Below are 69,870 nucleotides of genomic sequence, written 5' to 3'. Positions count from 1 at the left end.
GCAGAAATGGTTCCAGAATATTAGTGGAACAACAGAGGTTGAAATAAGGTTTACTAGAGAATTTACTAAGGTTTACTTGGCAAGAGAATCCAAGCTAAGTTTGTGGGGCTATAAACTCAAATAAGAGCTCTAGGATGCTTGAATGTGTGTTGGTTTCGGGAGATCACCTTTCTGCTTCTGCAAGGAGTCACCAGACAAACCAAGACAAGTCCATTTTGTTTTGGCCTTTTTGTATGATCCAATGCATAAAACAGCAAGTAAGTTACAGGCAGAAGGGAGGAAAGGCAGCATGGTATAGCCTGATCGCTTCAGACCTCAGAAGCTAAGCAGGGTCGGTACTTGGAAGGGAGGCTACCAAGGAAGACTCTGCAGAGGAAGGTGACAGAAAACCATCTCTGCTTCTCACTTGCCTTGAAAGCCCCTTGCTGGGGTCACCATATGTCGGCTATGACTTGAGAGCACTTTACTCAAACAAGTTTCAGACAGGTGATGACACTTTTTCCTGTAAGAAAGGTTTTGATGTGCTGAACTATAAATATTTTTGCAGATGTGTCGATATTTTACTATTTTCATCTCCATAGTCGATATAATGGCAGGGAATAGGCTGTGTCGGTCCAAGCCTGGATCATAAACATATTATTGCTATCCAAGAATATATTCTGCAAATCAATTACAAGAAAATATCTTAACCTGGGGGAAATTGTGTAGTTTGTGTGCTTTAACTGAGATCTGATTTCTTGCAGTATTGAAAATGTCTGTGGCAAAGGACTGCATGAGGGAAAGTATGGATGTCTGAAAAGAACATAACTAAAGGTCATGCGTTGCACACAAGCTCCACACCTACTCACCCCCTGGGTTGCTGGCACTTATTGCTTATACTCCTTGAGATCTGTCTCTACAATCTTGAAACATTATTTTAAAAGAAAAGCTGTGATTTTTAAGAAACCAAGGGTGTTATATTCCGTGTGGCATTCTGCAAGCACAACATCTGAGGATGGAGCATAACTCAACAGTACTAGAATCAGTGCTTTACATGAAGAAGGTTCCATGTTGAATCTCTGGCGTTGGCATCAGAAAGGATCTCAGGATGTCATTCTCTACAAGATCTTGGAGGGTGCCTATCAGGCAAAAAAGAGTAGACGAGACAATGCTTGGCTATAGAGGCCTGTGATCTGACTGACCCAGTGTAATGCTGTAGAAAAGAGCAAGAGTTCAGTAGCACCTTAAAGACTAACAAAATGTCTGGCTTTTGTGAGCCACAGCTCTCTTCTTCAGATACAGCTAGAATGTCAGTATAATGCAGTTTCATATATTATGACTCCAAATAATTTCTAGTGTTTACAAAATTCTTTACATGGGATTTCAAATCAGCGGTTCCCTCCTCTGGTTTTTTTTTTTAACTAAGCTGTGTAAATGCATGCACCTGAACTTATATACAGTATATACCAGTGATGGCGAACCTTTTAGAGACCGAGTGCCCAAACTGCAACTGAAAACCCACTTATTTATTGCCGAGTGCCAATGCAACAATTTAACCTGAATACCACCCCCAGAGGGGGCCCAGAGGGAGAGGCTAGGGTTGCCAAGTTCCTCTTTGCCATGAGTGGGAGGTTTTTGGGGTGGCTCCTGAGGAGGGCGGGGTTTGGGGAAGGACTTCAGTGTCATAGAGTCCAATTGCCAAAGTGCAATTGCCAAACTGCACGCCCCTCCGCCCGCACAGACCCGGAAGGCGCCGGAGAAGCCGCTGGAGGGAAAGAAGGAAGGAAGGAAGGAAGGAAAGAAGGGAAGGGAGGGGGAAAGGGAAGGAAGGGAGGGAGAGAAAGAAAGAAAAAGAGAAAGGGAGATAGAAATGGAGAGAGGGAGAGAAAGAAAAGTAGGTAAAGAAAAGGACAGAGGGAGACAGAGAAAGAAAGAGGCCATTTATGCATGGGAGGTTTTGCCTTGGATTTGCCACTCTCCAGATGCACATTTTCCCCATCCGGATTCTCAAAACTCTGCATGGGGACTTACTGATTAGTTTTGACAATTTGGATGGGGAAAATGTGCATCTGGAGAGTGGCAAATCCAAAGCAAAACCTCCCATGCTTGAATGGCCAGAGACAGAAAAGCCTTCCTGCTTTCTCTCTCTCTCTCTCTCTCTCTCACACACACACACACACACAGCCCAGCATAAGATCTCTCCCCCTGCCCCTCCGCTCCATTCCGGCGCGCACGCACACACACCCCTGCTTCCTCTCAGGGAGGCTCCTGTGCTGGTGGGGTGGCCATCTTCTTCCCGCTCCCCAGACATGCGGTGGTGGAGCCGGTGGGGGTGGGCCGGGGCCGCTGGAACCTGCCTGGGCCACTCGCGCGTCCCCCGGAGCCCCTGGGAGGTCCAAAGAAGGCAGGACGGAACCCCAAGCCCCCTTTTCTGTAAACCCCCTGACCCTCCTCCTCCTCTTCTTCCTCCCTCGGCCAGCCCGAAGAAAGTCCTTCTCTCCCTCCCCCAGTCCCTAAGGAGAGCTGGACTTTGCAGAGCCTCCCCGGCCCTGCTTGCCGCGCCAAGGAAGGAGTCCAGGAAGAGCCACCCGCCCAGATCCGGTCCATGCTGGCCGCCGAGGAGGAGGCGAGGCCGATGCCCTTTCCCGCTCCGGGCTCCCTCAGCCCCACGCCATGCCGTCCTGGAGGCGCTGTGCCACGAGGCGGGGGAGGGAGTGGCCGGGCCCCGCGGGGTGCTTGGGTGGGGGGCGGCCCATCAAGGAAGGGGCTTAAGAGGCGGCGAGGGCGGCCACCGGCTTCGGCCGCGGCAGCGGGGCCAAGCGGAGAGGCCTGAGGAAGCAGCGGCCGGCGGCTGAGAGCAACGCCCCCGTCCGCCCCCGTCCATGCTGCCTCCTTGCTAGCTCGGCGCACGCCCCTCCCCTCGCCACCCCTTCCTGGAGTCGGACTTCCAGTTCTGCCAGCTGGGTGGCGGGGAGTGCAGGGAAGGCGGCAGTGGGCTTTGAACCACTCCAGCCCCCGCCGCCCAGCTGAGCCGCGCGTGCCGGCAGAGAGGGCTACGTGTGCCAGAGTTGGCACGCGTGCCATAGGTTCGCCAACACGGGTATATACCATCTTAGTCTTTATCCTGTAACTCTGAATTGTATGGGTCAAAAAAGCATGGTTATAGAATTCTGGTTGTAGAAAATGATGTTTTTACTACAGTTTTGTGGCAATTAAGGATAAATATCTGGTGTGTGTGGTGTCTTTTTGGTTGTTCTCATGCTGAAGGGAGTTTTCTGGACAGTTGGGGCTGCCAGGGACACCAGGACATGTGCACACAAGCATCAGTATGAATGAGATTTGGGTATTTGTGAAACCTCTGTCGACTGTTTGAGTAGTTGTTTAGATACATGCCTTCTCTTTCTGAAAGGGAACTGATCAAGGCAGAGACAAGTCTGAGAATACTCATACTCAAAGGAATGTCTGGGGTTTGCTTCTGACCTTGCATGCTCTGAGCGTGGTCTGCCCTATCTGCCTGGGGGTGTCACAAGATGCTTCCTGTAAAATTGCTATTTTTAGAATGAGAAGGATACCGGAAACAGTAGCTATTTCCTTCTGTCTGTCAAGGCTATCATGTGAAGAGTGCCCCCTACACATCAAGATCTAAAACATAAGCCCTGCACTAAAAAGGGATCATTGTGTACATAGTTACCAGGCTAATGCAATAAATCTCCCAGGGAAGAAAACCGAGAAGGGAGATAGATACATAACTGGCAAGTAACTTTATTACTCTATCAAGATGCAGAATAGAAAGGAAGGGAGCAATAACTCAGTAGTACAAGATAGCAAAACTGACAGATTTACTTTTGTATGGTCTTAGTGTACCGACAGAGAGATTTACTTTTGCATGGTCTTAGTGTACCGACAGAGAGATTTACTTTTGCATGGTCTTAGTGTTCCATTGTACTATTTTAAGCTAAATGGCTTTTAAACCAGATCGTGTTCCTCCCACTTGGCTAGTCTAGAAAAACCAACTCAAAGAGAACAGATAGGTGATGAGTTGCTCAGAGAGGAAATAAAAGGTGTGTGTATGCATTGCTAAGTGCTGTCAAGTCGCTTCCGACTTATGGTGACCCTATGAATTAATGTCCTCCAAAATGTCCTATCGTTAACAGCCTTGCTCAGGTCTTGCAGACTGAGGGCCATGGCTTCCTTTATAGAGTCAATCCATCTCATTCTTGGTTTTCCTCTTTTCCTGCTGCCTTCAACTTTTCCTAGCGTTATTATCTTTACCAGTGGCTCTTGTCTTCTCGTATTGTAACCCAAGTATGGTAGCCTCAGTTTAGTCATTTTAGCTTCTAGGGAGAGTTCAGGCTTTATTTGATCTAGAACCCACTTATTTGTCTTTTTGGTGTCCACAGTATCTGTAAAACTCTCCTCCAGCACCACATTTCAAAGGAATCTACCATCTTATTGTCTGCTTTCTTCATTGTCCATCACACCCATACATAGTAATAGGAAATACTATGGCATGAATTAACTTGATCTTGGTTGCCAGTGACACATCGTTACACTTAAGAATCTTTTCTAGCTCCTTCATGGCTGCCCTTCCCAGTCTCAACCCCCTTCTGTTTTCTTGGTTGCAGTCTCCAATTTAAATTCCTCGTCATCAACCTTAAAGTTGAGTAATTCCCCAGTAGTCATTACTTTTGTCTTCTTGATGTTCAGCTGTAGCCCTGCTTTGGCACTTTCTGCTTTACAGCGCATTCCTGAGAAGCGCTGGCGGCCGCACCCAAAGGCCTTTGGAGGCCGGCACAAGGGCCCACAGCGCCAGCGTGCAGTGCCAGATGCCAGTCTCTGGCTGCTGGTAGACGCCGACGAAGCCTGCCACCCGGGGGGCGGAGCCACCATTAGGCGGCCTCCTAAGCCGTTATGGCTTGGGAACGCCCCCTTTTATTTTCTTCCCGGGTGGAGGAAATGACTACCACCTTCAGTGGTAGTCATTTCAAGTTTTAACTATTTTCTGCCAGTAATGTGGTGTCATCTGCGTATCTCAAATTGTTAATGTTCCTCCCATCAGTTTTCACTCCACCTTCATCTAAATCTAATTCAGCTTTCTTTAAGATATGTTCTGAATATAGATTGAAGAGACAGAGAGATAAAATACATCTTTGTCTGATACCTTTGCCAATTGAAAGCCATTCTGTTTCTGCATATTCTATGCTAACAGTAGCCTCTTGTCCAGAGTATAGGTTGCACATCAAAACAATCAGATGCTGTGGCACACCCATTTCCTTTAAAACCAGCCATAACTTTTCATGTTCCTCACAATCCAAAGCTTTGCTGTAATCTACGAAACACAAGCTGGTTTTCTTCTTAAATTCTCTCATATACTCAAGTAACCAACTTAAATTTGTAATATGATCTCTACTAGTGCCTCTTCCTTTTCTGAATCCAGCTTGAACATCTAGCATTTCTCATTCCATATATGGTAACAGTCTTTGCTGCAAGATTTTGAGCATCACTTTACTCGCATGATAAATTAATGTGATGGTCTGATAGTTGCTGCAGTCTTTGACATCTTTTTTTGGAATTGGAATGTAAATCGACCGTTCCCAGTCTGGGGGCCATTGTTTTGTTTTCCATATTTGTTGGCACATTATTGTCAAGATTTTGATGGACTCAATTTCTGTGGCTTCGAATAGCTCTATTGATATCCCATCTGCTCCTGGTGATTTGTTTCTCCCAATTGCTCTCAGTACAGCTTTCACTTCACTTTCTAAACTGTAGGTTCTTCTTCAAAAGATACTTCTTGGAAGGAGTCTGGTAGTCTCTTGCTTTGAAAACCCTACGAGATTGCCATAAGTCAGCTGCAACTTGATGGCACTTTACACACAACTAAAAGGTGCAGTGAGATAAACAGGGAAGGATCTTCAGATAAGAAGGGAGGAATCATTAGTAGGGGGATGCTACAAAAAAGCTGGTTGACAATAGGACAGACTGACAGAGAATAGGGAATAGAGAAGCTAAGAGGGAGTGGTTAGGAAGATGTGGAGGGTCAAATTTGGGAAGGGAGGCAGAACATAAGCATGAAAAAACATACTCTGTCTTGAAGTTCAGTGATTTCATGCTCATGATGATGAAAGAAGGTTCAGGAGGAGAACCAACCACCAGATTTGGGGGCAGGGGAGTAGAATTCTGTGATTTGAGCAGAGGAAGAAGGAGCAGAGCCAGCTACAAAAATAGAGGGCTTTACTTGCCCTTCTTATGCACCTGGATTTACCTGGGCGTAAATAGGGGAAGCACTGCTACTGGCTGAATTTGGTGCAGAACTAGGATCTGCAATGGCATTGGGCCAAAATTGCAGTGTCCTGCTGCCCACTGAACACATGAAGCTGCCTTATACTGAGGCTGTTACCACACTTGTATTTCCAGCAATGTATTAAGAGTTTGAAAACGTTTTAAAAAATACTGTTCGCGCTTTGTTTGGCCCCTTTAGCTGTGAAGACGTTTTCCAACCATTTATAAGCCGTAGTATCCAAAAACCCTTTTAAAGCGGTGTTTTTTTATAACATTTTCAAACTCTTAATACATCGCTGGGAATACAAAGTGCGGTAATCCCCTGAGTCAGTATTGTCTACTCAGACGGGCAGCGGCTCTCCAGGGTCTCAGGCAGAGGTCTTTCACATCACCTGCTTGCCTGGTTCCTTTAACTGGAGATGCCAGGGATTGAACCTGGGACCCTCTGCATGCCAAGCAGCTCTACAAACTGAGCCACAGCCCCTCCCCCTAATTGCTGAGTTGCACTGTGATGTGGTTCTACTTTAGAATCCAAGACCCCATTGGTGCGAGAATCGGGATCTGAGCTGTCAAAGGCCACTTGTAAGGGGGTTTACCAGAGAGGGGTCCCTAGGTGATGTAATGGAGATGTGTCCAGTTGCAGATGATTGAACTAGCTTGGGTGGCCAGCAAGACTCAGACCTGCTGACAATGGCCAGGAGATGGGCCGATGGCCCTTCCTGGGCTCTTCATTGAGATACCAGGGAAGTCTGTACTGTGAGGAAGATTCTGAGAACATTGGTTATTATCCTGCAAACCTGGGTTATTACTCATAGCCATGGGTGTGAGGAGCTTTGAAGGGTCACACAAAAGAGCCTTGATTAATGTTTCCCTGGAGCTTTCAGGCTGCTAGGCTACTTCCTCCTAAAAGCGCCTGGAAAAGTACATGCCTTAATTGAGAGACTCTGATTCAACCATGCCACTGAATCCTGAAAGCCAGAGGATCTTTGGGGTGCCAAGAGATGTGGCTCTCGTGTGTGTGTGTGATTTGGGTACCATGGGGAGGCAACATTTGGCACAACGACCCAATCTGTGTACACTGCATATAAATGTAGCAAAATATAGAAGCATGAAATCATTGTACATAATATGCAGATATTGTGCTTATTCCTACATGGAAGTGTTTCTGCGTTGGGGAAGCATATTATCTGAAGTGGCCCTTGAAAACAAGTATTAGATGGCCTACTATTAACATCATCTCAGGCTGTGCCTCAGGGGACACGCTAACCTTAGAAACGAGGGTTGCCAGCTCCAGGTTGGGAAATACATAGAGATTTTAGGAATGGAGCATGAGGAGGGCAGGGTTTGGAGAGGGGAGGGACTTCAATGCCATAGAGTCCAATGGCCAAAGTGGCCATTTTCTCCAGGTGAACTGATCTCTATTGGCTGGAGATCAGTTGTTATAGCAGGAGATCTCCATCCACCACCTGGAGGTTGGCAACCCTACCAGAAACCCAGGCTAGTGGGTACATTGGCAAAGATTACTGCTTTAAAGAATTTATACTAATTACTGCTTTAAAGAATTTATACCAATAGGTGGGTGAGAAGGGAGTGGTATGTGAAGTTTGTGCTGGCTGGCTGTTGTATTGACTAGAAACCTAGACACTTTTTTTTTTTTTTTAAGGTTGACTTTCTCAGGAGAGAGCGAGCAAGAGTTTCATGTCCCAAAAATATTTTGCTTATAGCGCATGAAATTATTGGGCTGGTCAGGTATATAGTTTTCAGTCTTTGGTGACAGGAAGCTTATACCCCTGCATAGATATGTGGTATAGCATTTGGAATACTGTGTAAGGTTCTGGTTGCCCATCTCAGAAAGGATATAGAGCTGGAAAAGCTGTAGGAAAGGATAACTGAAATGTTCAACGGGTTGGATCCCTTTCCTAAAGGTTTCAGTTTGGGGGTTTTCAGTTTAGCATCATGATCAATGTTTATAAAATTGTACATAGTGGAGAAAGAGAACTTTGTGTCCCTCTCCCAAAATATTAGTAATTGGGGGTGCCCAGTAAAATTATAGGGCAGTAGTTTCCAGACCAACAAAAGAAAGTACTTCTTCATACAGCATATAATTAATCTGCAGAATGTGCACGGCTCCAGGATATAATGATGGCCATTAGCAAAATGTCTCTAAAAGGGATCAGGCAAATTCATGGTAAAAAGGCTGCAGATGATAAAAGCAGGAAAACTGGGCCACCCACAGACAAGGTAGGACTCAGGAGACTCCCTAGGTATGTAGAAAAATGACCTTGTAAATTAATCACACACACACTCTCACACACACAAAAAACCTGTCCCTGATGAGGATTGAAAATGCTTCAGGAGCCTGGAATCTCAAGAACAGCTGTCGGTTAAAAAAAGGGAGGGGTAGAAAAATTATCCTGTTCAAACCCCTGACAATCCAGGAGGGGGACATCTTGAAGGATGGGATGGGATTTCCAAAGTGATCACTCCCTCCCATAAGCCCTTCCAGGCGCCACCTTCTCAATGGCTATTAAGTGGAACCTCCATGTTCAGAGGTATATTATCTCTGAATATCATTGCTGGGTGGGCCAACAAAATGGAAAAGCTTTGGCCTCTGTTCCCTTGCTTGTTTGCCTACTGGGAGCTGGTTAGTCCTCATAGGAAACAAGATGCTGGACCAGATTGAGCATTGGTCTGACTGCTTAGGGCTCTTCTTATGTCATTGACCGCTGAGCAGGAACATTCCTGCTTAGCCAATGTCAAATGTGCCTCTTGATTCTAGCATCAGTAGTGGCTTGCTTACCCTCTTCCATGTGATTGGTTCTGAAATGCCTGTTTGTCTTATAGTCCAATGATAGACAACCAGGAGAAGGTTAAGCAACAGTTCTTTATTTAGCTAAACACAGACCTGGGGTGAAAAAACCACAGATAAAATGCAGGGTTACTCACCAGAGAACAAAGCATAGGATTGAGTCTTTATACCACAGGATCGGGGGATGGCATTTGCCTTACATGGTAGTATTTCGTATAATAAAGAACCAGTAAACATTAGTAGCATCTTCTAATAAATTAACATACCCCATGAGAATGGCCCGAGGGCGTAGCATAGGATAATGTCTTGTTTTTCTCATTAGGAAACGAAACTTTACTTTCTTGCAGGTGCATTAACTCAGACCTGTCATTTTCAAGGTCTTACCGACCTCTAAGCAGTGCACTCTGCTGGCAATTCATAATAGGGATTGCCAACTTATTCAAACTCTCTATTTGAGTGTACATGTGTGTGTATATATAATATAATTACTACATGCCTTTATATAATCAGCCATTACAGTTCCACTTGGACCTTGCCTCCTGCTCTTTCCTGTAGCTTCTGTTTGTGTGTGCCCCATGTAGTGCTTCTGGGCCCTAAACTGCAAATAGCTTTAGGCGCTACATGGAAGCTCTGAAAAGAGTATGCACAAGTGAGTTACTTATCCTCTTTCCGTGCTTCTTGGACTGGGTAGTATCCAGAGCTGCAAACTATGCATAGGGAGATGTATGAGCAGGGTGCAAAACTAAATTCCAGTGCTTGGACACATGGAAAGAAGATGTGCAAATTGCTTCTACATTGTTTTTTTTAACAGTATGGGTAACAGTCAAGTCTTTGCTTGCTTCCTGGCCTAGTTTTGAACCTGGTTAATTTACCTGCCTTTCATGCACCAGTGTTTCTTTTAGCCCTGTTTACTTGTAAGCGCTATCCAAAATCTATCTTTTCGCTTCATTAGACCACAGATATGTCCAGTTCTTTGGCTTACTACTGTTAATACATATACCATGTCAGTATATGTAGATCTTGAAAGGAGATACCAGTTTCAATGAATTATGTGGCAAAATCAGGTTTTAGTCATGATATGATTGGTGCCTGTGGTTAGGGCAGAAGGTCTTTAATAGCGGGGAACAAGTTCCTAGCCCTGATTCTTGTCGCAGATAATATCTGTATAGGACCAGTCACTTTAGTTTAGACTCCTGTCTCTGTTCATGACAGCCTCTGGGGTTTCAAAGGGAGGTGCAAAACTAATACATGGTGCACAGTCTGAGATAATGTGCCTCAAAAAGGCAGTACCCCCATTTTCCATAATATGATGGAATTCAGCCCTGAGGTATGAAGAAGTAATTATTTTCTTCTAGCAACGTAACACCAATTATTCTTGCTCTACTTACCATTTATAGAGCTAATTCACAGTGGGTAGCCGTGTTAGTCTGTCTGCAGTAGTAGAAAAGGGCAAGAGTCCAGTAGCACCTTAAAGACTCACAAAAATATTTTCTGGTAGGGTATGAGCTTTCGTGAGCCATAGCTCACTTCTTCAGATACAGCTCGAATGTGAATCCATCTGTCTTTAAGTAGAGGAGAGTGAATTCAGACAAGCATTAGTATGTAAATGTGAATAGCAGGCGTGATGGGATTAGGTGTGGTATGCAGAAGAGTCTGTGATGTCCAGGGGAGAGATGGGTGTGGAGAAATCAGCATTGGTAATGAGCCATGAATGCAAGGTCTTTATTCAGCCCAGGTAAATGCATTGACTTTAGTTTGAATATCAACTGTAATTCAGCAGTTTCCAATCTGTAATTCAGATTGGAAAGAGAAACTGCTGAATTACAGTTGCATTGACTTTAGTTTGAATATCAACTGTAATTCAGCAGTTTCTCTTTCCAATCTGAATTACAGATTGGAAACTGCTGAATTACAGTTGATATTCAAACTAAAGTCAATGCATTTACCTGGGCTGAATAAAGACCTTGCATTCATGGCTCATTACCAATGCTGATTTCTCCACACCCATCTCTCCCCTGGACATCACAGACTCTTCTGCATACCACACCTAATCCCATCACGCCTGCTATTCACATTTACATACTGTTAACATTTACATACTAATGCTTGTCTGAATTCACTCTCCTCTACTTAAAGACTGATGGATTCACATTCGAGCTGTATCTGAAGAAGTGAGCTGTGGCTCACGAAAGCTCATACCCTACCAGAAAATATTTTTGTTAAGTCTTTAAGGTGCTACTGGACTCTTGCCCTTTTCTACATTTATAGAGTTGTCCAATTTTAACTTTAAATCTTGGCTAATCCACAAATATAATCTATGTCAGAGATGTTCGTTGATCAGTTACAAAGAATGTGGATGACAGTGTCCTTCAATCATGTTGGAATTAACCAGCTTTCCCTTAAAGGCCATTTGTTTTCATGTTATGAGAAAGGAAAGATCTTAAGCAATTCTTTCTCCCAAGATTGAGTTTATGAAACTATTAATGCTGTGGCAAACTGTTCCAGTCATTCAGTGCATGTTCTACATCACTTTCTTTTTTGTAGTTTCCTTTTTCTGTCATGCACCCTATTCTAATTCTGCCACGATTTTATCAGTGCCAGACTTTTCCACACAGGAGTTGAACTGCTTGTTAAATGGAGTGTCTTCTTCTACCACAAGGTGCTTTCGGTCTGTATGTTTTTATTCTGCCCTTTCCGCAAGGAGCTAAAGGGTACACAAGTCTTCTCCTCTCCCATTTTATCCTCACAACAATCCTGTGTGTTAGGTTAGGCAGAGAGAGAGAAAGAGTTGTCCAATACTGCGAATTTCATAGCAATGTGAAGATATGAACTCAACGCTCTAACCACTGGCTTCTAAGGCTTCCCATGCTGCATCAAAAACTCTTTATCCCATTATGGGTGTTGCGATAAGTCGGGAAAGAGATTTAGAACTAAAGAAGTAGTATATGAAAACAAATGCCTTTGAGTTATAACTTTGTATGGATGAGTAGCATGGCCCATAGGCAAAGTGGAAGAAAAGATACCTGAGGCTTTCTCTTAGGGAAGAATGCATGAAGTGAGTTTGGGAGGAAGGAAAGCCAGTGAAGAAATAGAAGGGAAGAGAACTGCTGAAGAAAGAAGAAGAAGCAATTAAGTATGATAGAGCCCATCCTTTCAGTGGTATAGAAAAAGTGATTATATAAATACCTCAAAGACGTCTGAAGGAATGTGATGTTGTATAAGATTAGGAACATCTTTCACCCTGATTTCGATAGTCCAGGATAGCCCTATCTCATCAGATCTTGGAAGCCAAATAAGGCTCGCCTTAGTTAGTATTTGCATGGGCGACCACTGAGGAATATCAGGTTAGCTGCATAGAGGCAGGCAGGGGCAAATCACCTCTGAATGTCTCCTACCTTGAAAGCCCTATAGGGTTGTCATAAATTTGCTGTGAAATGACAGCAAAAACAAAAAAAATTCTTCAAGGTGTGATTGAATGGAATCTAAAGGGGAAAAGAGGAAATGGACAACCCAGATATATCAGCATAAAGCAAATTAAAGACAAAAAAGGTGGAGACAAGAGTGTGGACCTGAAAAGGTTTGAGAAGATTGGGTCTCCAACAATTCACAATCTGTAGCCTAGAGCAGAGGTTCCCAACCAAGGGTACACATACCCGCAAGGGGTATGAACCAGAACATTTAGGGGTACACAAAAAAATTGAATAATGGCAGGAAAAGGCATTTGAAATAACAGCAACTATATTAATTACAAACATTTTGGTAATATGAAGGGTACAATTTATGGAAATGGGCTGCAACAGAGTACACAAGTGAAAAAAGGTTGGCAACCACTGGACTAGAGAAGGAAATGGAGATCTGGCAGAGGTGGACCTCTGTCCTTGTAGGACTAGAAAGCTGTGAATAAACTTGCATATAGTGTGTCACTACTCAGATGTGTCCTGAACAGGGAACCTCAGTCCAACCACCCCAAATCCCTGTTTTTGGCTGTCTTCAGCTCCACAGTGGACTTCCACTGCTAATTCTGAGTTGTCAGCTGTAAGCAGAGCATGGATTCCCTCTGCTACTTTCATTTCTCTGAAGGCTCTGCACCATTGGCTGTTGAGAAGAGGAACTTGGATCCTGTGAAGGGCAATGACAGTACAGGGCCAGAGTTGTCAAACAGGTCTTACTCAATGTCTGTATATGTGGCAGCAATTAAAAGATAATCATTTTCATCTGTGTTTATTTACATCACAATCACACATATTGTTGGAAGTCAAGGCAACTTCCTGGGGTGTAACTCCCCTCTCCAAGCTAGGGAAGCTTCAAGAGCCAGTGGGGCTTGGCAGTGTGTAGGAATTTGGGTCATCAATTCCCCTAGGAATTGAAATACCTAGTGAAATACACCATCCTAACCTGCCACTGCTGCTACAGGGTCCTCATAATGTTTTGCTGCCCTCCCCTACCATGGATTGAAGATCCAGATATGTGGAGCAAAAGGGAACAGCTCTTACTCTTCTTACTCAGCTTCATCAACATCTGCTAAAACTAGGCTGGCTCTCTGCCACGGGCCTACTTGGTATAGACTATATTATCAACATGTGTGGGAACATTAAGCTGTGTGGAGGACTGCTGCCATGGCAACCTTCCCCTTTGGGACTACCTTGAGCCTGGCTACTTGACATGACTGAAATAGGATTATTGGCTTCTGTAGGAAGGAATGTAGACTTTTGGGTTCTGTTCTCAGTATCACCACTGACTTTTAAAAAGTGTGTACACATATTGCCAAAGCTCTTTATCATTGTCTGGCTTCTTATGGCATTGTCCTGACCAAAAGCTATTGGGTTAGTTAATTAGCTAATAATTAACTGTACAAACTTTAGAGAAATTGGTTTGTATCCTGTGCACTGTTTCTGCAGGCTGCATAAGGCTTTCTGCCCCCAGGGCATAACTATTGCGACTCCCCCTCCTGTCACAGCCCCAAATGCTCCCTGAAATCCTTGGGGTCTCCTCTCCCTCAGGAGCAGGATTTCAAGGAACATTGCAGGTTGCTGTGGGAGGAGGGAACGGGAAAAGGCATGCTTTGTGGGTGAAAGTACTTATGCCTGCGGAAACTCTGTGCGGGATTCAACCCATCGTCTTGCAAGGCCAGAGCATGCAATTTGGCAGCAAGCTCCTTTAGAATAGAGATTCCAAAGATACTTTGCAGTACCAGCAGTTACTATTCTTGTTGCTTGGTGCAATTCAGAAAATGAATCTTCATTTGGTGACAATGGCGATTCCCATTTGGTTGCACTGAGATTAGCTTCTTAGCATCCCCAATGTGCTTCTTGTATCAACTAGCCTGTCTGTTGCAGGACCGTCCTGCCATTTAACCCTGTTCATGCTGCAAGCTCGGTTATTGTCAACTCACATCTGACTTATGGTGACCCCTTGTGGGGTTTTCAAGGCAAGAGACGTTGAGAGGTGGTTTGCCATTGCCTGCCTCCACGTCATGACTTTGAAATTCCTTGAAGGTCTCCCATCCAAATACTTGCAAGAGTCAACCCTGTCTAGTTTCTGAGATCTGACGAGATCAGGCTAGCCTGGGCTACCCAGGTCAGGGCAAAGCTCATTTTTACACATTACTAATTTATGTCCCAAGAAGGAATAAGAGCAGAATGGTGCTAGACCCTGTGCCCTGGGCTCCTAAATTCAGCACTAAATTGATATTGTGTGTTCTCCAAAGTCCTCTGGCAAGGAAGAGGAAGGGGGCCATGTCTGTCCTTCACCTGGAAGCAGCTCCCTCCTAGCAATGCTGAGTATTGCTAACTTTCACACCTGCTCAGGAAATGGTGCAGTTTTGTCGTCTTGGGTTCCAATGATCCTTTCCTGTTGCCTCCAGATCAGCTGTCCGTGTGTCCCCTTCTCCTCTTGTTAGCATCTGTTTCCAGTTTAGCTGCCTGGAACATTACCTACTGAAGGGAAACTCTGCTTCATCAGAATGGACTGGTGCCAGGAAACATATTTCAGTTCTTGCCCAGACTACTTCCTCCCACCAAATAGTTAGGTCTTTACTTAGAAGAATGTAGTGGACAGTTATTCCTTATGGAGGCAGCCCCCAGTGTGGCACCAACGTTGTCCTGCTTCCTGGGCCTTTTCACAATCCTTCCATATACTCTTTCCAATTCCGTTATTTCTCTGTGTTCTCATTTGCTCCATTCACATTCCCTCTTTTTCTCCTCTTCCTTTGTCACCTTTCACATGCCTTTCTTCCCCCTTTTCCTTCCCCAGCCACTTCCCATGGCGTTTGGGCTGTCGTTACATCTTAAAAGGTAATGGGCACTGGAGCTCACAGCTTGCTCCCTTTGCCTTTGTTAAGGGCATGTATTTGCTTGAACAGCTTCATCAGCACCAGATAAGGTGAGTGAGGGACTCCTCTTACAAGAAGTGAAAATACTAGTAAGACTGGGGAGATACATCATGACCTCAAAGGTTTCTTGTCCCTCTATAAAAACTTAAATTTCCCAACAACATTTATTTCAAACTTTAATGTATGAAGCCTCTCCATGGCAGCTATTTTGGGGTGGAACCCACAACCCTTCCTCAAAATTTCAAAAGTGTCCACAAGCTCAACAAAGTTGGGTACCCAGACATATGGCATGGCAAAGGGGAAAGGTAGTAGCCAAACAGCAGTTCATACTACTTGTTCTGTTAGTTTTATTGGCATTTAGATTTAATATTTGTCTGGGTCTCGTCCTGGAAAACATATATGGGAGGCTGGCAATAGTTCTCAGCTGTGGAAATCTCAAGCTTATCCTGTCCCAGTCAAGGCAGTGGATGTTGTTTCAATGAATGCAGAGAAAGTGTTTTCTGTAATCATAAGGTTACGTGGCATCTTCTCATACATATGTGTAATGATTGGGAGAGCTTGTGTCTAAGCTGTGTGATGTAGGCCAGGGTAGCAGCAGAGTTCTTCATATATTCTGGAATAGCTATATCATAGCGAAAACACGTCATTCACCAGATGGACAGCTTTAGGATCTCTCTCTATGGGGAAAAAAGGAAATTCCACAAACAGCACGAGACTTTGAGCTCAGAACAGTGGAGCTGAAATGGAAAAGAGATCATAATCTAGATACTTTTCTCTGCTTTTCATTCTGCTAACTAGCTGAACATCAAGCTGAATACTTAACTGGGTTTTAACTAAGATAAAGCCCTGTCCTTTAGAAGATGGTAGAAAGCCAAGGTTGAATCCTGGACAGGAGCTTCATTACTTACCATGGTACTACTACACATGTCAGTCCCAATTCTTCTGCCTCATTCTGACTGGCCAGTTTAACTACAAAAGACAACAGTGGCAGAGACCTACGTGCGAGTCTGACTGCAAGAAGCCAAGTGAGCTAGGAAACATTGCTGGTGATTGTCATCACCTACCCCTGGAACCCATGTCAAGGAACAAAAGGTTGTCTCCCTATCTAGAGCAGCTCAAGAGCTGTTTTGGGACTCAAGACAAGGAAATGACCTTTGTGGGACCTGAATAGAGACGACCCAGTGGTTGCACAAGTAATGCTGGTCTGAAAGCTGCTAAACTCTTCCTTGGCTTCCTAGTATACATTTATTTTGGTTTCTTGCCCAATTGCCTGAGGCAGGGGGAGGAGATGGATATGGGAATCAGCTGGTCATGGGAAGTGAGCAACTTATTTTGGCTTTTGTGGGGAGCAGGGCTGGGTGTATTGCAGCTCCATGCTGGGAGTTGCTTTTACTGGGTGAGACATCTTTTGCACTTGAATTTTGCTCTGGCTGGGTGGTTAAAACAGCAAATGAGATTCAGAAGTAAGGCCCCAAGTTTTTCATGCATTGCAATAACAGTGCTCTTCTGTTGGTGATCTCAGCTGTCAGAATTTGAGGTTGAGGAGGACTGCTTGTTTTGCTAGGATGATGGACAGCATTGACCGGTGATAGAATTTCACTTCCAGGAATTGGTTAGGTCAGATTTTTTAGCCTGATCTCCTCAGGGACTGGTGGGAAGAAATTATCGATAACTTTTTTTTGTGAGTGTGTATTTGACTTCTTTTGACAGCACTGGAACCCCATTTGTCTCTAAATCTCCATGGCAACAGCACAGGCCTCTCATATGACCTGTGACCCTATCAATTGTCTCCCTGAACCAAACTCTCTGGACTCTGAGCTTGACACCGACTACAACATGGGCAGTGTGGGCAGCCTGGTGGAGAAGCAAGATTTCTCACAAGCTACACTGGGAGGTCTGCGAGGGATGCGCCAGCCGGATGGGTTGCTGCGGAAAGGAATGTCACAGCGTGAAGTTTTTGGCTACTTACATGGAGGAAAGAGAGATGCTCGGGCTGAGAAAAAGCACCAGTCATCTGGCGGAGGCTTTAAACGGGATTATGAGAGTGACCGGGAGAATCAGTCTCCTGAGCGGTATTTCCGGGACAATCAACGCGGGGCGGATTTTTCCAAGAGCTCTCTGCCTGAGCGTGGACGCTTTGATAAGGTGAGGGAGATGGTGGTGTGGAAATAGTAAGGAAAGAAGTGTTTCTTGACAGAGCGATCAGAAGGAATATGGACAAAAGTGTATTTTGGCCATTTTGCCATTGGTCTATTATGTTGGCTATCTAGTAGCTATACAGCATTTCTGGGTTTATGGATTGTTAAAGCATAAAGCCTCTAGCTTCATAGAGAGCCCAGCAGTGTGTGATGTTGGCATGCTGGAGCAGCCCTATGTTCTAAAATTGCATTAGAGCAATGGGAAAAGCTAAAGGACAAATGAATTGGGTACGGCTGCTTTAGAGCAGACTCGGCTGACAGACCCTGCAGCTTATCTGGCCCACAGCCAGTTTCACGTAGCCCCTACTAGCTCAAAGGTGGACCATCACATGAATCGATAGCTGTGTACAAATGGTCACTTTGAAGCTAGTGGTACCATGCGACCTTCCCAGTATAGATGGGAGAGCTATCCCAAAGTTATCTGCATTACTAAAGAGGACCTTAGGGGTGTTTCTCTAGTCCAGTACTGAGGACTGACTGGCTCACTCAGAAGCAATGTGTGACTTTACTATGCTGTGTTTAGTATGTGTATCACACCACTTCCCAAGTAAGTCCTGAGGAAGTAGTACAAGTCAAGCTTAATGCAGTGTGCCTGAGAGTTGGATGCTACTTCTGAGTTGGCCAGCTACCTCTCTGTCACTGAAATAGGGAGAGACAACCCAGGCCTTTGGAGTGGTACAGACGGCTCTGTGGCATCTCTCCACCACTGGGAAGGATGGTGGGGGGGAGTTGCCTGGCTAAAAGTGTGCGGCTGTCCTCGATAAGTGCCAGGGATTTTTCAGCCCCTAGCCCCGGCCTGGGGGAACTCCCTTCCTAGTGACATCAGGGCCCTGTGGGACCTGAAAAGGTTCCATAGGGCCTGTCAGACAGAGTTATTCCACTAGGCCTACAATTGAGGGCAGCTGCAGATTGTCATCTCTGCTGGCCTCCCTACCTCCTGCCTTAGTTTCCCCAATTATGTGGGGGCTGTGACTGCTCTGCCGTGCCTCAGTGATTTTATATTAATTAAGCACCATCTGGTTTATTTATTAATATTGTTATATGGTTTTAATAGTTTTTAATGTAAGATGTTTTATTATCTTATTGTATTTTTGTTCCTGTTACCCGCCCTGAGCCTGGCCTTGGCTGGGAATTGAGGGCGGGATACAAGTCCAAAATAAATAAATAAACACAGCATCTCTCATGGTGCTGCTGGCTAGGCAGCAAGAAGTAATGGTATTAAAGCTGTTACAAATGCATACCGCACAGTTTCTGTCCCTTTCGGCATGAGAGAAACAATTTCCTCTGGGATGTCTTCTCCTTTCACATTGGGGCTGCTCTCCAGCTTCTTCACTCTGGGGGTGGGATTATTCCTGGTAAACTGTTTCAGAGGGTGAGATTGGGCCTTTGGCCTGGTGGCCATCCCAGCTTTAGCAAGTTCTGTGCTACCTTCAGCAGCTGAAAGAGATTAATATAAGTTAGGGGAACAGACGTTGGATGAGTAGGCCAACATTACAACCTCTGGTAGGAATATTGTTGATCTCCTCTTCAGTTACTGAAGGGCAGTTAAATTGAAGAGGGCAAAGATGTATTCTTTGCTGCTCCAGAGGACAAGATTAGATCTAATGGGTTGAAGTTACAGAAGGGTAGATTTCAGTTGAACATTAGGAGAAAATTCCTAATGGTAAAGGTGATTTGATAATGTAACTAGGGGTTAAGTGGGCTCTCCCACAATGGAAGCCCTTTAAACAAAGGATGGATAACCATCTGCCAGGAAAGCTCTATCTTAGAAATTCTTGTACTGAGCAGGAAGCTGGAGTAGATGTCCCATAAGGCCCCTTCCAACTCCAGAACATTATGATTCCTCCCGTTCTTGCAATGCTAAGTGACACTAGGGTGAGGCATTTGCTAATGGCTTTTGTGCTTTCCAGTGTCGGATCAGGCCCTCAGCCTTCAAGGTGATGTCTGGGAAGAGCTTCTTGTCCATGCAGGGACTGTCGTCGTCCAAAGGGCAGAAGCTGTCGAAGAGCAATGGGAGTCTGCATACACTCTTGACACAGAGCAGCACTGGCAGCGCCTCGCAACGCGGCCCACTGCGCAGCCATTTGCTGCACACCATCAGCCTGGATGAAGGCTCCAACTCCATCCAAAGCTTTCCCACGTACAACCCTCGCTTCAAACCAGCCCCAAGCCAGTTCAGTGCTTCTGTAGGCCACATCAATCACATTGGTGGTTCCTTAGACAGGGCCTCAAGAGGGCCGCGGGATCCTTTGGCTGTAGAGAAAGCACCATTGTCCTGCAAGAGTTTGAGCCGGCTGCAGAGTTCTGGAGAACCACCTCCTCCTTATGAGCCCACATACTCACTGGAAGATGTAGTAAAGCAGCTTGAGGACCGGCTGAGTGAGAAGGGCATGGAACTCCGCCAGCTTACAAGGAACTTAAATATGAACAATGACCCCTTTGCACAGGTAAGTGACATTCCCGCACAGTGGTCACTGGGGTCCCCATTCCTTATTTTGCCTCTGCTTTATCTTCCATTTTTAAAGCTCTCCATCCCTAACTTTCATCACGGTCATTCATGCTGCCCTTTTCCAAACTTATAAATAGCCTTTTGCCTGGCTGCCTGTGATGAATAAGAATTGCCCTAAGGCAACCAAGCTGGGAAGCTTTGTGTATTTGGGAGAATTGTGGTTTTTTCTTTTTTAGCTTTCAGTACCACAGATTACTAACATGGACATGTGTGGGCAGGTGGGCTAATAAAAATGTCTGTGGGCTCCTCCTCCATGCCTGCTTTCCACTCCAGGAAACATTTCCAGTAAAAAATATTTGTGGGCTTAGTCTGCTTTTCATTCCACTCCCATCCTGAGCCACTTTCAGTTTCTTGTATATAATCCACATTGGGAGTCCCTTGAATGCTGTACAATAAGATGTGTGTGACTCTCCTAAGTAGTTTATGGTCGCCTGTGAATCAGTGGGTGGGAAGAGCAGCATGTGCTGCCAATGGCGTTTTTCGGGGCCACATTCCCCTCTGTGCAGCCAAGTGCATACCTGTTAATGCATGCCGTACCTTTACTGGCAAATCTTCACGAGGGAAGGTCAGGTTGTAAAATAACCTTCCAAATACGTTCACATACTTGGTACTAGCTCGCAGATGCTTACTGTTCAGCCTACCCACGCAAACACCTCTATGATTCATTTGTATGGCCACAAAGGAAGACATTTTGGAAAGTATTTCAGCCTAGTTGCCTAGTGGCAATTTGTATTCCCTAAGTTCTTTCAACCTACCCATATGTCTGTCAGCTTTTATCTACCTCTCCTTCCAAGGTACTCAGGTATGCATATATGGTTCTCCCTCCCATGTGAGGCTGAGAAAGGTGAATGGCCCAAGGTTACCAAAGTCAGTTTCAGGTCTGGAGGTTTGAACCGGGGTCTCCCAGGTCCTAGTTCGAACCTCTAACCACTACACAACACTAGTTAATGATGTTTCATCCCCCTTTTTGTTTTGTTTTAAAAGCCCTCTTTTTTTGCTGATGTGTGTACAATGAGGCAAAGGAAAGAACTGTGGAGGTTATAGTCTGGAACTATATATCAAGCTACTACTGCTGCCAGGGTGTGCCTTCTCTCTGTCAAGGGACAATTAGCAGAACATGAAACCCCTGTAGACGTGAGCTGTGGTCCCAGATTTAACTTGACAGTTCTGATTATTCTTCCCCTTGCAGTGATCCTGGCCTGTGGTTTACTCCTCCACCCTTGAACAGATGGGAAGTAGCATCACATTAATATGGGAAAGCTGCTCCTTTTCCATTTTAAATAGGCATTCAGAAATCTATCATACATATATAAGGCTAATTATAAACAACTCGCTTGTTCTGAAACAGGCCATAGTACTTCTAGCCTGGTCCTGTCTGAAGTACTGCTGTTTAAGGTTGCTAGGGATTAAGCCTGGGACTTTCAGCACACAGAATAGGCTGCCTACCCTACAGCGTGGTATAGTGGTTAAGAGCGGTGGTTTGGAGTGGTGGACTCTGATCTGGAGAACCGGGTTTGATTCCCCATTCCTCCACATGAAGCCAGCTGGGTGACCTTGGGCTAGTCACAGTTCTCTTAGAGCTCTCTCAGCCCCACCTACCTCACAGCGTGTCTGTTGTGGGGAGGGGAAGGGAAGGTGATTGTAAGCCAGTTTGATTCTTTCTTAAGTGGTAGAGAAAGTCGGCATATAAAAACCAACTCCTCTTCTTCTTTCTTTAGAGGAGTGGATTTGCCTTCCATGGAAGGCCTGGGCTTTATGGGGTAGGAGAGCTCTCTCATTGAGTAGCACCCTTGATTTTCCAATGGAGCATGGCCTTCCATTCCTCCTCCATAATTTTCTTGTTGGTTTGTATAGATGTTTGAAGACAAACAGCGACTGTGGATGGAGGAGCTGGAGGAACTGAAGCAGATGTACGTGGCCAAGTTGCAGCAAGTAACACAACAGGCCCAGCGCAGCCAGCGGGCGCTTCAGCTGCAGCTCTATAAGGCGCAGCAAGAAAAGAAGCGGCTGCAGGAAGAGCTGGAGCTTCAACAGAGTCAGTATGAAGAGATGAGGCAACGGCAGCAGCAGGCAGAGCGCCTCAGTCCCAAGCTGGAAGAGACCAAGTGGGAGGTAAGGAGAAAGAGAATTTGCAAAAGGACCGGCACCCCACCCCGACTTAGTCCTTCTCCGTTGTGATTCTGGCTCTTGGTGGTTTCTACAAGCAAAAAGGAGTGGGGTAGGGGGTGGGGGAACCAAAAGCATACGAACGAACAAAGCCAACGAGATGCAGAATTCTTTAATGGAAAATTCTCCATTCCTCTACATGTTTCATGGATCTACCCATTCCGTATGTTTCATGTATCATAGGGAATGTTTCATATATATTTTTTGCATCGTTCAGTCACAGCTGACTTATGGTGACCCCATAGGGTTTTCAAGGCAAGAGACGTTTGGAGGTGGTTTGCCATTGCCTGCTTGCACATCACAACCCTGGTATTCCTTGGAAGTTGCCCATCCAACTACTTACCAGGGCTGACTCTGCTTAGCTTCTGAGATCTGATGAGATCAGGCTAGTTTCATAGGAACACAAAATGTTCTTTCATAGACACTGAACCAAATTTGTTTGATTTTCTTAGGGAAATGGACCTGCCCTTCAGGAATGTTTAAGGTTATTATATGATTATATTACTATAAGAGTTTGGGAAACTGTTAATTTTTTTAAATTTTGTAGATTCCCCAGGTAAAGATTAATGGGAAAAGATAGAGTTTAGAATTTTGTATTAAATAACTGCTTTGCATTTTGTGGATCTCTCCTAAACATAACTTATATTTATTTAAGACCTTTATATTCTGCCTCTCAACAAAGTTTTTGAGATTATGCATGGGTCTGCTGATTTCCACATTGCCCCCATCTAAGAGTGCAGGCGGGTTGTCAGTGATCATGGACTAGCTTCAGTTAATTAGTTTAATTAGGTGACTGGGAAAGGGACTGGGGCTACTGTTCATGACTTACTCAACTAAGGAACCAGGTTTCAAATGCACAGTCACAGTGAAGTCTCCCTGAGCCTTTTCCCCATTTCTCTTCTTTTCTAAGAGTTCTAATTGTTGTTTCATTGACTTTAGTGTGGCCACAACTCTGGTGTTCAGAAATATTCCAACTTCCCAACTTTTGCAGCTTCAATGGATCATCAGTACTCCCTCTTTAGCCAAGTTCCCTATTCTCACCTGAATGTAATCTTTTGACAGGTTTGTCAGAAGACTGCAGAGATTTCGTTGCTCAAACAGCAAATCCGAGATACCCAGGAGGAGATGACCCAGAAACTAGGTGAGATCTTCAGCTTGAAGTCCCAACTGCGGGAGGCCCGAACAGAGCTGCAAGTCAAGGACTCGCAACTGGTGCAATTGGGGGACTCTTTCCAACCATTGCCGGAGCATGGTTCTCCCCTTCCTCCACGGGACTCCCCAATGCAAGCATGCCAGGACTTTTTGGGGTGTGAAACGGATGACTCCAAGTGCAGGGGGATGCAGGGGGAGAATGCAGAAGGCCCAGAGTGGCTATGGGCAGAGCTACTGCGGGAGAGGCGCCAGGCTCAGCTGCGGGCGGCAAACTTTGAGCAGGAGCGAAAAACCTGGCAACAGGAGAAAGAGAAAGTCTTGCGCTATCAGCGGGAGATTCAGGCCAGCTACATGGAGATGTATCACCGGAACCAGGCCCTGGAGAGGCAGCTCAGTGAATTCCGACAGCTCCAAACTGAACCCAGAGGTATCAACTCGGACTTACCTTGGATCGAGAGAGTTGAGTCCTCAAAGATCTGAACAGACTATTTGGTAGATGCCTGTGCTGGCGCTGCAAAAGGCTGGAGAGGCCACACAGGAAGTTGTTAAACTAAGGGGTTTGTCAGTCTGGCCCAGAAATTTCCTCTTGTAGCAAACATAGGCATTGGCCTCTGTTTCTGTAACCATTAGCATTATGGATTTTGCAGACTGTTGTGATGCCAGGACTTTATTCCAAGGATGACATCTGGCCCTTTTAGCCCTGTTGCCTCCTGTCTTGGAGGGCAGGATACTTTCCTGCTGGGTCCCCTCTTGTGCTCACATTGGCACTACCTGTCAGAATGGAAGATCTGTTATTGTGGGATTCACATGGCCATGACTGAGGGCCGTGGCCACCGTTGGGAAAAACACCTGATGGGAAAAACTAATGAGGAATGTTTATGGGGTTGTACCACCCTGACCCTTCATAGCTTGGCCTGTTGTACAAAGAAGGACAAATTGACAGCAAACCCACCTTGGCATGAGCCCTGCCCCATAGAATTTTGTTTTCTCACCATCTGGCTTGTTTCCATACTATGCCTGGTTTTGAAGCTCCAAATGTGACCTGACTGTGTGTGCCTCGTATTGTAAATGACTGAGAAGATCTTTGATGTTTGTCTCCAGAACATGTGAGAAACTCAAGCATAAGAATTTATAGGTCGATGGGACAAAAGCTCAACGAAGGTCAGACTCTTGGGCTCAGCCACCCATGGGGCCAACGCTGTGTGGGGTTGGGCGAGTTTCTCCATGGGCAGTGACAGCATGGGTACAGGGGCTGTGGGTACCTTCTGTTTGGTTGCTGCTTGGTGCCCCAGTTTTGGATTTGAAGGTTCTAGCCGGAGTTATGAGCCATTAAGTAGAAGCTTTTCCTGGCAACTCCTGGAATAAAAATCTGTCTGACACTTCTGGTTCCATGACTGTTGCTTTCTCTTTCCCCTCCTGGCACTGTAAGCCATCACATTCACACTCTAGATTACATGCAAGCCAAAGTTGATCTGCAATCTGTTCTTAACAGTTTTGCACAGGCCAGTCAGCCAGCACAGAAGGATGTGGGGCCATGCGTATAACAAAAAGGTAGAATACTGTGTCCCTGGTGGTAGTGCTGAAAGGGAGGTTTTAGGATGCATCTTTCTCAAAGTAAGAAAAATGAGCTATAAAATCATATAGTGAGTGTGCACTCTGAGATGGGGAAAGTTATACTTATTTATATCCTGCTTTTCTCCCCCAAAAGGAGACCCAAAGTGGTTTACTTTACCCCTCAAAAGAGAGAGAAAAACAAACAGGAGGGGGAAAGCCTTTGGAATGCACTGCAGGTCTTCCTCCCTCCCTTCTAGCAGATCTACCTTGCAGCTCTAAGGTAAGAACCTCAGGCTGAGAGTCCTTTGGCTTCCAACAGCATGCACAGTATGATGTAGTGGTTGGAGCACTGGATTAGTATCTGGGAGACCCAACTTCAAATCCCCACTCTGCCATAGAAACTTGCTGGGTGACCTTGGGCCAGTCACTCTCCCTCAGCCTAACCTATCTCACAAAGTTGCTGTGAGGATAATAAAATGGAGGAGGGGAGAACGATGTTGTAAGCCATTATGTCCCCATCTGGGAGAAGAGTAGGATATAAATCTTTAGTACCTGTGAGAGCAGAGGAGAAACATAGTCAGACAGATCTTAACTCAGCTTGTGCTAGCCACCTCACGGGGTCCTCTCCATTTCTTCCCTTGCCATGTTGTGATGCCTACCATCTGTAGCTTCTCTCCCAGTTTTAGAAAAGGTCTTGCTGGTAAGGGCAGTGTGCAGTTGGTTGGACCTTCATCCTGATCCCAGTTAGGCAGACCTATCTCAGCATATAGGATTAACATATAGGAGGGCAACAAAGATGGTGAGGGGTCTGGAGACCAAGTCCAATAAGGAAAGGTTGAAGGAGCTGGGTATGTTTAGCCTGAAGAGGAGAAGACTGAGGGGATATGATAACCATGTTCAAGTACTTAAGGGGCTGTCATATTGAGGATGGTGCCGAGTTGTTTTCTGTTGCCCAAGAAGGTTGGACCAGAACCAACGGGTTGAAATTAAATCAAGAGTTTCCGTCTAGACATTAGTAAGAAATTTCTAACAGTTAGAGGGGTTCCTCAGTGGAACAGGCTTCCTCAGGAGGTAGTAAGCTCTCCTTCCCTGGAGGTTTTTAAGAAGAGGTTAGATGGCCATCTGTCAGCAATGCTGATTCTGTGACCTTAGGCAGATAATGAAAGGGAGGGCATCTTGGCCATCTTCTGGTCACTAGGTGTGGGAGGGAGGTAGTTTTGAATTTCCTGCATTGTACAGGGGGTTGGACTTGATGACCCTGGTGGTCCCTTCCAACTCTATGATCAGGATGTGAGCTGCATAAATAAAGATACAGAAATTTGTAATGTCTGTAAAAGGAATGAAGTTAAGAACAGTAATGATAAGTTGGGAGGGAAGGTGCCATGGTATATAGCCCAACCTCATCAGATCTTGGAAGCTAAGCAAGGTCAGTACTTGGAAGGGAAACCACCAAGGAAGACTCTGCAGAGGAAGGCAATGGCAAACTACTTCTGATTCTCACTTGCCTTGAAAGTTCCTTGCTGAGGTTGGCTGTGACTTGACAGCACTTTACATACATACACCCCCCCAATAAGTTGGTAAGGCCCTTCTGCAAGAGTATGACACCTCCATTCCCAGAGAAGAATGCTGTTCAAATAATTGAGGGAATGAAGCCGAAGAACTGCTTTCATACGTTCCTAGTGCAAAGATATTATCAGCTCCCTCAAAGCATGTTGCTTTTGGACTGCCACCACCCAACATAGTGCATTAATCCTGGAGAGCCCTCTTAAATGTATGTGATCAACTCTTATCCCTGAAAGGTATGTATGGGATTCTGGATAAAAAGAATACTATGGCACTCAGCTGCATCACTTGTTTTTTCTCCATCATTCCTGCTGCAATAGCTGCCTAAATTTTTGCTGCCATCAATACGATGCTTGGAGGCGGGAGGCGGTCTTTAACAATCAGTTTTCTAGATCAGAAAACAAGACTGTCTGCTAGCTGATCTTATGCATTTTATTGAAAGTAAGCACCTTTGAGTGGTATGGAAGGATCCAGGCCAATGGGTTTGCAGATCCTCCCCTGCAAACTCTTCTCTAAATTATACTGGAGTCAAAGCATCTGAGCATTTGATAATTTATTCATCTGATAAGTTGGCTGAACTTCACTGTCACCTACCCATCACCTCCAGAAATGTAATGCCGTTATTGAATAGCTATGATAAGTACATGGCCAGTGTCCAAGCCACAGGCCTGGCCAGCTTAGTGAGTGATATAAAGGGACTGCATAAAAAAGGCAGATTGCATAAGAATACAACGCCAGGAAAGGGGATGTGCTTCCTAGCAGTTCGGATGGATCTGACTCCATCCTAGGAAACTGCTAAGGCTGGGCTCGTTTTTCTTGTGGGACAGCTGGCTGTTGAAATCACTTGTTTGTTTCTGTGTGCCCACGCCAGTCCAGGGTTCTGTTGGCGCCTCGCTCCAAAATCCCTGCAAGCAGGTTTCCACCCATCAATTAGAATTTGCGGGGAGGTGAAGAACAACCCAAGAGAGGGCGGCACCAAAACTTGGCAGCGGAGCCAGAAACCAAGCTGCTGGCTCAGATGCCACAGGGAAGAGTCGCGGCGTCGCAGGAAGAAGCGGGAGTGTCCGCCTCTTAGGGCTGCCGGACAAACCAGTTTCCTGAATTCCACAGGACTGATTCATTCCCTCTAAGCAGCTGTGGCCCTGGCAGGTGCCACTGATATGAGGACAGCTACAGTGCTACTGCTGTGATCCAAAAACCCTTGGAGAGCTCAGGAACCCTGGCCCCTGCAGCCATCCTGGGCCTGGTATGTGCTTCCACCACAAGCCTCTAAGAGCAGCCTTTCCTCCTTGGCTTCAAGCCCAGAAACCTGGCCTCCACAGCCTCTCCTCCAATGCAGACAGGCCTGTCACTCTGGCTTCCACTTATACTTGTTTTACCTAACTTCAGGTTATTTCCTTCAGGCATGGTGTTGTATCCAGCTGGACCAAGACAGCATCCCCAGCATAATCCCTGAATTGCTTTTTTGGTCTATCTTGCTATTAAGATTCTTCCTGATTATCAGGATGATTGTTCCAAATCTGTAGGTGTACATCAATCAACAGCCCCTTTTCCATCTTACAAGCAGCAAATACTTGGACACTGTAGTTTTTTTGTCCCAAGACAAGCCAGGCTTGCCATAGGCTGTCTCCTGTTACTTCCATCACTTTGGTCTCTGTCTATGAGGAAGATTGGCTGTTGATTCACCTAAATCAATATCTTTACTACTGAGGAACACAAGCAGGTATTTTTGCATAAAGTTCCTCCCCCGAAAGCCCAACTGTTGTGCACAGATCAAAGCAGTTTTGACTGCCGCCCAGCAGTCCAACCAAATTTTAATGTGAACATACAATGCTAAGGCTGGGCTGGCTATTATGACCATAAAGCTGCCCAACCAGATCACTGATCAATGTATTATTTATTTAAACCTCTTGCCTCCACAATTTTGCTTACACTAAAATTAACATAAACCACAATATATACTCTATAAAAGCAGGCAACAACACATATCCCCAAACGTAATAAAAAAAAATCTCCTCCCCCCAAGGAAGTCCTGATCAGCAACATAAAAATCAGCAGAAGCTTTTCTTGTATAAACCTGCCTTACACAAAGAAGGCAGATGCGAGTGTCTATACTTGGGGATGGGCTGCAGCTCAGTGGTAAAGCATCTGCTTTGCTTAACGAAGGTCCCAGTTTAATCCCTGACATCACCAGTTAAAAGGCTCAGATCGTGTGAAAGACCTTGACCTGGAGAGCTGTTTCCAGTCAGAGCAGACAACACTGACTTTGACGGAACAATGGTGTGACTCAGTATAAGGCACCTGCATGTGTTCACGTCTGCTTCTACTGGCGGCTTGTTCCAGAGCGTCATCTAGCTAGCATTGTGTTGTGGTTAGAGTGCTGGACAAAGATCTTAGTGATCCTGGGTCAAATTCCCACTCTGTCAGCCTAGCCTATCTCACAGGGTTGTTGTTGCAAGTATAAAATGGAAGAGGAGAAATTGATGCTGTCAGCTGTGTTGAGTCCCCACTGGGGAGAAAAGCAGGGTGTAACTGTCCAAATAAACAACCAACCAACCAACCAAAGAAGCCCTGTACACCATCATTCTCCCTATAAGATAGGACAACTAGGAGGGCATGGACGACTGTAGTGATTACTTTGACAAAGTTCTCCAAAGCACCAAACCTGGGGCATTATGCATACAAAGCCTGGGTTATGTAACTAAGCTACAAGTCTTTCCTTCAAAGTGTGTTAGACATTTTGTTCACACAGGAAAGAGTTGTCTTTAAACACCTACACTGGAATGGTATGTTTGTCTTAGTTTAAAGCTTTTGTACATCTTACCCTAGCTAACAGCAATTCAGAAAAGCAAGGTGACGCCTTGAGTGTTTCATTCAAGTTTGGTATATTGCTATCGTGTACCCTAGGCAAAAGACCACTGCCTATTGGCCTGCTGACAGAATCTTCTCAGAAGTTTAGTTTCTCTCCCTGGATTTGCTGACTTTGTTCAGCCCAAGCACATGGACTCCAGAATTATCAAGACCTCAGTGTTTGGTATTTCCATCTTCATTACTGTTAGCCCTTGACCACTAATGAGGTGGTCATGTAAAGGAACATAACACATTTTGAGGCCCCAGACCTCAGTCTGATGAAGACAGCGCACATTGGGACAGCTGAAGCTGTTATTACAGTATGTTGAGTGTATCTGCTAACAGAGGACACAGTCATGTACCTGATAAAGTGAGCTCTAGGCCATGAAAGGTTATAATATATTTAAAGGGCCACAATACTCTCATGTTATGGCATACAGAATAATACTAGGAGAGGAAAGAGTTCTGTGCCCTGAGGAGCTTGCAGTTTTGACAGTGGGGCGGGGAAGAAATTTGCTTTCTTTTCCTTATGCAAAAGAAATTAACCATTTGACACATCACAGGAGAAAAGACTGGCGCTTGTACTGGGTACAGTAAAATTGCCACCATCCTGTAAAGTGCACTGTAATCTGGCAGCCCTGCAGGCCACAAACATGGGAACGATTAATAATGCAATTATAAGATTGAGCAAAAACCTTAGAGCATGCCAGATTAACGATTCTGGGCTTTCCCCTGTAGTCTGGGAACGAAGCTGGATTGTTATTATTTCTGTTGAAGAACTGCTTTTTAGCCATATAGTTCTGAAAGTGGCATAGAATAAAGTTAAAACAAAAACAATGATACCAATAAAACAAAAACAACATTATGCTGCGTAATCCAGCAGGAGATAAAAAAAAATTCTACCGACTTTTTAAGTAAGTTTTCACTGCCCTTCTAAAAGGGTCATGGGTTTCTGCTGGGTTTCCCTTGAAAGGGAGTTCTACAAGGAAGAAGCCATTCCCAATGCTGCAATCGAATGGAATGACCATCTTGCAGTTGTGAGCAAAACCAAATAGAGAATCTGAGGCATTACCAGCTTCACTGGCTATTGCATAATTTAGACACAACTTTAATAATTATTTAATGATATAGTGGTCTAGAACATTTGCTACCTTCTTGTAAATACAGATGCACATGTCACATATAGGGCGTAGATGTATCCAACCCCATTCGGAAGATTCAAGAAAACCTTTATCAAGAATCACTGATTTCCCCCTTCCACAGAAGAACCCCACAATGCTGCTCCTAAGAGAGTCCATCAATTGGTGTGTGTGTGTGTTCAATGGAAGGGCAATTCTGCCCCCTCTTAAGAAAACATAAGGGCACTGTAAGAAAACTGCCTAGTTGGATATAGGGTAATTAATATTTGCTAAAGCGCAGAGTGGTAAGCTGCAGTACTGCAGTCCAAGCTCTGCTCACGATCTGAGTTTGATCCCGACGGAAGTCGGGTTCAGGTAGCAAGCTCAAGGTTGACTCTGCCTTCCATCCTTTCGAGGTCAATAAAATGAGTACCCAGCTTGCTGGGGGTGTCGCGGTTCGGGCCGTTAAATGCCTACACTCTTAGAAAGGACCCCTTCCTGAGAAGGGATATGTTATCTTATTCAGCGAGACACCACTAGACCGGAATCAACTGTTCCTAGTAACTTGTTATCGTTCCTAGAACATCTCTTGAACACGTCAATAAATTTATAATAATGGACAAGAGTAGAAGTATATAAAAAACACATTTATTTACATTATATAATATATGCTTTTTGGATGCAAAGCTTTAAAATATATAAGGATAGACATCACTAGTCTTAAACATGTTTATGTAGCAAGTAATCATTCACATTCTCTATGCCTCCATAAAGGAGTATCTTAGTCAGAATATACTCATAAAGTATCCTTAGTGCAATGCACTTTCATTCAGAATATAAGGTTACAGAAATCCTGTCAAAACATGGTTAATTCTTTGGAGAAAGATTTGGTTAGAAGTATCCTAACTTAAATCTTTCAAAACATCATAATATTTCAGAACAGAAGACACACTATACCTTGCTGTGTCATCTGTGTCATCTGGAGTCCTCTAAGAATCCAAGCTCTATGAGAACATATGAAATTATCCCAGAGTATCTGTATTTGCTAAGTCTTGAATCCTTTAAAGACTTCTATTAATATTCTTAACTGATCATCATTAAGATCAGGCATTGTGTATGTACATTCTATGCATGCTCTTTCTAGTTTTAGACAGCAGTGCTGAATATATAAATACTATGTGTTAGCTTAAAGCTGTTTACAGTCTTTTTGACTGTGCCAATCTGTGTATGCACTGTATAATGTATCAGCATTGTGCATATCTCACAGAGTACAGAGAGTCTCCTTTCCCTCCAGGAACATCTCTGGTCTCTTGCTTCTGAACAGAGGTTCAGAAGTCCCTCTGTTAAGTAGAGGACGTTCTGACACAATCTCAGAGGTCTAGCTATTAGCCCTGTGTTCAGGATGCTCTTTAGCATTGGTAAGCCAAATAGGCTTAGTTTGTAAGAATCCATAAATCCAATGGACTCTCAGTGTTCCAATATATGGAAAGATTACTGCACTTAGATTCCTATTCAAAGAATAGGAATTCTAAGGGTCTCTATCCTCTTCTAGGAATAGAGCAGTCTCACAAGAAGACTGTAAGTAAGATACGTTGAAATATCCAGATCTTGATACTTCAAGATACCTCAGAGAACTGCTGTCCATGCAAGGATCAGAGTTTCAATGTTTTACATCTCAAGCCTTTTGAGATGGAGACATGTTACTCCAGACAGCTGCAGTCTGCCAGCAATAACACTCTGAAGTACTGGCAGTACTGTAGCTATATTTATACCATTTCTAGACTCATTAGGAGTGAAGAGTGCTCCTTTATCCCCTCTTTCTTATCCTTCAAAAGGGTACCTTTATTCCCTCTTATCAGATATCAGGAGCAGTGCAGAACTGGCTTGGTAAGCAGCTGCTCATGTCCTCTGATGTCTTATGTCCAAATATGGACTTCCTTTCCTTTTAGTCCATTTAGCTTAGAGTATAAACACTCATTTCTGAGTTACATGATCATGGTATATACATTATTTGTATACCATCCTCTTCGTTAGGACAGTACGCATTAAATGAGACTATTTAGAAATCTGTAGCACAACATTTAACTATATAACTCACTAAACACAATTATAGCTGACATTGTCACTTGCAAAGTGTCATTGTTTACATTTGGTCAGCTGCATAGCCTTCAGCGAGATTACAGAAGGCAAGAAAGCATATTACTCTTATCTTTGAGAGAACTTTAATGCCTTTAAGTTATATTAAGCACAGTTTCAGCTATTAAGACCTTGAAAAGGACTAGTGTTCTGCCTTTGAGATTCTGACATCTGGCAGCTGAGTCAGAAAGGTGATTTTTGTCCTTATTGATAAGGGAAAGTGCTCTGCTCTGCCCCTCCAAGGACAGAGTCAGAGTAACTTTACTAGGTAGCTCTCGATAGAGCTAACCTTGAGAGCATTCTGTCAGCCTGTCAGCATTACACAGACTTTCATTATACATTACACAAACCTCTGTAGTGGCTCAGTTTGCATGATGTGTTTAAGCTCTATATGGAATTAATTCTGCACATGTTCACATGATTGTCAGAGCCTATCACAGGGGTAAAAGGAAGGTGACTGGGGAAGGTACTGGCAAACCACCCCGTAAACAAAGTCTGCCTAGTAGACGTCGGGATGTGACGTCGCCCCATGGGTCAGGAATGACCCAGTGCTTGCATAGGGGACCTTTACCTTTGTTTTTTAAAGCAATGGAGCCAGTCACAATTCTCTCAGCCCACATGGAGGAAGGCTGAACATCTCTTGCCTTGAAAACCCTAAGGGGTTGCCCTAAATCAGCTTTGACACATACAAAGCAACAGAGACTGTCACAACTAAGCTAATGGGGAAATTGCTGTTCTTTGTGCTGGAAATCAGTTAACATAATAATTGTTTTTTTTAAATGCATTTTAATTTCTGCATGTAAACTTTTGTCCCCAGATGCAACAACCATCAAATGACCCATCAAAGCAGCATTTCCAAAGTCTGGCAACCTTCGCTTTCTCAGCTGTGAAATGGGCACCACAGGGTCATTTACTTCTCAGTTCTTATAAGTGTGGGGGATTCCTTCTAAAGGCTTGGATCTAGGTTGCTCACGGCATCTTTGTTTTGGCTAAAACTAAGCATTAAGGAATGACAACATCCCCCATCTTAGATTCAGTTAGAAACCCAAAGAGCTCTAATCTATTAAATATGCTCCACCTTCTGCAGGGGCATCACATTCTGAATCAGCTGGAAGTTTCTGGACTGTCTCTGAAAGCAGCCTCTTATAGAATACACTAGAGCAAGATCTGAGCAAGGCGGTTAAGGGCAGGACACTTTGGAGGACATTGATTCATAGGGTCGCCATGAGTTGGAAACGACTTGACGGCACTTAACACACGCACACAGTTAAATGGAAACGCTGCCTGGGGATGCAGTGTCAACACTATTAAAGGCTTTTACGGTCCCATGACTCCTAAAGTTGAAAAACGTGCAGAAGCATTTTAAAACAGCTACGCAAAGAGTGTCAGGGCTGTGTCTCCCGTGAAAGCACTGAGGCTTGATCCATCTCTTTCCCTTCCACTGGCGGACAAAACACCGCCTCACCTCCACGGCGGCTCCACGCAGGGTTCTCGAAGCCGAAGCGGCTCTGATTCGCTCCAAAATGGTTCAGTCCAGCACCCCCTAATTTACCAGAGCCACATGGTTTGTTCCACCCAGCTGCTACCAGTTTATGGTTCATTCCAGGCACACCCCATCTAAATGAGGATGGTTTGCCCCATCCTTAGAGAACTTTATACCCCTACAGGACTACATCAGGGGAAAGACGGCGGTAAACATAACATCAGCCTGTTATCCGGGACTCTCATTCCACAACTCTCAGGTTGGTTCCCCCTTATTCTCAGTTCTCCACCCCGCTTTCCTCGAAATAGCTCAGTCCGGCCCTTACACCTACCAATAAAGGGATGTGCCATTCCAAAAGGAGGGGGATGATTTCTCGAGAGGGCAGTGTCTGTTCAGCCCAAGCTTTGTTTGCGGCAAGCAGACGTCTCCGGGGTCCTGCCCCTCTCAGCTTGGGCACCCCCAGCCTCCGAGAGCTCACGTTCACACAGCCAACCTTGACACGCGTCCCCTCTCCTGTCGCACAGCCTGCGCGAGCTGTCCTCCCAGCGGCTGTTTCTTCCCTCGCCCACCCCGTTGGAACGGCCAGCGACCAACGGCCAGCGCGACGGGCTCGGGCCGCCCCTGCTCCTTGCCGGGCGGGACCCCCTCGTCAGGCCGGCGGTTGATCGAACGCCCTTCTTCCGCCTCCAGGTCGCGCAGAGCAGGCCGGCGGGCCGGGCCAATGGAGCGGTGCGCCTGCGTGGAGAGGGAGCTGGACAAAGTGCTGCAGAAGTTCCTTTGCTACGGGCAGCATTGCGAGCGAGGCCTGGAGGAGCTGCTGGTTTACGTCAGCCAGCTGAGGGAGGAGCTCAGCACTGCAGGTACGGGGGGCCTCCCCTCCCCCCCCGGAGGCAGAAGCGCGGGCGGCAAGGGGGCGGGAGGCGTCGGATGGAAGCGGCGGGGGATTCTCGAACTTCTTCAGAGCCAAAAACAAAACACATTAGAGCTGTGATACCTTGAAGGCTAACCAAATTTATCCCAGCATAAGCTTTCCTAAATCTGGGATGACCTAGGGTTGCCAGCTGCCTGGAGGGGTGGGGGGAAAGGCGCCCTGTCCATTTAATCCAGGATTAATGGGGTGTTATTTGCTAGGTGCTCCATGCCGAGAAAAGCTTCACCTGCCCGCTTCCACACATTAAGCCTCTATTAAACGGACAGGACGTCTTTCTCCAGGCCTGTTGGCAACCCTATGAGATGCATAAAAGTGTATATCCTTCAGGGCCGATTTCTGTACACAACTGAAGGGGGCGGGAACCAGCTGGTAAGCTGGTTCAAAACAAGATCTATTCCATTATGAATAATAATTCAGAGTCCACAGTGCTGAGTCATGCTTAAATCGGGAGTGAGGCTCATTGCCGTCAATGTGGCTTTATTCAGGGTAAATATAATGTACAGTGGTTGGTAATCTGCTTAAATTGCTATTAGTGTCCGCCAGTGGAAGACAATGAGCTGGATCAAGCCTCAGTGCTTTCATGGGAGGCACAGCCCTGACACTCTTTGCATATCTATTTTAAAGTACTTCTCCACAGACCTGCTTGGCGTGGCTCAAAAACAACACCTCATATTCATGCTTATTTTTAATTCAAAAATATGTATAATAAGCCATACAAAAAGAATAAAAGAACATTAAACTGCCTAAAATGATATTCAGAAAACAGTCCTCAGGCTAGAAGCAGATTATAAACATAGCTAAAAAGATGGAACCCCTCACTTAAAAGTTTGGGTATAAAGAAATGTTTTGGACTCTCACTTAAAGGTTATTAAGGCAGATGCCAGGCAAGCCTCAAGGGGGAGGGTATTCCAGAGGTGCCTGCACTGAAAAAGCCATATCTCTGGTCACTACTTGTCTCGCCTCTGCAGGTGGGGGCACAGAGAGCAAGGTTTGGGAATAGGTTCTTCACTGGTAGGCTTGATTGGGAATAGGGGTGGTGCATAACACTGAAGCAGCTCACTTCCTATGTGTTGATCTCTCTAGCAGATTAGAGGAAATATGTCTCCTGCCTGGTTGGGGTGTTCTTCCTCCTGTATTGTGTTGTAATTGGTATTTGTCATTCATTTGTGAGCAGTAAGGTTCCACTCTTACCGCTGCTCTATGCAGACAGTGGGGAAACGTGTTTCCTAGTTCCCTAATACATTGGATCTGGTCCTGTTGAATGTAAGTTACTCCAAACATGTGGGAAAAGATTTTGGTTACTGTTGTACCAAGCTGTTTTCAGATGGCAGTTGTGGTTAAGCAAATGTCTTGTTGTGAGGGCCTGTAAACTGTACCGCCATCTGCCCTTACATGAATCTGCCTTATACTGTATCAGACCCTTGGTCCATCAAGTTCAGTTATGTCTACTCAGACTGGCAGCAGCTCTCCAGGGTCTCAGGTACAGGTCTTTCACATCTCCTCTATTTGGTCTTTTTAACTTGAGATGCTGGGGATTGAACATGAGGCCTTCTGCGTGCCAGGCAGATGCTCTACCACTCAGCGATGTCCCCTCCCACTTAAAATCTAAATGCTTTCTCCTACTGCAGCCTTGCAACGGACACCTCTGTCTGCCACGCTGTCCCTGGTAATGTCCCAGTGCTGTAAGAAGATCAAGGACACTGTGCAGAATCTAGCTTCAGATCACAAAGACATTCACAGCAGTATTTCTAGGGTGGGCAAGGCAATTGACAGGGTGAGTATATTAATCAGCTTAGCTCTGGATTTCAAGAACAAGATGGGAACCAAATCAGGTATTGTGTAGTTAGGTTTTTAGAAGGAAATGTAAGCTTTTGTTCAGTCATGTAACAAGTATCTCATTCATGAAGCACTGGCCATTGTGATTGGGAGCAATCCATATCTTCTTATCCCACTATTTTTATTTCAGTAGCACCCACACTGCAGTCAGAATAGCCTGTTGCTGTGCAGGCAGAAAGATGTTTCTGTATTCTGCTAGGTGCCAAAATTATTTTCTTTCCCCGTGTGTATTACACAGAAATCTAGAATTCCGCATGAGGGAATATCAAACTTTGTTCCAAGAAATCAGATTGTCCAAACTGCAATTCATCATGTGAAGTAAACATAACTGTGTGCTTTGTATTTGCTGAACAAGTTTTGTTTCCCTGTCACTACCATCCTTCACTTAAATTTTGATTCAAGGGATTTTGTTTTGGGGAGGCTGAGGGATATGAGTTGAAAACAGCGGAGGATTTACTAGACCAGGGGTCCCTGACATTTTTGAGCCTATAAGCTGTGATTTCTGGCCAGTAACATAATGCAACTCAATGCTGGTAGGAAGTAGATTATTGTTTTGTGCTAATGATATAAGGTTTACTTTCAGAAAAGTTTGAACTGGAAATTTTTTCCCGTGCCTTAAACAGTGTGTGATGTGTTTTAGCATGTGTATTTTTATTTGTATTTAGTAAACAAATTTTAAAGGTATCCCATGATAACTTTGTATCTTTTTCACAACAAATACTTGAAATGCCGTGTATAAACACATTTTAAAAATTATGCAGAAACTTATTTTTCTTGAGAAAATGTTTGTAAAAATTTAAACACACTGTAGTATATACTCCCCTTGCATTGTTTAAATTTAAGGGGGGAACTGAAGGCACTGAAGGCTATTTGCACAATAATTTTAGCATACTCAAAGGACTGCATGTTATTCTGTGAACACGGTTGTCCATCTCCTTCAACAATATTAACTTTCTTCCATGGAGGTCACTGGGGTACCTCTGTTTCACTGTTGTTCTTTGTAGCATCATTTGCATTACTTGTCAGTTCCATATCAAATTGGTGATTACAATATCCCTTCTACCATGTGGGAGAGACATATAAATAAGAGTTTTAGTTTTGGCAATGCTGGTCAAATTAAAACCAACCATGTTACTTGAAAACCAACCATCATAACTTGATTTTTATTTGGGTTGTATCTATTTGTGGTTTTGTTACTCTCCCCACCCCATTTAGAAATCTATAAAACATACATGTATCACAGAAGGAATAATCACATGAAAACCATGAATTGCAACTTTGAAACTGCCGAGTTTGCTTAATATTGTACTGGCAGTGGCATCCCTTCATTATTATTTAGGGGGGGGGGAAGCACTGGAAAAAAATTGTCCCACATCTGTGTTTTGGGGTTTGAAAAATGGACTGCTAATGGGGCTTCCTGATAGCACTCTGGAATGGCTGTTCCCCCCCTCACTCTTCCAGAATTTTGATGCGGATTTATGTGGCATTGTTCCTGCAATGGTCTGGGAGTCCCAAGAGAAGCAGATCCTGGTGCTGGCTATTATAGAACACCTTTACCAACAAGGGATGCTTGGAGTGGCTGAGGAGCTTTGTCAGGTACTGGGATTAAAGGAGATACAAGTACAAATAGCCCTTGTATGGTATGCTAAACTGATGGGCATAGCGCTGCATTGTTCTGTGCTTATTGACCATTGGTTTGCACCGACACAAGAGTTCTGCTGGACATTTCTGTATCTGGCCTACAAATGCAAGGGAAACAGCAGCCTGACCCTGCTGGCCGGCTTTATTGTGAAATACAGCTGACTGTATTTCTTGCCTGCAAAGTAGGGAACTTTACTTGAAGCTCACTCTGGGAATATTTCTGTTCCCCTATTGTATGCTCTGCTTCTTTGTCAAAGGGATGGAGGTGTGTCCCCATTCAACTTTTAGGTTTTTTTTTTGTCCACAGGAATCCACCATGAATGTAGATGTAGATTTCAAGAAGCCATTTCTTGAACTTAACAGCATACTAGAAGCTCTACACAAACAGGACCTGGAGCCAGCCTTGAGGTAAGAATGTAGCATTTGTGTGTAGTTTTTTTTCTGAGTATTGTTTTCCCTCCTTCTGTATTTCCCACAAAGTGGTTGTGGAGCTGAGCATATGCTTTAAGACAAGGGTCTTTGAAAAGGATTGGATCCAGGCTAACATTTCTGTCTGTGCAAGGATTTCTGCTGGAAAGCATGACTTTCCTGCCTCCTACAAGAAAATCATGCTTTGAGGGTGAAATTGCTTGCACATATGGAAACACTAGCCTGGACCTACACCATAGCTTGTGTCTAGGAGATAAACCTCTAGGGGGCTCATCCCCCCCTTCTCTTTGTGCTTGGACAAGCATTGAGAACTTGTGCTTGCCTTTCTCCCACTGGTTCTGACCCTTCACAAAGTCCAGAATATATTTGTACCTGACAGTGAATACTGTTCTCGGCCTCTCTCCTTCGTCTCTCTGCAAGCTTTGTAAGCCCGAGCATGAGGAGGACATTGCAAGCATTCTCTACTTGCCCCAAGAAAGCTTTTCTGTAAATATATACTTTGAAGTTCATCTTCTTGGTATAACAACTGCTTCATCATGTTCTCTTTCTGGTTCTAAGAAGTTATGTCCTCTGCCCAGTTGGGCAATATTTCACAGACAGCAGCTGGCAGAACTGAACAGCTCTCTAGAGTTCCGGCTACATCGACTCCACTTCATCAGACTTCTTGCTGGTGGTCCAGGCAAGGAGCTGGAGGCCCTGAGCTATGCTCGCCATTTCCAGCCTTTTGCTCACCTACACCAGCAAGGTGAGGCTGTTACATCTATTCCGCCAGAATGTCTTCCAGTAAGAAATACTGTCCCGGCTTTTCTCATCAGGCATTGTGATGGGTCAAATTTATCTGGACCTTATTAGGTCCAGTGGAGTCAGTTACCAAGTTTGGCCTTTAAAGGGCAGCTCTTTGGCACCAAAGTTTTTTTAAGCTTCCCCTTTTACTAGAGGAAGATGTGGGGTTCCCTTGCCTGAAAACAAGGGAATTATTGGCTTGAGACTGATTTGGCCCAGTGAATGGGACAAATCTGTTACTCAGAATTGGTCACAGGACAGAGTATTACATTAGCAAAAACATGTTAATGTGAGTGGCACTTCCTGTATCTTGCTACCTAGAGATTCAGGTGATGATGGGCAGTCTGGTATATCTACGCCTGGGCCTAAAGAACTCTCCATACAGGCACCTGCTAGATGACAGCCACTGGACTGAGATTTGTGAGACTTTCACTCGTGATGCCTGTGCCCTGTTGGGCCTCTCAGTGGAGTCTCCCCTAAGTGTCAGGTAAAGCCTGATGTGGGATGGGATGGGGGGCTGGGCTGGGCAGTGCTGAGCGCTCTCTCTCTCTCTCTCTCTGCAGCTTTGCTGCGGGATGTGTAGCACTACCAGTGCTGATGAACATCAAGGCTGTGATAGAGCAGAGACAGTGCACAGGTGTTTGGAGCCACAAGGATGAGCTGCCTGTGAGTGCCTGACCCATTCTGGGAAAGGGGGTCGTGATGGAGGGCCTGTAGGTTGTGGGTGGAAAACTCCTTGAGGAAGAAGCAGCGAGGAGGCTGATTCTCCTGTTACTCTTAACAGATTGAGATCGAGTTGGGGATGAAGTGCTGGTATCATTCGGTCTTTGCGTGCCCTATCTTGCGCCAGCAGACGACAGATTCCAACCCACCCATTAAGCTCATCTGTGGACATGTCATCTCTCGCGATGCTCTGAACAAACTCATCAATGGGGGGAAGTGAGTGATACTTACCAAATAATATCGTTGCCTGAAATTCTGAGAACTGTTGGATGATAAACCCATCTAAAAATCAGATACACGCTATTGAACATTCACCAGGCTGTTCTGTAACCACAGAGAAATACTGTAGGATGCCCAGACTCCTAGAAGGATGTAGAAAGTCAGATTCCTCACCTTTATTCAGTTTCTTGGGATTACCACCACTATACTTCATCAGCATTGTCTGCCGCCCTCTGCTGGGTAGCACTATATCAGCTGTAGTGAGAACCCTAGCACTACCTCCTGTAGTTGCTAAGGTAAGGATCTGCACCTGAAGCCCCCCAGGTCAAAACTGATCCTCTTCTTACCAATCCAGAGGCAAGAGAGGTGCACAGTGGAGCTGTGGTCTTGCGATTTGCTGGTCAATCCTGGGAGAGGCCACAGAAAGGGCCTCTCTCCCCTTTCTTCATAGTGGTACTTGTGTAAAACTTGTGGCTGGCCAGGACTCAAAGCCCTTTCTAATCTCTCTATCTTTTTTTGCAGGCTGAAATGTCCGTATTGTCCTATGGAGCAAAACCCAGCTGATGGGAAACGCCTCATCTTTTGATAATGACATTCCTTGGAGGTGCTGCTGGGGAAACTGACAGTGGGAATAAGCACCTTTTGGGACAGGCTTTGACGGGGAGGTCTTATGTGCCTGCAGGAGTTGATGTTGGCCTGCTGCACTAGCTCCTGTAGTCCTGAAAGCTGCTGCTTGCTCAGTGAGGCAGAACAGCAGCTTCCTGGGTCAGAGGAGAGTGGTTTCTTATGGGTGCTGTAAGCTACAGCAAGTGATTGTGTACACATGGCACTATAATGTTTTTCCTCCCCACTTGTAGGCTTCTTCATGGGGGGCTTAGCTGAGCAGCTGGCTTCCTACCAAGATGTTCTGCCCTCTCCCCATGGACAGATCTATTCTCGCTGGGGTTGGGTTAACACAATAGATGAAGGGGTGCTTCTGCCACTTCATAATACCTTGAAAATAAACTTCTGACATCTTCTGTTTTGATCAGTTGGAAGAAGGAAAAGTTGTGTGTCTGAAAGGGGAAATTGTTTTAACTTACAGACATCTTTAGAACTTAGTGGCTGACCTTATGAGGAATGTTTTAAAAGTAGATGGGAGAGGAGAAAGGGACAACAGCCGAGACACTAACAAAGGTGATCTCTGAATCTTTTGGGAGTGGAGATTGGCTCATAATACAGCCTTTTCACATAGATGTGAAGGGTATGTCATCAGTGAATGCCTCTTGCTATCAGACTCCCTGCATACAGATAACTATCTCATCAGAAAACTAAGAAAAAGTCATTTTTGCTGACCATACAAATTTAGAAGTCAACTTGTGTCTTTAGTAAAGGCAGAAACCCTCATGATGTTGTCTCCTATATGTTATAGATTAGTATAAAGTGGAAGAATTAGGATTTCTACTGCAGGATGAGAAATCTGGTGTAGCAGGCACTAGAATATGTAGCTTGATGGATATAGGAAAGATAAAATGCAATCCTTTCCTTCTCACCATGAATTATATCAGCAATTCAATTCCAAGTAATTCTGTAGCTTAACAGATAAAAATAACTTGAAGCAATGATTTAAAAAAGGCTCACTAAGGTGGCAGAGGCCTCTTGAATTTAACTAGAGGAAGAATGCCACTAGCACATCATTATGGGGAAAATGCTGGAACTGATGCCAGAAGCACTGGCGGTACTTAAGACATCTTCATCCTTCGGCTTGTATGCAGAAATGCTACATGTGGTAGTTTTATGAAGTGGGACTCCAGAGCGGGCATGTCTGGAGAAAACTAAGTTTATAGGACAGTATATACAAATACTTGAGAAAGGATCTTACAGACCAGAGCCAAGCTGTTTAACCTAAAGGCAGCCATGACTATGTGAGAGCCAGTTCCTACCAACTGTGCTTCAGAAACAGGGTGTAACGATGCTCTCAAATAATCTCCCTGAAATAGCTGTGGGGAAAGATCACCACAGGCCTTGAGAAAGAGACATTTACAAAGGGTATTGTAAGGTTTTTCTGACATCTCAGTTGTGGCCTGTTGGTTTTACAAAGGATTTTGTCCCATTGCATGTAATCTGGGGAGGGGGGGGGGCTTCCTTCCACCTTCTGCTTGGGACACCCCAACTGCTACAACCAGAGAAGGATGGCAAAGAAATGCATCTAAATAAACTTCTTTTCAAATTGACTTGGTAGATTTTTATTGCTGCTGTACTCAAAACTAATAAAAAATTTCCTCCAAGGTAAATGGGTGATCATGTTGTAGGAAAGGAAAAGCTGTTCAACTTCTGGTGTAGTAAAAGGTAGTAGGTACTTTTCTCTGGTGCAACATCTTGTTGCTTGCATTACATAAACTTGTAGTTTAGAGGAAAATGCAAGTACCACCCTTCTACCAGAGGGGACGGAGCTGACTTTCGATATGACAGACATCTTAGTCTTTCAAACTATAGAAATTAGCTCACGCATATAAATATATTAAGCCATCTGCTGGTGGTGGGGTGAACAAAGACACCGGCATTGGGTAATTACCATGTGCTAAATTAGACAATGAAGAACATTTAGAAATAGTACAAATATTTTAATCCCCTTAGCAGATGTGTTCCTTTTGAGACTTGTAGAACAGGATGGTAAACTCCTTAGGTTAGATTTGGTGCAAAATACAGTCACTAACACCACTTTGCACTGCTCAGGATAGAACATGCAACTGATTTTTTTCCAAGCCAGTGACCAGTCTGTCTTTCAAGGCTACTGGTGGTGCCAACTCCAGTATTCAGCACAAAGGGGACAGAAAAACAGCCAGCTTCTGTACCCTCAGTTTTAAAATCAATGTTTGCCTACTATCTCACTTGCAGAGAAGTTACACGTAAGATACAGTCTGGTCAGTCTTAATAGCATCTTCCATCAATGTTCCTCACAAGGGGAGAGGAAGAGCCTCCACCTCTTCCAAGCACTCATCATAGGCTTCCTGGTATTCTTCATGTGGCTTGATCAAGATCACACAAGTTGGGCGTTTTGAACCTGCAGCTGCTCCCAAGTCCTAAGAAGATAAACCATAGGAAAGCAAAATTCATTTCCCAGATCACTCGTAACAGTTTCCCATTAGCCCAAAGCAAGCACACATCTTCACTATCACACAGTGGACGCTTCAGAATGCAAGTGTGAAAAAGTAAATGTCAGGATGCAGGACTACCTGATATAAGGAACAGCTCAAAGAGACTGCAATACGGAACTTGTGAGAATGAGCAGACAAAAGAAATGGAAGAGATTTCAGCAATAGTGTACCAATAAGAGGGTTAATGTGTACTTTTTAAAAAGATGACTGACCCCAAACTTCTCAGAGTGGGGCAAGACTGCCTTCCTGTGGTGCAGGATTTTGAGATTCTGGCTATGGCTGCATTTTGGTGAACAGCAGCATTTCTGTGAAGATAACTCAGCTGACTAGCATGCAGACAATCGGAGGAGGACTTGCACAGATTTGTGCTAAATGATAGTAACACCCATAGATTTATCTGTAGAGACGATCTAGATCCTTAGTCATCCTTTCTGTGCTGATTTAATGGCTGAGTCTAGGCCAGGGATGAACTTTGGATCTAGTTTTAAACAGTTTCTAATCAACTGCTTAAGCACAATGTTAAGCTATTACTTAAGAAGAGAGAGTTTTGCCATGTATGGCATGTATGTATGTATGGTTATTCTGCTGATTTGGCAAGTTTAGGATTACTACATTTGTACTGTTTACTTTGTTTATACCCTGCCTTTCTTCCCACTGGAGACTAAAGTGGCTTACAACATTGTCCTCTCTTCCATTTTTACCCTCACAACAACCCTGTAAGGAACGCTGGGCTGAGAGGCAGTGGCCAAAGGTCATCAAGCAAGTTTCCATGGCAGAACGGTAATTCAAACCTTTTGTCACCTAGATCTTAGTCTAACACACTAAATCACTATAGCACACTGGCTCTATTCTGCCTTTCCTCTATAATGGAACTTGAGGTTGCTTATAGGAGGCTTCCTAGGAACCATATCCAAGCACTAAGTAGATGTGCCCAGTTTCAGCAAAGTTGCTATTATCATGTGCTTCACAGCTATACCCTGGAGCTCCTTCCTGTTCTGTGTCTTGTCCAGTATTTTGTTGCTGTTTATACTGTAATGACCCATGCCCTAAATGCACAACATATTCAAAATATTTCCTAATTTTCATTTGCTGGGGGTGGGTCCTCCATATGCTTGGAACAGTGCAAAACAATTTGCAGGGCAACTGTACCCATAGATTAAGCCTGTATTAGTGGTCCATTTATTAATTTATGCTAGTCCAGATAGAGCAATCTAATTAATGAAGGGGGGAGCAGATTGTATGCCTATCAAATACAGGAGGAGGTACAAAGCCTTCCATAAATGAATGCTTGGGCCTGTTCAAAACTAGGGGAGGGGGGCAATGAGGAACACGTATACTTTCAGACCAGGGGAGAACAAAGTGACCAGAGACCAACAACTTCCCAGAACCTTTGCAGTTTCCCACTTCCACAACTCCCTTTCCTATACTCTTAGCTCTACAGTACCGTTTTGGAAGGAATATAGACGTATGGAAGGCTCCTGTCTTCACACATGATGGGAATGTGACAATAAACATCAATGGGTAATGTATCTCCTGCAAGGACTGTGATCCTTTTAAAAGAAAAAAGAAGAAGTGAGAAGTTGGCAATAAGATAATATACTTGAAACTACTGTTCTGAGTGTTTTCCACAGATGTATTTATATATCAGCATCAATATATAGAGTGCAAGAAGACAGATCATTGCCTGGAGGCGCTTATAGTATAGAAGGTGGAATAAAGTGGGACACCAGAGGGAAGAAGAGGTACAGATAAATTGGAACAGTAGTAATTTATTCCAGTCTTACATCCTAAATTTAGTTTCAATAGAGTATAGAACTAAAAGCCAGACTCTGTGAGATGTTTTGGCACAAGCCAGGTTGGGGGAGGTCCTTGTTTTCCCAGCCTGAAACAGCCCCAGGAGCGCTATTTGCCCCATTACAGGGTTGCAAGTAAACTGAAAACTGCAGATGCATCCCGCCATTTCAGCATAGGCCAAAAATGGGGGGGGGGGGAGAGAATGAAATTTCCCTGTGTCATGATCCCAATCTAAATCAGGCCTAGTGTGCTTGGGAACTTTGTTTCCTGGTTGTCGTGTCTGGCTTTGAAACAATCACAAGTCCTGCAGTTTGCCTCGAAACTATTGTGCTGAAGGCTTCAGAGAAAAGGTGAGTCTTGAGAGACAAGGGAGGTGGAAAAAGTACCACCAGGCAGGTTTTCTGAGAGACAGTTACAGACATAGGGAGAAGCAAGGAAGAAAAGGCAACCTTGTTTTGGCAATGTTGTGGGATTTTACTCTATTGAGGCAAGGCCATTTTGCCTCCCTTTGGATTTTCATCTTTGGTTCTCCTTCCCACAATCCTTTGCAAATATACAGCTGTGAGATACAAGAAGGCTATGCCCCTTAGTTAAAATTAGTGCAGACATTCCAGAATCTAACTGTACCATCCTTAAAGTGTAAACATCCAAGAGATACTGGTATCACAGATTATTCTTGAAGGTGACCTGACAGGGGCCCAATGTTCTTTGAGATAGTAAACCAGCTATAGCCATAATTCTTGTATGACATATGTATCTCCCATACTTATTTTCTCTTGAGGGTCTGGAAGATGTCTAGCTAATGACATTCCCAATTGGCAGCTGCTATTTTTCCAATGAACTCAAAAGCTATATAAACCTTGTGATCTCTTTACTCTAGGCTGCATGCCAAAGTCACAAGGGCATTGCTCATGCTTGGTGTGCAATGGAATATATTCCTTATTTTATTATGCTATGTAGTACTGGGTTTTCTTGTGTTGTAACTGCTATGTTTCTTTTTAATTTGGCATAATAAATGGTTTTAGATTGTTCAATTCTCTCTCTCTGCGTGTGGATCTGGACATTGAGCCACTCACTCCATCTTGCCCATGAACTCAGGGGAACCTGGAGCGCCAGGAAATGTTCCTGGACTCAGAATACCCACGACAGGCTCTGGTGTTTGGGTGGTTCTGCAGGACAAATGATCAATTACATTAAAAGCCACAGAGGTGACAAGGAATGTGACCTTTGAATTTACCAACAGGGAAAATAGACTTAAGCCCAGTAACACAGTAAAGATCAAATAAAACAAAAAATTATTCCACCATGAACTTTTGGGAATCAGAAGTCCTTTCATGAAACATAGAAACTGTCTAATTGATCAACTATATAAAATACACATGATGGAGTGAACTCCGACTCAGAAAGCTTATTCGGGAATAAATGCTGTTAGTCTCGAAGACACCCCTGGATGCAACAGACTAACACGGCTACCCCTATGGAGTTCGTACCATGGAGTGTACGAAGTGTAACAGATCGGGGCTCAACATATTTGTAAGTCTATCAGATGAAAAAGAAAGTAGAAAAAGATGATTAAATAAATAAGCGTCCCTACCCCTTCTCGCCTTTGTTGATGAATTTCTGGACCTCTTTCACGCCCCGCCGGATCTGTTTATGCTTCGCCGCTGTAAACCAAAACGGGATACTTTTAGCACGAAGCCTCAAAGGCTCGAGGACCCTGAATGGGAGCTCATTCCCACCCCTGAGGTGAGCCCCTCTGCACCCGCCTTCCCTTGGGCTGCCCCGCACCTTTCTTGATGCACTTGTAAAGCCTGCGCGTGAGTTTGCGGGAGGCCAGCGGCCGCGCAATCGCATTCACGTTCTCCACCAGCTCCTGGTAAGACCGTTCCGGGGCCTCCTCCGGTTCCGTCGCTTCCCCGGACTCCTGGTGCTTGCTTCGGCCCATGATTGCAAAGGAAGGCCCGCAGACCCACGCGCCCCTTCAGGCACACTTCCTGTTCCGTGCCACAGCAAGGAACTGTGGGAGGAAAAAAAATACCATAGACGAGCAAAAGTGCTCCTCACCCTGTCGCCAATCACGGGCTTGTCTCCTCAATCAACCAATAAGAACGCGACTTTGAGAACCAGGCACCACCCACTGTTCAGCCGGAAGAAACGGCTACCGTCGTTATAGCTTATTTCCCGGCAAGCACCGTGCCTGGTTGCGCCTTCAGGAAAATGGCTGCTGGGACGGGTAGTGAGTGAGGGGCTTTCTTTAGGGTGGGTGGGATATAATAGGGTAAAAGGTTGTTTTTTTAAAGTTAAGGTTTCCGTCCTCGTAACAGCTATGGGAAAGTAGCTGTGGGTTAGCCGTAGAGTGTTTTTGCCTGTGGAAGGTTCAGTCTCAATTATCAAGCAATAGGAGACGTGACACATTTTCACCTGAAATCCTTGAGAGTCACTGTCCAGTCAAAGTAGATAATACCTGATATTGGTAGACCCGTTTTCGGTGTAAGGTAGTTTCATTCATTTATGAAACGAAACGGCCTTAGCCCTTCGATTCACTGCATCTCCGTGCCAAGCAACGATTAACTGGTCAAGTATACACTTGTGACACACCTTTTGTTGGTGTAGGATCTTTGCTTTTTTTTAAAAAAGCCAACCATAGGAGAAGGGCTCTCCAATGATGGATTCTTAGTAAAGTGTTGAGTTTTGAGAAGTGTTGTCATGGTGGTCTGTCCCCCACCCCGTTGGTAGGAAAATGGGCTAGTCTGACATTCTTAGTGTTTTTTCTGTGGGGAGGCAATTTTAAAGGGATTGAGAATGGATCCTGCAAAGGCTTTGGCTTGGTTCACAGATGCATGAGAATGAAATGGTAGGATGAGTTGTTAATGGGGTGGTAGAATGCACTACCTCCCTCCAGATTGTCAGTGTTCCACTGTATGGAAAAATTCTGTGCAAAGAGAAGACTAGCACAGCTAAAAGAACAGTTCTGCCCCCATAATTTTGCATGCTGTGCTGCTTTTCTGTTTAAAGTTAATTTTTAACATAGGTGAACATGCGGATTCTGCATCTGTATCTTTAAGTGGTACAGCCCACTCAGTCATCTCAGTATTCTGTCATCTCATTCCCATGTGTATGAAAAATGCCTTAGGAAGGGACCATCTTGTTGAGTGTGGCAAGTAGCATGAACTGAGGTAGATGCGGTGCTACTGTGAGGAATTCCTTTCCAGGGTATGTGATTAGGTTGCAACACTACTGTTTATTTTTTGTTCCTGTCAGAGCACAAGCTGCTGAGTGCTGGACCTACGGAGCCATGGTCTATCCGGGAGAAGTTATGCTTGGCTTCTTCTGTCATGCGGAGTGGCGACCAGAACTGGTGAGATACATGTTGCTGATGCTTGTGAGAACTTGTTGCTAAGTGCTCTTCCCGGTGGTATCCTAGGAAATATTTGAATGGATATCATTCTGTCTGTACACAGGCTAGCCTTGATTAGTAGAATTAGTGATATCGATTACAGTTGGAGGGGGAAGGCCTGCTATGCTAAACTATCTTAATGAGAAGGCGATACATATTTGCATCCATATTTGTTTGAATGCTTTGGAGTTGTGTATCATTTGCACTGATATAGTTGGCAATGTGAAACAACTAGATGCATTTGTCTTTCTAATCATGATACTAACTAGCTCACTTTGGCTTTGATGCATTTTTAGTAAAAGTTGCTCTAAGGGCTGTGAGATTATGTGCATGATGCTCTGAGCCTGAGTTTAGAGCAATTTTTCAGGAGTTCTGTTTGTAGCTGTTTAGGTATCATTTGTGTGGTACTCCTTATTTACTTTATGCTTGTGGAATGAGATAATTTGGAATCAGGTAAGCAGCTGGAAATACAACATCTAGTGATGGTTATTCTGGATTTTAGTAGCTAGGAATAGGACATGGGGGAGTGTTAGTGTAATATAGAGGAAGGATTTCAAATTAATATACTGGTATTAGTCATTCCAAGCCATTGAGCTGGGATATAAATAAATGAGTGGTATGTTGCACATATTTCCATTCTTCCCCCAGCTAGTGAACCCAACATGAGCTTTTCACTACTATATCTTTCCAATAAAGGGAAGGTAAATCTTAATTCTGACTTTTTTCTTTTCTAGGGTGTCTGTCAGCAGAGCTATCAAACCCTTTGCAGAGCCAGGCCGCCCACCTGATTGGTTTTCTCAAAAGGTAAGGTGCTTAAATTTCCTTACAGACAAAAGGAAAATAAGTATGCATGAAGCCTCCAATGCACTTGATTCATGTTTGAGACACGTTCAATATTTGTATGCCAAGCATGGACCCTCTCAACTTTGATATTCTGTGACTATGCTGTTACGTTGGCACTATTTATTGGTTAAGATTGGGGACAGCTGCTCAATGCAGAGCCTCGTAGATCATGTGGCCCACCATTGAAGAAACTTGGGTACTTCTGCTGTAGAGGGAGGTGAGTGCAGAGAGCATTCCCAGCCACTGCTGGTCATATTGGACAAAGGGAGCCTGTTCTCCTTCCAGCAGCTAGTATAGCAAGCTTGATACCGCACAATTTCTCACTGACCACGCAGTCCTTTGCAGAGTTACCTATGCACAACTCAGTGGGCTTAGACTATGGGATTGCCCTTAAGTGCAGGGGACACATCTAAATTTATATGGAACAGGTATTTTTATGCCACTTCAGACTGGCTTCTGTGAGCAGCTCACCATGTAGAAATTGGCCCTTTCTACTGGTAAGAGTTGTTGCCAGTTGCAGTCCCCCCCCACACACACACTTATGGCATGCAGGCCATTCCTATTTGCAGCTGTTAAAATGGCTCCCTAAAATGTTCTGTTACCAAGCTCCTACATGCATCCTACAGTCCACACTTTTCTGGAAACAAGCCATACACATTCAACCATTGCTCTATCCATCTGATAATTCTGCACATTCAGTAATCTATATTTGTCAAGAAAACACACATCCCTTGCCTACTATGAGAACAGTTTTAATATGTATTATTTGAAAAATTACTGTAGGTTTCTATCAGAGTATGAAGATGCTTAGGAGTATCTGCCATTTATTGTTCTCTGAGAATTGTATGTGTTTTTCTAGCACTGCGCATCCCAGTATTCTGAGCTCCTGGAGACAACAGAGACACCTAAGTGAGTGCAAAGGCCAAATCATATGTATGTTTGTTTTCTTTTTCTTTTGAAGGGGGCAAGGATTGAAAATGTAAGGAAGACATTGTGCATTAACAAATGTTGTTGCTGTTTTAGAACTGGAATGGCACCTTGCACATGGAAGATGAAACTTGTTTCCAGACCACCTTTTCCGTTATGTTTGGCCTATAGCTAAATACTGTGGTGACATACAAAGATGAGGCATTTAGTTATAATCAATCTTCCTTTCCTCTTCTTCTTCTGACTTGTTCATTTCATTATGTTTGGGCAGTTTTCTTACACTGGCTTTTGTACAGTCTCCCCTTTTTATCTCTGTCCTGATTTCTGAACTTGTGGAATTTAAGTCTTTTTCTGCCAAGATGGGTTTGAAGACTCTTCAAGGTGCTCCCCCCAGCCTGCTCTAACATTGTTGCTGTGGCATACTGTCATAATCTATCCCTTTTGCCCACATATTTGTGATTTTTGCAGAAGATACAAGTTGGTGATTCCTTTTGTGGCCAGTGTGTCTGATAATCTTTTTCTTCCTTTCATATTCCTTGCAGTCATGTAGTAATCAAAATCTTATTGCTTACTTATTTTGCTTCAAAGACAACTGTCTGCTTCATATCCCTCCTGCTTTCATTTGTTAAATTATATGGGTGTGTGACTTAATATCTTTAGTTTTTGGGTATCTACCCACAGTTCTACTAGGACATCTTATTTCAAAAGCCAATTCCAAGTTTATTCAGAGGACAGGCCACCCTCAACCGGGGGGGAGGGGGAGAAGCAAAACCCAGAATTGTGTTGGAAGGGAGAATGGAAGAGTGGTTGGAACCTATAAACACACTCCCAGTGTCTAGTTTGAGTAGAAACTATACCACGCTGAGCATTGGGAATACATGGCCTTCAGCATTACTTCTCATTTTTTCTTAGGGACATCTTGTAATGCCCTGATCATATGTAAATTCTGATATATCTATCACAGTAACATTTCCAAGTCTCCAAAAAACAAAACTTTATAAGAACACTGGGGATTGAAACTGGTTGTGGTTCAGCCATCGTATGAAAGCGGTTATGTGAGAATTGCCAGCTAATGTGATTTTGTCAAAAGTGATTGGCAGCTCACCTAGACAGTATTCATTGTAAAGCTACAGTTCTAAAGCAGATGTGAAAATTACTCAGATACATATAAACTCTGATGTACTGTTCTGGGTGGTGAATCTACGCTCACTCTTTAAGAAAGAATGGGGGAAGACTAAAGTTGCAAAGTTTTCTCCTATGTGTTGGTTTTTGCCTTGTGGCAGAATTGTGTGTATTGTTTGTGTATGTTTGTTTCCTGAATGCTTCACAATGCTTGGGGAAGCAGGCTTCTTGAAATGTCTGTGGCGTAGTTTCTACTGCTCAGTATAGCATTCCAAAGCGGCTGACTGAATAAACGATCCTAGGCATGCTGACTTTAGAGTAGATACCATTGAAATCAACTTGCTTTCAAGCAGTCAGGCATGTAGGGTTGTGCTCTAAGAGCTGTAGTTGAATACTTAAGTATAAACATATCTTTTAATATAACAGTCCTGTGAGTTGCAGAAGAGCAGAAAGGAGAAAAAGTACTAGGCATGAACAGCAGGGTGGTGGACTTGGTGAGGTGAAAAGCTTCGTTGTCTAGGAGGATTGGGCATCACTGTTCTGGTCCCTAGATTATTTTCCCTTCTTTTTGGTGTAGAAGAAAGCGTGGTGAGAAAGGAGAAGTGGTAGAAACTGTGGAAGATGTTATTGTGAGAAAACTGACAGCAGAGCGGGTTGAGGAGCTGAAGAAGATGATTAAGGAGACACAAGAGAAGTACAGGTATCGACCAGATAAATCATAACATAGAGAGCTCTTGGAAGTCATTGGCAGCTTCAGGATGGGTTGATAATGACCATAGAATGTGGTTTCTGTTTGTGTTGTCCCTGCAGGCAGCTGAAGAGGGATGCAGAACTGATACAGGCGGGGCACATGGACCACCGGCTGGAGGAACTGTACAATGACATTGTGGTGTGGGTTATCTTATTAATTCCCTGTTACAGCTCTCTCTGGGATTGCATATCTGAGTCCTGGGGCTCAGTCCTTGGGTTTCACTGGAACTGCTAAACTCCAAGGTTGAATCTGAAAGTTATAGTAGTTCAACAAAATGCCGTTGTTGCTAGCAAATAATGTTCCAGTGAAATAAAAAAGGTAATCAGCCTATATAGCGGCATTCTTAGATTCATGGAACGTTGACAATATTTGACCAGCTATTTGATAATTGTGTCATCCCTCTTTAGGCTTTTGCTGTGGTTCTAAGCCCACATTGCGCACATTGGGGGGGGGGCTCTTCAGTGTTTGCACTGAGGAGATGCCATGTCTTCCAAGCCCTCACGCCCTTTGGAATAAAACTTTGAAGAAAATTTCTAGACAGTGGTTCTGATATCTGACCTGATGACTTGTTAGGTTATGGATAACAAATAACACTTGAGTTTATAGTTTTATAAATGCCCTGAGCTTTTTAACTCATAGTGTTGATGGGAAGGCATTGATTAGCACTCAGTAACCTTGAGGTCTGCCAAATTTCTGTAGGAAAAAAAGAATGGAAGAAGAGGAGGCAGAGGTGAAGAGGAAAGCTACCGATGCTGCTTATCAAGGTTAACTGAGATTCATTGTTTGTCTATTCTGTTCTTGGCCTAAGAGTATGAAAACATTTAAGATGAAGTTAGGAGTGGTAAAATCCAGATAGAAAGAAAGGGACCTGTGTATGTAGAAAACAGTACACCCCCACACACACATGCGTGCAGAACTGAAGCACAGGTTTTGACATGGAAGCACTTAAGCAAGGTAGAGAATGTCAGTGCTGTTCTTTTAGCAATAAAAAGGCTGTTAGAGGGTGACTAGTGGTCAGTGTTTTTGTTAGCTACTGGGAAAGTTTGTTACCGTTTCCGCATTAAAAATCTTTATGATGGAGGTAGCCACAGTGATTCAAGGTATAACTGTAGTAGCTGAATGTTTGATTTGGGTGGTTGACGGTCATCTCATTTCGTCCTGAGATTTCCTGTTTCTCAGTGTGACTGTCTGGACTACAGTTTTGGAATTCAATTTCCTTCCAGCTCGTCAGGCAGTTAAGAATCCATCACGAAGAGTTCCAGGAATGATGGTCCGCTCTCCAGCAGGCTCAACCTCGCCAGGAGGAGACTACACTCTAGGGGATTTGTCTCAGCCCACGGTGGAAGAGACTAGTCCAGGGGTAAGGATTTGGCAAAAATGAGAAATACATAGTATGTAGGCATCTGTACAGTGCTCCAAGATCAGATGGGCTATATGCCTTTCTCCACAATCTTTTTTTTTTTTTGTCATGTCGACAAGTTGCCCAGAGCACAAAGTCTGCTTTGTGGCAAGGCAGTGGAATATATTTTGGTTAGAATAGAAATATAAAGGCAGAGATACACAAAGGGTTAAGGGGAGCAAGGATGATGGAGGAGGTGCTTGGGGTTTGCTGGGTCATTGGCCCTGGTGGGAGGAGTCAGTGGGACTTGTCAAGATGATGAGGATGTGGCTTTGAACAGTGTGGTTTTTCTCTTTCTCAGGTAACTCCAGGGACATTGCCCAACACCCCAGTTGCCTCCTTCATTGGGATCCCTGACACCCCTATGGGCTCCACCTCACTGGATGCCCCCATGACCCCAGTCACAGATGATTCAGCCCAGAAAAAGATGCTAGGACAGAAAGCAACTCCGCCTCCTTCTCCTCTGCTTTCAGAGCTGCTGAAGAAAGGCAGCCTCCTTCCCACAAGCCCCAGGCTGGTATGGAGTTCACTGCTTATGTATGCAATAGCCCTGGTGAATCTCTGTGACTGACGTTCACCACAAAAAAGAACAAACAGTTTTGAAAAGGAAAGCTTAGATAGGTCTCTGACTTGTGGGTGGGACCATGGCTCATTGGTAGAGCATCTGCTTGGCTTGCAGAAGATCCCAGGTTCAATCCCCAGGATCTCTAGTAAAAAAGGATGTGGTAGCAGGTGACGTGAATGACCTCTACCTAAAACCTTGGAGAGCTGCTGCCTGTCAGAGTGGGCGATGTTGACCTGGATAGACCCGTGGTCTGACTGGGTGTGAGACATCTTCCTGTGTTGAGGAGCCAGAAGCATCACACTTAACACACACTTTTTCTAAGCACACAAAGAGCTTTGATTTACATAATCTCACCACTGAAGTTCTGGAGAAAGAAGGGGAAAGAGGCTTTCCCAGTTCTCTTCTCGGTGAGTTTGTGGCTGAGATAATATTTGAGCCAGGAATTTCTAGCTCATAGTTCGTGCATGTAACCACTGTACTGCCACTGTGGCCATAATGCAGCTTGTTGAAGAAATGCAGTTGCAGATTGCTCATAATTTTAATGTTGCTTGTAATTAACTGGTGTTCTTTTGATTTGTAATGTTTACATTCCGCTCTTACATGGGCTTCCAGTGCTCTCCCATCCAAGGGAGCTAATTAGATCCGCACCCAATTAGCTTTAGCAATGCCACTACATTGGATGCTTCATCTTGGCCCATTTTAATAAGTTCTTAAATAATTATGCACATTGTAAGCCACCTACAGCTTTGGGAGCGGTGGTGCTAGAAATGTTTTAAATTACGCTGCCATTGATATGATATTTATGTGAGAGAAGGGACTGATCAAGATACGTACACTAAAATAAAACAGTATATATCAGCTATATTAAAAAGATGACAACTGAATCTGTGTAGTAATATAGGTAATCTTCCATAATCAGACAACTGTTTCCTTGCTATTCATATTTTTCTAAAAATTGCATGCTTGCAGTGGTCTGGATGTCATATTTTTAATGTATTTAAGTCGCGATCCTTCTTCCTGCATGGGCACAGTGGCTGCATGCAGAAGGATCTCCCATAGGGCTCATTGGAGCACTCTCTTTCCCCACTGCCTTCCCTTCCTTGCCCACCCTTGGAGCTTGTTTACAGGTCATGATGGGAAATGGAGGGCACACCACTGGGGATGGGCGGGGGGAGAGAGAGGCCCACAGGGGTAACTTGTGCTACCTGCATGACATTCCCATGCATAGATGCAGGGGTAGAAGTGGCATCTCTAGTCTGTAAGGGGATTGTTTGTGGATACCACACTTTTGCACAGGGAAGAATCATGCTGTTGCTATTTTACACATGCTGTTGCTATTTACACAGCTGTTGCTATTTTAGCATATATGTCTTAGCTGTTCCTCGCCTTCTGTGACTTTTGGTGGCATACCCGATCCCCTTAAAATTTATGGAAAAGGTCCCCTAGGGTTTCTAAATAAAACATCTGAATGTTCCCCTCTTGTTTCTTTTTGAGATGAACCTTTGGGAGTGGGGGGGATTGTAGCATTTTAATTAAGCAAATTAAATCAGCTCAGGCAACAAGCTTCTGAGTCCTTTGTGAGAGGTACAGTGTCCTTTCTGTATGGGCAGAAACAAGGGATTTTGTTTTGTTCTGATTCCCCCCTCCCCCGCATCCACACTATGTTGGCTTTGTCCACTCGGCAGAGCACCTTGTTTCTGTGCTACTAGGTAACAACCAGAGGATATGAGCGTGTCAGCAGAGTAGTAGCAAGTACTTGGAAACAGGTTTTTGGGGACATGGAATACTGCTTCTGGGTATGGAGGAGAGACCTTATATTATGTGTACAGCATTGGGAGCAGCCTGCGAGTTGATTTTTAACATATATAAATATCTTCTGACCTTTGGCAGGTTGGCGAAAGCGAGATGACAGTGGTTTCTGGTCATGCAAGCAGCTCTGGTATCCTCCTGGATGTGGGAGGGGTCCTTCCAGTGCTGCATGGTGGTGAAATGCAGTTAGCTTCCACTACCGTTCCTGCATCTCCTGCTGCTTCTGGTAAGTGTCAAGAATGCAACAATCATTGTTTCTTCTCTTCCTGCTTTTTATATTGGGGGTGTTCCTAGTTTTTTTAAAAAAGCTTTGATTCTATGAAAGGAAGGCCTTGAAAAGTGGACAGAGGTTTTAGAGGAGATATTATGTCTGTTGGGTGGCTTTAATCGTGTCATACCTGTTTTGTGAATGGCTTTCATTTATCTTCCGTGTTCAGTTTAGAATTGTCTCCTCTCTAAATCACTCCACTCACCGCACTCCTCATCTTCCTGCAGCTGTGTGTTCCCTCCAGTCTTGTGGTACATTATTAAATTGCACTGGTATTTGTTCTGCCATTTCTTTGTATTCAAAGCACTTCTTCAGATGTCTGTCTCTTAGGTAATCCCAGAGTGACCATCTCTCACGGTGAAACCCTGTTTGGCAGAGCATTTTAATTTTCCATCCCTTCCAGTTTCCTTTACCTACCTGTACTGTGTCTTCTGGATTGGCCTTTGGGGCCGAGGCCATGTTTTTGTTCTTCTTTCTGATTGCAAAATGCCTAGTTTTAAGTAGCTAGGAATTCGAACTTTGATTTCAAAAGACATTTTCTAGCCCCTTGAAACTACAAAAACAAGTTTAAAAGTGTGTGAATAATGCTTGCAAAGTTCCCAGATGCATGAAGGAGTGGGGGAGAAGAGTTCAGAAATGTTAGTGGCTCTGGTGAGCTGTGGATGTCTGTGTAGCCCTCTTAATTCTTCCCGCAAATTATGTCAATGTTTATATTTTATACAGGCAGCACAATTTTTCTTGCTGCCAACTTGCTGCCATTGATAGCACAATGTATACACAGCCCTTTCCTTCAAGTTCTGTACCAGACTTTTTTCTGCTTTGCATACCTTATACAACAGAATCTTGACTCGGATGGAGAATCTGACTCCCAAGTCTCTTGGTCCTTCAAAAAAATAAGTAATAATTATTACTGTGATAAAGATTGTGAGAAAATTAATAGAGGAGGTAGAAATGTTCAAGTAAATATGCTTAAGAGGTGGCATCCATGGGTTGGATCCAATGATCCATAATCGGAAGGTGCTAGTGGTTGCAAATCTTTCCTGCTTTCCCCTCCTCCCAGCAGCTGTTTTTGACCCTGGAAGTCAGCTTTCCTGGGTCGGAAATGGCTTCTAGGGGAAGGGGAAAATGGGGAATATCTGTGATCACTGCACACACAAAAAATCCACAGTAATGGTGCCAGTAGGATTTCTAGATCCTACCATGTCAGCTGAAAACATAGGCAGCCACTGGCTAGTCAGAGATTATAGAAGTCTTGTGTAGCTCCCCTTGGATGCTGCTGTCTCTGTGCCATTACTCTGTAGCCTGTACTTCCCTCGCCTACTTTAAACCATTTAATCCATATCAATGTTCTGTGAATTCTTTAGGCTCCCAAATGTTGGAATGTGAATAAGCAAATCAAGAAATAGTGCACAAATATTCTTAATTTTTCAGTGTGCAAATAATGGGTGGGTCTCTTTTGGGTCACTTAGGTGCAGAAAGGATTTTTATTAATGATACCTAGTATTGCCAGGTTTGACATTTGAAATCATAGTGACCTTGGGATGTGCTTGGGACTCTGAAGGCTGCTGTTTGTATCCCGTTTTGCATATGTGCCATAGTTTACAACCCTGGCACATGGGTGCTACAAAGAGCCCAGGGTTTGCTTGCTTTGTTGGCCTGAGTAGCTGTTGCTTCTTGGCTAATGTGCCTTTCCCCTCTTCATACTTTGTTAGGTGCTCCTACTCTTTCCCGCCTTTTAGAAGCTGGTCCAGCACAGTTCACCACATCGCTTGCTTCCTTTTCTGCTGCCACCAGTGAACCTCCAGCCAAACTTCTGCCTCCCCCTGTAGAATCCATGTCTCAGACAACTCTAGTCACGGTGCCCACATTACCAGCATCAGCTGCTGTGCCACCAACTACAACTCCTGAAAGTGTAGTGTCAGGTGCGTCCTTGCACTCATATGTCACTTGCTGCCTTAAAGAAGATTTCCTTTAGGGTCAGCAGAAGGGGTGTATGAACAGGGGCTTTGGCCATCTCATATCCATAGCAAAATGTTTGATCCCGAGAGAGGGTATTGTGCCAGTGGAGGGAGGGGCAAATGACGGTATTGAGATAGTCAAGAAGAAGCACTCAGGGTTCCAGTAAAAATACATGAGTAGACTAAGGAAGGGTGATTTGGGGTAAGGGGAGTGAGTGGAACTAAGCTAGGCTATGATGCAAAGAGTTCCTGTTTAGGAATCCATCTATTATTGGTGGGGAGGGGACGCCACCCTGTATGTGCCTTTGATTTGGGGCTGTAGAATGCTTTTGATTTCTTGATCTGACCCACGCTGCTGGTTGCTGCAGCTGCCAGGCTTTCACTTGACTTGTCACTCTTGTCCAGTGAGTCAGCCCAACGCGTGTGTTTCCATGGAGGCAGTGCCCGATCCTCACTCTGTGACAGTGTCAATGGACAGCAGTGAAATTTCCATGATCATTGATTCCATCAAGAAAGAATGCCTGGGCTCTGGGGCATCCGTTGCTGTAGGGACTTCCAAAGACCACAGCATGGATGGGAAGGAAGACCTTGATCTGGCTGAGAAGATGGACATTGCAGTTTCCTACGCAGGGGAAGAGCCGTCCTACACTGGGGAAGAACTGGACTTCGAGACGGTTGGGGACATCATAGCCATAATTGAGGACAAGGTAATTATCTATGTGTATAGCTTTAAGCAATTCCTTGATCCCCTCATGGGCTCCTTCTTTGTGCCCAGACGTGCTGAGCCATAAAGTAGCTCACATGTTATAAAGCCCTTGTGGCATGCATGAAGACTTTCAATCAGGTGGCACTAGGAGTTCTCCACTGGGAACTAATTTCCAAGGTATGTGTGCCCAATTATGATTGTGACTCTGGTGCGCAGGGAGCTTAAGCCAACCCACCTGTTACTGACTTGAAGTGGGCCCAGGAAGCTACTGTTTGCCCCATTGGGTAAACTTAGGTGCACTGATGGCTGCACGTAAGCCTCCCCATCAGAGCAAACATAGGCTCCCCATGACATTTCAGATTGGGAAAATGGCCTGGTGCGGGGCAGACTGAAGTGGCTTCTTCCTGTGCGTTGTGGTCCCAATCCAGATCAGGAGCTTCAAATGACGAACTCCTAGATCACTTGTGTCAACCAGCCATATGGACTCTGTAACTTGTTGGTCACCTTTACGGCCAATTCACAAGGGAGGTCTGCAAACTTGGTAGGCCTTTGTGGTCAGCACAATTCTATCCCCTGACTCAGGGAAAGGTCTTGTCTCTGATGTAAGAACCTTAAGAGCCCTGCTGGAGCAGACCAGTGGTCCATCTAGTGCAGCATCCTGTCTCACACACCGGCCAACCAGTTCCTCTGGAGGTCCAACAATAGGGCGCCGAGGCCTTTCGTTGATGTTGCATCCTGCACTAGGATTTCAGAGGTTGACTGCATCTGAACGTGGAGGTTCCCTTTAGTCAACATGGCTAGGAGCCACTGATAGACCTCTCCTCCATGAAGCTTTTAAAGCTGTCTGTGCCTGTGACCATCACTACAGAATCTGGCAGCAAATTGCACATTTTAATAACTGTTTAAAGAAATATTTCCTTTTGTCCATCCTGAATCTGCTGCCCATCAGCTTCATTAGATGCCCTGGAGTTCTAGTATTTTGGGAGAGGGAGAGGTTCCCTCTGTCCACTCCCTCTGAATTAAGAGGTGCTTGGACCATCTTCAGAGCATAGCACAAGGTCAGAGACCATCCCTTCCCCCCCTCCCTGTCTCCAGGCTCAGGAGAAGGGCAGGAGCTTGTTGCAGTTGCCCTCCATGAGAGGAAGGGGACTCGTTACCACTGTGAGTCTGGCAAGTAGTTCATAGAGCCTGATGAAGAGACCTTTCTTGCCTGGAGTCTTGGTGCAAAAAAATGTATATGTCAAAGATATGTAGAGAGGCATTTTTCATTACTGTCCTTAAGTATGGACTTTCCCTTCCTTCATATTGAGAATTGGTAAAGCCTGAGCATCTTTTTGAAAGCTTTGTGGCACTTCTTATTTTGGCTGGTTTTCAGTCGCTGGGCAAAAGCGGTCCAGGGATGGTTGTCTTCACTCAGATTTTGGTTTCAGGCATTTCTGTAGCCTTTGCAAGGGGGCCTACTTCTTTTTTTTTTAAAGCAAACTTCTGTCTGTGGTAGTCAACCTGATATTTTATTAATATTATTATTTCTTCTCATGGCTTGTCTTGTAGCCGTGATGATGCACTAAATGAGCTAGTGATGCATTTCCATTTTATTCAGGAACATCAGACCTGAATGTGCATTCCAGGGAAACTTGGGAGGGGGCTTCAAATATGCAACAAAGAAAAATTGTCCTTGGTTTTACATTTGGTAATATATTTCCAGGCTGATATAGAGAGGACAGCAGCTTATTGCTACGTGACATACAGGGTTCCTAACCTTAGTTGGACTTGGAAGTGCATTAGCACCGGTGAGAATAACTTGTTTTCAAAGAAGCTTCACACCCATTATGATCTTCCACAGCTGCAAGCAGCTATTTAGGTGGCCTTTAATGCTTCGGTCCCCAGCCTGCTACAATAGTATTGCTTACTTTGGACAATCTTAAGAATAAAAATGTTTCATTTTTTGCTCATCCTTACTATTCCTTACCCTAACCTTTAGAACAGAAGGAGGTGTAGTCTTTGCTGCCTTCTCTGCAAAAGCTTTACACTTCTAGTTGTAGTTGTTAAAACATTTTTATACCACTTTCCCACTCAGAGTCCTCAAGGCAGCAAACAGAAAACATTAGAACCAACCTTTTAAAATAATACACACATACACAGAACAGCGATTAAAAACACAAACAGGAAGGAGGGTCAGTAAAGGAATGCCAAATGAAACAAAAAGGTCTTCGCCCCCTGGTGGAAGGTAACTATAGAGTGACAGACGAATCTCCCTGGGGAGGCAATTCTAAAGTTTTGGTGCCACAACTGAAAAGGCTCTTCCTTGCTCAGGTTGCTACCTATCTAGCCTCAGATACTGGGTGCACCTGAAGCCGTATGTCATGGTCTGTTATTGGTTTGGTATAGGTGGATGACCATCCTGAAGTCTTGGATGTGGCAGCAGTTGAGGCTGCTTTGTCTTTTTGTGAAGAGATTGAGGATCCCCAGTCATTGACTAGCCCCTGGGAGCATCCAATCCAGCGAGAACATCCAATCCAGCAGGAGCACGAGAAGCAGAATCAGATTCCCCAAATGGCTGTGACCATAAAGCAAGAGAGAGCTGACTGCGAGGAATCTGAAGCGAAGGGGATCAGAGAGCTAATGAGCATTGGGGATCTGGGGACAGAAATAAAAACAGAGCCCGCAGAGCAGGAACAGATCCATTTGGGCTCTGAGGAAGTGACCGGAACAAATGAAACCCCTGAGCTGAGGGGTCACGTCTCTGAGGAACAGCAGGCTGCAGTTGCTGGCGTTCAGAGCTCTAAAATGGAGGTGGAATCGACGAAAGAGGAAGTGCAGCACAGCACAGTGAAGACCGAGGTATGTGGTTGAGGAGGCTTCTTTGTGACTATTGTGTGGGTAAGTGAAGAATGAGAGGGTGAAAGAAGCCCTGGGTTTGGTGCTCCTTTCGGTCAGTGTACATAGAACAGAGACCTGGCAATTTCATTGGCCATGTTCAAGACTGTGAATACCACGTGTGAAATAATGATTCCACGTCCAGGCAGCCTCAGATCCCGTTGCTTGTATGCAAACCAAGAGCATGTGTACATTGCTGCTGCTCGATTCGTTCTGCTTTTGCTAGGCAAGGGGCAGGGTGGTGATAACGTTAGTTGCAATCCCACAGAAATCTTCCTCAGCTACCTTTCTAGATTCTGAGGTTGCAGCCAACTTGCAAGTACTCCTTTTTCTGGATGCTTTTTTGAAAACAGTGAAAATGGAAAGATGGCACTCTTCACCTAGTGCCACATTCTACATTTTTATTTCACTCCTGCAGAATTGCAACATGCACACAGCTCTGGCTATACTTTAGGTTTCGGGGAAATCTGTTGCCGGAATGTGGATTGCTTTTCTGTGTAGGCTGCTGGGTTGCTGTCGTCTTTATAGTCCTAAACCATACTTGATGGCCTTATTATAAGCTCAGGAAAGAAAGAAAAAAGTCCTAATACTTAAGGTATTCTGTGTGGTGTAGTGGTTAAGAGCGGTGGATTGGAGCAGTGGACTCTAATCTGGAGAACAGGGTTTGATTCCCCACTCCTCCACATGAGCAGCGGAAGCTAATCTGGTGAATCGGGTTCGTTTCCCAACTCCAACGCATGAAGCTATCCCAAGGGTGACCTTGGGATAGTCACAGCTCTCTTAGAGCTCTCTCAGCCCCACCTACATCGCAGGGTGTCTGTTGTGGGATAGGGAAGGGAAGGTGATTGTAAGCCGGTTTGATTCTTCCTTAAGTGGGAGAGAAAGTCGGCATATAAAAACCAACTCTTCTTTCTTCTTAGCTCCCCCTTGATGATGACACTTCCTCTCCACATGCTCCAAGTGCAAGTGAAGACTCCTCACAGGCTGACCTTCACCACAAATATGAGCTTTCAGGTAACCTGATTGGGTTAATGAAAAGAGGGAATGGTTTGCTAGAGGGCTGGGGGGGGGGGGCGTAATCCGATGGCCTGGAACTCCTGGTGAGTGGCTGTTCCAAACTGGGTGAGCAACAGTAACCACTCCTTAGACTACAGCCGTTCTTATTTTTCCCTCCCCAGAATCCATGAAGGAGGAAGCCCAAGCTCTCTTTGAGAACCAGATGAAGGTATTTTGTTTAAACCGGAATCACTCGAAACACGGCATGCTGAGAGTAGTGGTTAGCTGTTAAGAGTCCGGAGGTTAAGGTAGCCAGGACTGGTGCATGGTGCCATCTCAAGGGTGTGCTTACTCAAAGTGTAGACTGGAAGGAAAATTTTAGTTAACCTTTTCCAAAGCAGGGGTCCACGCCTTTCCTGTAGCTTTTAAGGGGCCACCACTAGCTGAAAAAAGCCTCTCCCAGAGTGTCTTCTAGCTGTGGTGGGGGTGATAAGTCCACGTGACTCTAGAATGGCTTAGCTGTAGCCAGGGTCCTTTTGCCTTCCCCACCGCTGTCATCGTGGGAGGCTGGCCTAGGTGCTGTTGCTGGCAGCTGGTCATGCTGATTGCTGGAATTTTAATCCTGTACCTCAGGATGCTCAGGGTGAAGAGGATGAGGAGGATGGTGCCAGCGAGGCTGCCAGTCTGGAGGAACCCAAAGAGGAAGATCAGGGTGAGGGGTACCTTTCAGAAATGGACAATGAGCCCCCTGTGAGTGAGAGCGATGATGGCTTCAGTATCCATAATGCACCTTTGCAGTCTCACACACTGGCTGACTCCATCCCCAGCAGCCCTGCCTCCTCACAGTTGTGAGTATCGGTGAACCTACAGCTACTCGTAGACATTCTAGATCGTGCCTTTAGCCTCCTGAGAGGTTCAGGAATAACCACTGGTCTGTAGTGTAAACTAGCTCTGACTCCTGTCATTGTAAGGCTTTTGTTGTTTAAAAAAAAATACCTGTATTGCTGTGTAGAGGAACTTCATAGTTAGACTCCAGCTGCTAGGAAGAGAGCCGTCCTTCTTTCACTTGCATGGAGAAATGTGGGCAGGTGGGGGCTGTTTTGCGAGGAGTCCTTGCTAGTTGCCTGGTGGAACCCTGCCTGTCTCGTGATTTACTTTTGGGATCTCTCTGTGTCCTGTTCTGATGGATGCTTTTTCTCCCTGCAGCTCTGTTTGCAGTGAGGATCAGGAGGCCATTCAAGCCCAGAAAATTTGGAAAAAAGCAATTATGCTGGTTTGGAGAGCGGCGGCCAATCACAGGTAAGTTGACTCTGCTCCAGTGTTTCAGGAAGCAGTAAAAGCAGAGGACCCTCCCCGCCCCTGGTGTTTGGGATAGTAAAGGGAAGGCTTCACGCTTTTAATTCTCCAGTATTTTAAGTATCCATGGGAAGTTTTAGCACAAAATCTGGCAGCCTCTGTAACATTCTGAGCATCCAATGTGCCTCATATGCAAGCATCTTGACCAAGCCCTCATGGCTATGCTGGGAAACTCAGAGAAAGTGTTGGCAGACCCAGTTCCAAAATTCAAGGGTAGCATTCGCTTATCTGAGGTTAGGTTTGCTGGGGCTCATGTGGGCGGGGGGGGGGGGGGCTCCCCTGATTATGAAGCTCTGTCCCCCAAGAAGAGAGGCTGGCACCACCTCTGTAGGCCTTTCAGGCTGAATTTAACAAATTTCTCTTCCAGAACGCATTTGAACTTGATTGAAGAAGAAAACAATAATTGTTCAGATGATTTTTATAGTAGAATTGGTTTATCTGATTTCCTCCTACACACTCTAGAGCATCTTTGGATGAAAAGATGGGTATCTAGAATGGCCTTTTAGTGGTTAGGGAGTGGCATATCATCACATATTGCAGCTCCCACTTTGTGCATCTGACTCTTCATATCTGCGGCTGCCCAGTGTTTTACTTGTCCCTTTTGTGCTTGCCCAGTTTGGTAAAACTGGCCCAAACAAATGGACAAAATGTAGGCATTTAGTGTGACTCAAGTTGCAGAATGTGGGGTTTCAGACTGCAGAATTCCTTGGTTCTAATGTATTGAACAAATGGGTGAGAAGACTGGTCAGTACTTCTGCACATGGGGACTGTGCTGCCCATCTTGGCCCAGTATCGACTTTGTTTTCAACATCCAGTTGTGTCATTTTACAAGGACTCACTGATGCCTGTTTCCTTATACAGATATGCCAATGTCTTCTTGCAGCCTGTGACTGATGATATAGCTCCAGGATACCACAGTATTGTACAGCGGTCAGTAACCACTTCGGTGCTAATGTTGACTCAGTCTGTTACAAATCGATATTGTTTCTCATTGAGTGTGTGGCATTCCGGATAGAAGCAAAACATTGTTCATTTAGATCCTTGGAAGGATCTGTTCAGCCTAGCACCAATACAGTCAATTAGCTGGGGTACTTATATTATGTATTTCTTTAAAAATATTTATACCCCACTTTTCAAAGTTGTTCAGAGCAGTTTACAACAATAAGTAAGAGAGGGAACTGAGTTTAAAGCAGCAGAAGGTTAAAAAAAGGGGCCAGGAAAGATAGAACGTCGAAGGAAAGCAAGTTTAAAACTGGAGATATAAATAAAGAATAATATAGGATAGGAGATTAAGGCATCAGCACAAAGCAGTAATAAAATGGCTCAGGGTCACAGTGGAGATAATTTGGATTCTTGGCATAGACAGAAGGGAGCAAATCAGCTAGTTTAAAAGTTGTTGCTGCTTGTCTTTTTCAAAATGTATTAAAAAAAATCATGTTGTCGAAACCAACAGCTTGATTGCTGTGTTGTTGACAGGCCGATGGATTTATCAACCATTAAAAAAAACATTGAAAATGGGCTGATCCGGACCACAGCAGAGTTCCAACGAGATATCATGCTAATGTTCCAGAATGCCGTCATGTACAACAGTTCTGACCATGATGTGTACCACATGGCTGTAGAAATGCAGCGAGATGTCTTGGAGCAGATTCAGGTAAAGGCACACTTAGGGCAATATTCATGTCCTGATTTAGTGTGGGGAGGTACTAATCAAAATTAGGGAAGAGGCCTGCTCCTTTTGGCATCTTGAATGTCTCATTGGCTTGTCAGATCCCCCATTGAAAGAAATAATTTAACCTGCTGATTTACCATTCCCAAAGTGAAGCAGAAAGAATGCAGGCTTAGAAACAAACCAGTAACTGAAAAGTCCAACATTGTGGTAGCAAAGCCACTAACATGCAATCATGTTGAGAACCCTAATAGCTGTTATGTGGTTTCTTGCAGCAATTTCTAGCCACACAGCTGATCATGCAGACGTCTGAGTCTGGGATCAGTGCAAAAAGTCTGCGTGGACGAGATTCCACTCGGAAACAAGATGCTTCAGAGAAGGTGGGGGCTAATGAGCTGCTGATCCTTGGCTTTATTTGGGGGAAATGGTTCAAGGCATTTGTTACTCTATATATCCACAGGGGTGGGGTTAGAGTAGCTTTGGAATCCAGTTTTTAAAATCTCTCTTGGAATAGAAGTATGTTCGCCTTCTTTGGGTTGCTCTGTAATGAAGACAGCTGTTGCAGTCCCCCATTTCTAGCAGTCTTCAGAGTTGAGAACACTGAAAAGGGTAGCTTGGTCTTTGAAGTTAAAGGTTGCTGCCAAAGCAAGGTGGTTTAGTCTGTGAAGGGCAGTTCCAGGGTACCATCTGAGTGGAGAGCTTAAAGCCAGTCAGAATCAGAATTTTACCTACTAAGAATCAGAAATGAAATAATTTCACCTGCCACCACTAAGCCCAACTGAGGCATATTCTCTGGCATTTAGTCGATCAGCCTGTCTGATAGCATCTTATGAACTAGAAGCTTCCTGATCCTTGGGTATCCAGTGCACCAAAGAACAAATGCGAACTGGCTGAAGGAAACTCCTTGTCCTGGAGCTCTTTCTGTAGCCAAGCTAGCGCCCCCTGGAATTTGGTATCTTCTTTAGTAATTCAGCATGTCTGCTGTGTGTCCCCCATAGAGGGAATGGGGCTGAGTATTGAATTGTAACTGCAGTGGAAGCCAGGCGGTTTCTTGGCACATGTGCGTGTCAAATCTGACCACTCCTTATGTTTGTCTTCTAACAGGACAGTGTCCCCATGGGCTCTCCTGCATTTCTCCTTTCTCTCTTTGTAAGTACTTAATGATTTGGTTTTGCGCAGCATATCTACAAAGGGGGGGGGATACATGGTGTTAATGAGGGCTTCCTAACGTTACTGTAGGATTGGAGTTAACATCACTGAAATGTAAGATATATGTCGAGCTCCTTGGGCTCTGGTGTACTGTTGGTGACTGTACTTTTTATTTTTATGTTGTTCAGTTTCTATCCTGCCCTTTCCCTATGGAAGTCAGGCTGAGGGCGGCTAACAACCATATAAATAAATCATTAAAAGCAACAATATAGTCAATGTATCATAATGCATTAATAGTTAAAACCCAGATTAATTAAAACTATCTAAAAATATCAATTTCTTCTAAAAAATATTTAAAAGATGGCGCCTAATAATAAATTCCTCTTGTAGATGAGCAAAAACCCACAAAGGACACAGCAAGAAACAGCAGGGGATTCAAACTCTAGAAGGGTCCAGCAGAGGAGGCCGACTGATGTATAACCATCGCTGCCCTCAACCACCTCGGTCTTACGTGCCCTGCAGAACTTAGCTCAGTTCTGCAGGGCCTGAGTCAATCGACAGTTTCACTGGGCCAGGGCTGAGAAAGCCCTGGCTCTGGTCGAAGACAGCTGGATATATCTTGGGCCAGGGACCACCTGCTAGGAAAGGAGGTTTTTTGTCATTTTTGGGATGCAGGCCACTTCCTTTCTTTTCCCTAATCCATGTTCTACTGTTCTGGGTTTGTGTTGAGCACAAGATTCTTACTTCTGCATCTTGCTTTGAGGGTAAAATAACACATAGCATGTGTAAACAACAGGCACCTCTTGTAAAGAGAAAGCAAGTTACATATAAGCTGCAGTTTCTTACTCATTTCTCAGAACACTGTGTTCAAGCGCTCTGCAGAGGATGTGATAATTCACAAAGGTGTGCACAGTGAGGAGACCAAAGGCGTATTCACTTGCTCCTTCTACAAATATGGACACAACCATTGACTGAATAGTCTACAATCCTCCTTGAGTCCCAATGAGACAGACGGACATAAGTGAAGCTAATAATAATAATGACCGCATTTCTGCATTAAAAAGTCTGATCTGCCAAGGAAGCATTTTGGCCAGTTTTCCTCAGCCCAAGATAACTGGGGTGGGGAGTTGCGTCATCTTCTAACACATTGTCTGTTAAAGGCAGAACAGCCCATGAGGAAAGTCAGCCAGTTGGAGAGGGCAGCAGATGGAAGTAAACTCTCTCGTTGCCCTACATTCATGGAAAGCCACTGTGAGGAGATGCTAGGGAGATAGTGCCAGGGCCACGCACGTGGAAGAGAACTTCTGTAAAGATCAGCAGTTGGATCAGGTATGTTAGCCAGCATTCCCTTCTGCCCACTGGAAGAAACAACTTGGACCTTTTCACACGGGGCAAAAGCAGCACTGTATCCTTGCCAAAGAGAATCCCCCAAGCAAGTGTGAAGCATACCTGCCAACTGCCTCTTCTCCCCTCCATTGACATGCTAACCACCACAACATCGCACGGGGGAGTAACATTGCTGCAGGGCCATTTAGGGAGGAGAGCATCATTGCCTGTCTGTTGAATCTCCTGGTAACAGTCAGTCCTTGTCCTAAGGCTTGCTAACAACACTTGCTTTTCCCTTTTGTCTTTGCATTTTCATTAGGATGGGGGGACCCGAGGGCGCCGTTGTGCTATCGAAGCAGACATGAAGATGAAGAAATGAAGCTGAAGGCAACAGACCGGACCCTACAATCTAAACAAGAACCTTCCTGATGCCAAGGGGGAAACAGCTACAGCCAGGAAAGGGCAGCTTCTGGGACTGTCCTGTCCCGGAGAGTAGTTTTCTAGAATGTGTTACTGGGGAAATCCCAGGAGCAAGCCAGCACCCCACTGCCTGTTGTAAGGCAGCACTACTGGGACTTTGATAGTGTCCTCCTATTAGCTAGCAACTGGTGGCTAGAATGTACTGTAATGTGAAGTGTACATATTTTTTTTGTATTAGTGAAGTGTAAATGTGTATATTAAACTGTAGTAGAGAATCCTGTCTAATGATGTGTGTGTTCTTATGTGCGGCTGCATTGATTTGTGTACATCTCTGCTGGGAAGGTCAACATTATAAGCACTAGCATATCCTTATTTCATGTTTGTGAACCTGGTCCTATATTTGGGCCACATAAGCACACAGTAGTTCTTGAATGCATCTTCACTCTTCTGAGCTAGCAAACTGCTTGCCAAGGGAGGGCTAATGTGGTTGAAGACCATAAGAGGGAACACTTCTTTGAAATACTAGAGTTCAAACCCACATGTTCCTGCAAATTGAAACATGCAGAAGTAGCACATAACATTGTCCTTCCTGGACTGAATCACTTCAGACTGCAGGTTCAAATGATTGGGTGTTTCGCTTTGTGAAAGAGTAAAGGCACACTGCACTTGGAAAGACAAGAAAGCTAGGCTAAAACCTCTTATGACTGGCATA

General features: G+C 44.6%; 4 protein-coding genes across 6 annotated transcripts in view; 3 read left to right on the top strand and 1 right to left on the bottom strand.

Moving 5' to 3' along the window:
- N4BP3 (NEDD4 binding protein 3) overlaps positions 1–23,913 on the top strand; it is a 27,118-nt gene extending 3,205 nt beyond the window's left edge. Inside the window, exons 2-5 of the mRNA XM_056866904.1 lie at positions 17,109–17,543; positions 19,507–20,043; positions 21,960–22,217; positions 23,334–23,913. Coding sequence (XP_056722882.1) covers positions 17,139–17,543; positions 19,507–20,043; positions 21,960–22,217; positions 23,334–23,903 — 1,770 coding nt within the window. The 5' untranslated portion in view covers positions 17,109–17,138 and the 3' untranslated portion in view covers positions 23,904–23,913. The remainder of the gene's footprint in view (positions 1–17,108; positions 17,544–19,506; positions 20,044–21,959; positions 22,218–23,333) is intronic.
- Positions 23,914–34,235: 10,322 nt separating this feature from the next.
- RMND5B (required for meiotic nuclear division 5 homolog B) lies at positions 34,236–41,521 on the top strand. The gene is made up of 10 exons (XM_056857898.1): positions 34,236–34,386; positions 34,818–34,987; positions 36,687–36,832; positions 38,356–38,490; positions 38,843–38,943; positions 39,543–39,709; positions 40,069–40,234; positions 40,311–40,413; positions 40,532–40,686; positions 41,212–41,521. The coding sequence occupies exons 2-10, from the start codon at positions 34,849–34,851 to the stop codon at positions 41,273–41,275; spliced, it is 1,176 nt and encodes a 391-aa protein (XP_056713876.1). The 5' UTR covers positions 34,236–34,386; positions 34,818–34,848; the 3' UTR covers positions 41,276–41,521.
- Positions 41,522–43,583: 2,062 nt separating this feature from the next.
- NHP2 (NHP2 ribonucleoprotein) lies at positions 43,584–47,565 on the bottom strand. The gene is made up of 4 exons (XM_056863423.1): positions 47,409–47,565; positions 47,215–47,284; positions 45,271–45,376; positions 43,584–43,751 (listed from the first exon to the last, which is right to left on the bottom strand). The coding sequence occupies exons 1-4, from the start codon at positions 47,563–47,565 to the stop codon at positions 43,626–43,628; spliced, it is 459 nt and encodes a 152-aa protein (XP_056719401.1). The 3' UTR covers positions 43,584–43,625.
- A 250-nt stretch (positions 47,566–47,815) lies between these two features.
- On the top strand, positions 47,816–69,165 carry BRD8 (bromodomain containing 8). Of its 3 annotated transcripts, XM_056856285.1 has the most exons (22): positions 47,816–47,856; positions 48,882–48,978; positions 49,752–49,821; positions 50,720–50,769; positions 52,487–52,609; positions 52,720–52,800; positions 53,360–53,424; positions 53,884–54,020; positions 54,361–54,576; positions 56,515–56,659; positions 58,414–58,623; positions 59,065–59,366; positions 61,754–62,206; positions 63,163–63,256; positions 63,421–63,467; positions 63,872–64,086; positions 64,445–64,537; positions 65,456–65,524; positions 66,071–66,248; positions 66,539–66,643; positions 67,368–67,412; positions 69,058–69,165. In XM_056856285.1, the coding sequence occupies exons 1-22, from the start codon at positions 47,838–47,840 to the stop codon at positions 69,115–69,117; spliced, it is 2,874 nt and encodes a 957-aa protein (XP_056712263.1). In that variant the 5' UTR covers positions 47,816–47,837; the 3' UTR covers positions 69,118–69,165. The 3 variants fall into 3 exon arrangements, with proteins under 3 accessions (XP_056712263.1, XP_056712279.1, XP_056712271.1); XM_056856301.1 differs by lacking the exon at positions 54,361–54,576; XM_056856293.1 differs by lacking the exon at positions 58,414–58,623.
- Positions 69,166–69,870: the final 705 nt, after the last annotated feature.

The sequence above is a fragment of the Euleptes europaea genome, chromosome 1, assembly GCF_029931775.1.
Source record: "Euleptes europaea isolate rEulEur1 chromosome 1, rEulEur1.hap1, whole genome shotgun sequence".
Lineage (NCBI taxonomy): Eukaryota > Metazoa > Chordata > Lepidosauria > Squamata > Sphaerodactylidae > Euleptes > Euleptes europaea.
This window is presented reverse-complemented; position numbering and strand designations above follow the sequence as displayed.

What these genes read in the sequence shown, in the direction of transcription:
- RMND5B (XM_056857898.1), top strand. Translation starts at nt 34,849, where the DNA reads ATGGAGCGGTGCGCCTGCGTGGAGAGGGAGCTGGACAAAGTGCTGCAG. An exon ending in TGGCTGAGGAGCTTTGTCAG is followed by an intron (nt 38,491 to 38,842) that starts GTACTGGGATTA and finishes TTTTGTCCACAG; the next exon opens with GAATCCACCATGAATGTAGA. An exon ending in TGCTCACCTACACCAGCAAG is followed by an intron (nt 39,710 to 40,068) that starts GTGAGGCTGTTA and finishes CTTGCTACCTAG; the next exon opens with AGATTCAGGTGATGATGGGC.
- NHP2 (XM_056863423.1), bottom strand. Translation starts at nt 47,565, where the DNA reads ATGGGCCGAAGCAAGCACCAGGAGTCCGGGGAAGCGACGGAACCGGAG. An exon ending in TTACAAGTGCATCAAGAAAG is followed by an intron (nt 47,285 to 47,408) that starts GTGCGGGGCAGC and finishes TTTGGTTTACAG; the next exon opens with CGGCGAAGCATAAACAGATC. An exon ending in TCTATATTCCTTCCAAAACG is followed by an intron (nt 43,752 to 45,270) that starts GTACTGTAGAGC and finishes TTATCTTCTTAG; the next exon opens with GACTTGGGAGCAGCTGCAGG.
- BRD8 (XM_056856285.1), top strand. An exon ending in CTGTACAATGACATTGTGGT is followed by an intron (nt 52,801 to 53,359) that starts GTGGGTTATCTT and finishes AAATTTCTGTAG; the next exon opens with GAAAAAAAGAATGGAAGAAG. An exon ending in TACCGATGCTGCTTATCAAG is followed by an intron (nt 53,425 to 53,883) that starts GTTAACTGAGAT and finishes ATTTCCTTCCAG; the next exon opens with CTCGTCAGGCAGTTAAGAAT.